The following is a 71,149-nucleotide window of genomic DNA, read 5'->3' as shown; positions in this document are numbered from 1 at the left end:
TTCTTCTACAGGATGGTCCTGTAAATCAATTCTGCTAGAATATACTTCATCAGTTATTTCAGCACAGTCATGTATTGGTGCAGCCAAGTCAGGGTCTGGGAGAAGAAAGGCAGGAATTACTTTACTTAGAGTTTTGAGGGAGACATTGGGATTGTTGAGAAGAAAGGGCTTCGTACCTGCCCATTCTTTCAGCAGTCAGCCACATATTTCCCTTTTGCTCCAGCAGGCTCAACACTTGCTGTGATACATAACTGGCATAGGCTGCCCCAAGGCAAACTTTTTGAGTTTCCTCCAAGAGCTCGCAGGTGGTTGCCACTCTCAAGCGGGCTGGCCACCCCTGGACAGTGTGATTTAATTTCCTTGACAATTATGCGATGGGCTACAAATGTCACTAAGCATTTGGGTGAGGAATTCTAGGGCAACGCCCTGTTTCTCACACACATGTCATTGAAAGTGTCACAGGTGTCTACAGGTGACCAGGTTCTTAGTGATCAAGGACAAAGAATTGAACCGAACACACAAAGTTTTTGCATAAAGAAAGAGGGAAGATTTATTAAGTGATAGTACACTCCACAGGACACGGGAGTGGGCCAACTCTGAGCACAGAAGGGACACGTGGGCTGGGGGATTCTATTCTTATAGGGCAGAAGCACCTTCGCTAGTCTTTGGCGGGCTTTTCCTGCGCAGGTACAAGGAGTTGGATTTCAAAGCTACTGCACATATGTGGTTTCCCATGATTTTCTTGATTGGCTACTGGAGAAGGGAGTCCCACAATGTTATTTCATTATAATGATATTATAATGAATCAGGAGTAGCGGGCAGGTGCATTCCATGATTCAGAGTTATCCCAGAAAACAGGAACAACCCGTCTTAGGGGGTCTTTGTCATGTATAGATGTTTTCTACCTCAGCCCTGCGGGGCCTCTGGAGCTTCCTTCCTGACTATCTCATGCCTCAAAAGGGCTTCAGTAGGTTTGAAAGCCCAAGGCTGGTGCTGAAGCCGGGTGCACTTTCAGGAACTCAAAAGCCTGAGTGCACTCCTTTGTCTACTCTAAAGGGCAATATTCTGGTCCCTTCAGAACCTCACACAGAGGATTAGCAGTGAGCCCAAAGTTTGGAATTCAAACGTAGTCACTTGCCATCCCCAGGAAGCTCCTTAACTGTTTCCTGGTGTTGGGAGGGGTCCTCTGGGGACTTTTGCTGCATGGTTTGCACCATGGTCAGACTTTTCTGGTCAGGGATGCTTTTCCCCATTCCCTCAAGGAGGCATCTCTTATTATGCTCTAAGAGAGTAAGGCCACCCCCATTAGGGTCCCAGTTGGGCTCAGTTACAGGTATTTCCCTAGGAAGGCCCAGAGCCCCATCTGGATTTTCTTGGTGTAACCCCCGAGCCTCTTCATTTGCCTTATCCAACACCAGCCTCTGTTCATCCCCCTTACTGAAGCAAAGAATTCAATGAGCCTCCTATGTGTGCCCAATTGAGATGATAAGTGGCAAAAACTGACGCAACCAAATCAGTCATTTTAGCAGGGTTATGTCCATTAGAAGGGTTTGAGCTTTTCCAGTTTAACAGATCCAATGTACAGAACAGAGTATATACCCAATAACATCTGGCAGGCCTTACTCTGGCCTTACTCCCACTGAAAGTCTCCAAAAAGGATATTGCCCTGCCCTGGTAGGGGTTTTTCCTCCACCAAATCTGGTTCTTTGACTGATTGAAGACAGCGATGCCAGTTTCCCATTTCACTCACAAGAGTAGATTCCCTGGAGCTGCAGGAACTCTGACCAACTTGCAGTGGTCATAATATCTAGATCTTCCTGGCCCTTCTCCTCTGAGCTTCCATCTTTCACATGTAAATTCTCTTTTCTCTGAGCCATTAACTGATTTTCCTCTTTTATTTACTTTTTAACTCTGCATGCATCTTTATCATGTAAACCCAAAAACTTCTAGATAAGGCAATTTGTCCAACTTCCCTGATTTTTGACAAAACAACTCTAGTTACAGTATAATACAGTAATTTAAAGACCCATTCAGCCAGCAGCACTCTCCTGAGTCTAAGTTATACAGAACACAAACAGAACAGTATTACAACAAAACAACATATGTGTTTGATATATGCTCATAAGTTAGCGAATTAGAACTGGCTCAAAGGGCCATTTCATGAAATGGAGGCTTTTCCCTCCATTCTACCAGACAGAACTCCACGGAGCTCCAAACAGAAGGCACCCAAAACAGAACAGGTGTCCTTAGTTGTAACCTGGGATTTCAACCTGAACCAGAAAGCACAATGATTCAATCCAGTGTGATGCACGACGAGAGGTGCTGGGAGCAAGGGGGGAGAATCCCCAAGTGAAATTGCTTGGCAGCTGCTTGGGATTCTCTGACTCCAAACCTCCAGGGCCCCTCAGTCCAGGCAGCCAATGGGACTTCCCACCAAATACCCAGACTTACCGGAGAGTCCCAAAGTCTGTCCCAGCATGGAGTCACCAAAATATGTAACCAGAAAAGACACCAGTGTTTGGGCTGCCTGTCACTACCAAAACTAATAAGCAATGACAGTGATTGAATCTTTTATGGGGGCTGTATTCAGATGGCCAGCGATCTGAGAAGATGGTGGGTTCATAACCTAACAAAGCCATCTTCCCTTCTCTTTCCTGACCAGATCTTTTGTAAGGGAGTGGGAAAGGACAAACAAGATGCGGTGAGGGCTTTGAAATTCAGGGAGGATTAGGAGAGCAAAGCTGCAGTATTCCTGTTCTGAGCAGTTAGCTGTTCCCAAGTTGCAGGTGGGTGGAAGGGGGGTGTCACACAAAAGGCCCAGATGCCTCCAACTTGTCCCCAGGCGATAATCTCTAGCCAGTGCCCCAGGAGGTTGGCTGCTTTTCCCAGGAGCCAGGGTGGGCCTTATCTGTAGTTTCTGAAACAAAAGCTTAACATACACATTACTTGCTAGACTTATATCTTTTTACATTTGAAAGGTTTTCTTAGGCTCCTCTGAGGAATAAATGCTAATTAGCCACAAAATTAGGCAGTATAGAGCTTTATTGGGGTTTGTGCTCCCGGGCGACGTTTCTTCGGTCCCCACGGTGAAGCCAAGAAAAGCTGCACCAAGCAGGGTATATGGCCGGGTTTTGTTCTGGTTGGCTCTCTTCATGGGAGCTGGGGATTGGTCCCCTCTGCACAAAGCGGCAACATATCATTGGTGGTTCTCCTCGTGCCCTGGTTTGATGTCAGCCATCTTTTCCAGGTTCTAGTTCAGCCGCCATGATTGATTGTAGTCCAGCCGCCATTTTGTCCTACCCCACCCATCCTGACAACCTTAAGCTAAAGTTGTCCAGGTCTTGAGTCCCCTATCGGATAGGAGTTTGCAGCTCATTCTAAAGAAATCCTGGAGAGAGGGCCCTCCTTTGAGTCGAGCTTGAGATGCCATCCTGCCTTCTCAGTACTTCTCAACCTTTAGTCAAAATAAACCAAAACATGACTCTCACTAGTATATACCATGAAAATAACTGTTTTGGGTTTTCTTTTCAAATATAAAATTATATTAAATATGCTTTTTTTAAGTGCTTACTCATACCATCCCACACTCCCTCTCCCCAAATATCGCCACTATCCTTGGCTCTTCAGAGATACTAATAGGGGTAGTCAGCCAGGCCTTGGAAACACTGGCCTATAGGAAAGTTTCTTAAGACTCTGCATGGCAGAGTAGAGCCTCTGTCTTCAGTATGACTCCCCAATGGCCCAGGAAAGCGCTGGGCAGGGATGGGGGTGTGTCTTGGAGCTGTGAAGGCTTTCTGTAAAAAGGGGAAGGAGGAGAGGCCAGCTGGAAGAAAGGAGGAAGCACTCAGCTATGCCCCAGTTTGGTCCTCCCAAGCCAGAAACTCCTCCTCCCCTTCTTGTTTATACAGGCTTAACACCTGGGGAGGAGCAAAACAGGGGTGTCCCTTAGGTGACTGAGGCAGAAAGGAGGTAACAATGGGGGTCAAATGTCATGGGAACCAATTGCTACTTGACTCCTCTGGAATCAAGGTTCCTCAGTAATATTCACAGCCTGCAGCCCCTCCCGTGTAGGAAGAGTGGTGAGACAAGACGCAAGGAGGAAAGCAGCACTCTTCTTTCTGACATTTCCTTGCCAGTGAGTGCCATTCACTCAAATCCAGAATGTTATGAACCTCTATAGAAAACAATAAGTAAAATGACACAAATAAGGTTAGTCAAGAGGAAAAGATCAGTCTCTTCCTTTTTGCTCCTCTTCACCTAGAAAGCAGGTGTGAGAAGGAGTGGAGGGGGAGCAGTGAAGCCTGGAGAGAGAATGGAGGGATAAATGACAAGTAGCATGTCCTTCCAAGGGTCAGGCTCCCCTGAGACCCAGGGAAGAATAAGGTTCTGACCGACAATGTAGTGAGATACACTTCCACTCTAACAGGTCACCAGTGGGTCTTCAAAAACTACAAGTCAGATCATTTTGCCTCTGTGCCTAAACTCTTCAACGGTTTCCTATTACTTTGATAATAAAGTCCCACTCCTGGACTTGGACTATAGAGCCACTGTGATGAGCTTCCCTCCTGCAGCCACATTTCTGACCTCCCTTCCCATCACACCCTCTCATGCTCATTTTGCTCAGCCACACCAGCCCCTTTTCAGTTCTTCCATCACTCCATGCTCTGTGTTGTCCCAGGGTCTTGGGACAAAGGGTCTGGTCTATCCAGAGTGCCACCCCTCGCCCCCCACCCTTATGTATGGAGCATGTCTTCAGAGCTCTGCTCAAGTTCCACCCCTCAAGGAGCACTTCCTACCACTCAGCTAAGGCCCCCACCTCCCATCCCAAGCTACTCCATTAGATCCTCCTATTTATTTCTGTCATAGAATGTGCCACAACAATAAATTACTCTCCGTATTCATGTAGATACTATTCTATTCTCCCTCCCCACCGGAATGTAAACTCCATGAAGGTAAAAACCATGGCTCTCTTATCTGGTGCTCTAAACCCATTCATTCATGAAGAGGTGAAGAACACCTCTGGTTGTCACTCTGCCCTCAGCTGCCCAGTCCAAGAGACTGTCTGTTGCACCTGGGGAAAGTAGGGTTCTCCTGGGCCCTCAGAGAGAGGACACTGGGATGGGAGAGGATGTGGCACAGAGACCAGGGCTAGAAGACTGGGACAGACAGGATGTGTGGGAATAAGAGCTGAGCCTGATTCCCTACACAGCGAGGAGCTTTGTGGTGCCAGCTGGACTCAAAACATCTTTCTGGGCTGGCTGGAGCTACTGACCTTGGAAGCCAGTAGCCCAGTTTCTATGAAATGTACTTCACTGGCTGAGGAATACCATGTGATGCAAAACTGGAAAGATTAACCTGCTTTGACTAGTTCATGCTGGGAAGAGAACAGGAACTTGATGAACTTGCCATGAACTTGAAATAGTCCATAGTCCGGGGTGGAGGTGGGGAGGAAGGGAGATGAAGAAAGAACAGAAGGAAGGGGTGAGAAACAGCCAGAGAGCATACAGAAATTACGAGAAAGGATCCTCAGAAATACTGGATTGCACATGTAAAGAGCGGCCTGGGAGAACAGCCAGAACTTGCATGCAGAGAGATTATTAGATTTGCAGGGGCAGAGACTTGGGGAGAAGCAGAGCACCTGGCTGCCTCTGAATGCCCTTCTTTTCTCTGACAAGTGACTCCTGTGGATGAGAGAGTTCTGTGGCTATAGACAGAACAATCATCAAGGTGCTTTCAGGCTTACATGCCCTCCCAGAAGCCTGGAGACTTTCCCTGGGAACACTGTGGGAAGCACCCTGACCACTGTTTGTGTCTGGGAAAGAAGGATGGTGGAGCACACCAGATGGTACTGGGACTTCTAGAGGACTAAGTGGAGGGTGTTGCTCTTGGGAACAATCTGCCGGATGGCAGCAGTGAAGAAAAGCAGATAGGATCCGAATGTGGATACAGGTAGATTTTACACTGGTGCCAGGCCAGACAGGAGCCCCAGGTAGTCGGTCCATCTGTAGCCAGGCCAGGAACACCTCTCCACTCACCTGGTCCTCTAAGTCTGTAGTTCTCGAAAAACGTGTTGAAACACACTGGTATGTGGCAACTAGAGGCAAGAAATAGAAGTCAAAGGTCTCTGGTAATATTGGAAGGACCAGGGTCTGTGAGTTTCAGTAAACAAGGCAATGAGGGAATACAGGGTAAGCTGCTACAATGTCAGTTAGGAGTATTTCATTGCACTTACTAGAGGGAGCAAGAAGGGGAAACATTGCAGACCGAAATTGCACAGGTCATGAGAGAAGCAGGTCCTGACATAGAATCCCTCCTTTGGTGCCAGAAAGTCATCCTCTCCATTTCTCACTGTCTGTGGTTCAACCGGAGCTGACCCTGACCCTCAGGCACATGCCATAGGCATGTGGGTCTGGCCAGACTTCTGTGAGCCAGCAGGGCCAGCGTGGAGATCTTGGCTGGGACCTCAGGACAGGAGACACTCTCTCTGCTCAGGCTGTAATCCTAAATGGCCAAAGGCCACTGCATGGCAGAATCTAACTGAGAAAAGAGCTAAGTTCTTTTTTCCCCTCAAACGAAGTTCACCCTCCTCAGGAGGCCTGAGAAGCCTCTGAGAGGGTATGAATCCGACACCAGTACAACATGCAGATAGAAATGTTTAGCTCCTCATCTTTATGTGGCAGGAGGGTACTTCTGAAACTTCAAAGTCCTTGTAAGAAGACTTCTTGTCCAGGAAGGGTAGAAGTGGAAAGTCTGAAGTGTCTAGAAGGGGGGTCGGGGCAAGTGAGGAGTTAGGAGGTTCAGGATAGGAAATCTAACAAGCAGAATCCTTACCCCATCAAGGAACTTCACTAACGGTTTGATTGGGAAGAGGGGAAGGAGGCACCACCAGATTTTTCAAAGAAGCAAATGGTAGAAGCTCAGTCAGTTAAGCCTGGAGAAAGGCACCCAAAATCAGGGAGATGCTTTGTTCTAATTTTTTCTTAAGCAGAATGTTCTCAGAGAGCTTCACTTGATTCTACAATTCTCTTCAATTATGACAAGCCTAACAGTCTCATCCATGTCATTAGCCCAATGCACCCTGGTAAAAGTCTATTTCCAAGGCTCTTTTCAGCTAGGTGTGGTTATTTGACTAAGTGCTGGCTATTAAGTTATTAGCAGAAGTGTTGTGTGGAACTTCTAAAAAGTGTATTAAATTGAGAAGGGGTGAACACTTCTTCCCTTCCTCTATTCCACTGCCAGGAACACAGATGTAATGGCTGGAGCTTCAGTTTCCATAGTGGGCCATGAAGACAAAGGCTACTCTAGACTTGACAGAGTAGAGAGCTAGTGGGAGACAGGTCTTGAAGTTTTCCTGGGACTGCAAAAGACAGCCCTGGATTACATATCTCCAGGCTGCTTTGATATGACAGAGAAATATAATTCTACCTTATTTCTACCATTGTAACTTGGAGTTGTTCTATTATGTGCAGTGGAATCCAGTTCTAACAGATTGGAGTTTCAGTATATATCACCTTTATAACAAACTAAAATTTCTATCTTCAGTTTTTTATGACACTTTAAATAGAAGTTTTAAAAAACGAAATTAGAATAATTTGAAGCAAAAGAGAGCAAAATATCACCAAAGCAACCATTAATTTGGCCCTCTTCTTCTTCCCTTTTGTTCTTCTCCTGGTATCACTTGTTTTCTTTCCAACATTTGTCATGGTTAGTATCCCTCTCTTAGTGGTAGAGTGGGAATAGTTATCTCGGTCTGGGAGGGTTGCTGACTGAGAGGGGCACAAAGGGGCCTTCTAGGGCACTGAAAATAATTTATATCTTGACCTACTGGTGGTTGCCCAACTGCATACATATGTTAAGTCATCATATGTATGCATATATGTGTATATGTGTACTAAGATCAGAACACTCTATTGTATCTATGTTACACTTTAACTAAAATAATTTATAAAAATTCTAAAATTCCATACCTTTTTATGGCCACCATAGATGTTCAGTCTTAGAAATATTTTTCCCATATTTTCAGCTCAAGAACTATATACGTTTGGTACTCTCCCCTTATTCCTTACCCAATTTTGTCAATTGGGAAAGTGCCCAGGTAATAGTCACATGCCCAAACACACTTGCAGCCAGGAGTTGTCATGAGACATAGTACTAGCCAGTGAGGAGTAAGCAGAAGTCTGCGGGATATGTCTTCTAGAAGAGCTATAGTTTTCTCCATTAAAAGAGGGATAAGTTGGGTGATGATGACGGGTCAGTGTGGATTCATCAAGTGTAACGAATGTGCCACTCTGGTGGGGGTGCTGGCAATGGCAGAGCCTGTGTGTGTGTGGGTTCTATGGGGAATCCCTGTGCCTTCTTCTTAGTATTGCTGCGAACCTAAAACTGCTCTATAAATAAAATATGGTGAAAAATTTTAAAGACAACTTTTCTTAATATCATGAAATGAAAAGCCAAAAGTCGGGAGGCAGAAAAGCTAGAAGGAGCCTGTTGTGTGGAGGACACTCCTGAGCAGCTCTACCAGCCTTGGACACCCTGTTTCCTTCATGTGACGTGAGAAAAAGGATATGTTTCAGCCTCTGTGATTACAGTTTCCTGGCCCATTTGGCAACCCGTAACTGAGATGTAAACCCTTTAGCTTTATACATGACAAAAACCTCCTGGGACACAAGGGGACTCTCAGGTGCTAATTCATTGTGGCTTGGCAAGGGCCCAAGGCAAAAAAAGGGAACCCCAAAGACATCTTCCAAATGCAACCTCCATCTGCATGCTCCTGTGACCCTAACTCTTGATAACAGTCTTCATGCTCTTTCTGGGAACTGAATTCTTCTGGCAGAAGGAGCTGGGGGAGAATGACTCAACATGCAAAGAACCTGGGTTCATAAAACTTTTCTGAGAGCTAGTAGTAGAGCATTACATCACTGCATCACTGTTTCTCAATCTTTTTAACCAATTTCCACTTCTGATAAACACAAACTGTATTTTCTATAGTTTGTATTAAGAAAACCAGGGCTTTACCCTCTCCTGAAAAATTCCCAAACATTTTCAAACCACATGAGCTACCATTCTCCTCACCCAGGAGCTTTTGATGATCTCACCACACCTCTTGAGACTCAATGGTCTAACTTGAGTTTCTTTAGAGTCTGAAAACCTGGCAGAAACCCTGGTAACTCCAGTGATACCACAACTAGTGAGGGAAGTCATGTATGTGACAGAAGCAGGTTAAGGGAGAAAAGCAGAGGGAAGGCTTAGAAAAGGAAGAGAGAGCATTCAGTTTTGCACCAACTTGGCTCACCCTTGGCACCTGACTGCAGGCACATCCAGCTTTACTAAGGGAATCTGTACCACTTCCACTTCCAGAGGCTGTCTTGCCTATCTTCCTTCACTCAAGGTCAACACTGAAAAGCGTCCAAAGGTGGCCTGAGCCCATGAAAGCTACCCAGTGGTCTGGCCTGAAAGCTGTGTGTGTGTGGCCAAGGGGACAAGGGGATGAGGGATGGGATTGGTTTTTCAGGCCAGTTCCTGGTCTGAAGTTCAGCTCTATATAGACAGCAAGTGGAGAAGGGGGTCAGAGAGGAAGGAAAGGTTCAGACAACCTCTTAAAGATTTTAATAATAAAGGAAGAGTCTCCTCCCAAGTTCTTATTTCTGTTTCACAATCTAATCCAGATTCTTATAAACATTCATACTCATAAATGTTAAATGACACTGTGAATCTAGTAGCAAAAAATAAACAGTGAATGGTGTCATCTCTCTATTCTCTGGGTATTCAAACTTTTAGAGACACAGAGGGAGAGATCAATGAAAGATCATATCTGGGATCTGGGGTTAGAGCAGCAACTAGAACATGTGAAGGGCTGGAAGTTTCCAAGAACCTGGGAAACTGGGGTTGAGGGTCATTCTTGCCTTCTTGGTTTCAGGGAAAGAGTGAAGGCTACTGTCAGAAAGCCTGATCATGTTGGAAGTAGATGACATGACACCCTGGCCTGTGCCTTTGTATCCTCCTGTGTGGCATCTACAGGACTTCCAGGGTCTGCTGGGAGGTTGGGTCTAACCTGCACCCTCCCAGTACGGTGGGGAACATAGTGCAGTGGTGAACACCATGACTCCAGAGCCAGACAGCCTGGGCCCTAAGTTCAGAGTTCAGCTCTTCCATTTATCAGCTGTTTGACATCAAGCAAATTACTTAAACCTCTCTACACCTCAGTTTTCTCTTCTGTAAAATGGGGATGTGTGCCAACCTGACAGAATGTTTTAAGGATTAAATGAGTTCACCTTTGTAAAACTCTTTAGCATAGTGCCTCACACATAGTATCATATGAGCAGTAAATGTTGGCTGTTGAACTGATTTCCTATGTCTGCTATAACCAACTGCGACAAACTTGATGGTTTAACACAACACAAATTTATTTTCTCACAGTTCTAGAGCCCAGACATTCAAAACCAGCATCAGTGGGCTAGAGTCAATGTGTAGGCAGGACCATGGTCCTTGCGGAGGCTCTCCAGAGGAAAACCCATTCCTTGCCTCTTCCACCTCCTGGTGGCTGTTGACATCCTTGGCTTGTGGCCACATCACTCCAGTCTCTGCCTCTGTGATTATATTACCTTCTCCTCTTCTGTCTGAAATGTCCCTCTGCCTCCTTCTTATAAAAATACTTGTGATTACATTTAGGGCCCACCTAGATAAACCCGAATAATCTCCCCATCATAAAATTCTTAATCACATCAGCAAAGTCCTTTTCTGCCATGTAGAGAAAGCAATATTCACGGTTTCCAGAGATTAGGACATGGGTCTCTTTGGGAGGAACCATTATCCAGACACTGAAGCTGGTACTATTTGCCAGGAGTGGAGTCTGATGAACAGTGAGCAGGTGGACAGAGGAAGGAAGGAGAGGTCTCTGCACAGCGAGGGTGTGATGTGGTTGCCAGCAGTAGGTGGCGAAAACATGCAATGCCCACAACAGAGGCCAAGAAAGACAGGGTCCAAAGGTGCTAGTGCTTGACTGATCCTTCTTATTTCTCTCCTTTAGTAGCACCAGAACTGGGAATGGATGTGAAAGGCTACAGAGTAGGAGGACACCACTATTGTAATGACAGAGGAAAGGCTGCACATGTGGCAACCAAAAGAGGAGATGCAAGCAGGAAAGAGTATAAACTGTCACCTTACACTTTCATAAAGCCACTGCAAGGACTCCAAAAGGTAATAACACACATGGAAGCAGCGGGAAGCGTACTGGCACAGGACAGCAATGAAATCTCAGTCTATTTGGATGTACTGGTGCAGATCATCTGCCCTCCTACTCCCCAGCAGAGTTCCATTTCTCTCTGGCATCTTGCAGTTCTTCATTCATTTTTATGAAAAGTATGTACCCCAAAGCCCACCTGACTCTCTTTGCCCCCCATTGCCATGCTCTCCTGAATCCACACCACCATCAGTCCTCCCTGAATGAATGTAATCTACATCTACATCTAGTAGATCTCTCAGCTTCCAACTTACTCCCTCTGGAGACCATTCTTCATACAGCAGCCAGCATGATCTTGTCAAATCAAAAATCTCATCATGTCACTCTCCTCTTATGGCCCTTAAGTGACTTCCCACTGCTTACAAGTGGAATTCCGGCTCTTTACCGTAACTGATATAAGGTCCTGCCACAGTCCATCTCCTACTGTAAGTGTCCTGGTTTACCATGCTCTAATCACACTGGCCTTTCTGTCCCCCCAACACAAAGGTGCTTTCTGCCTTACACTTACTTGCCAGTTCCTCTGCCTAGACCATTCATCTGCCAGCACTTTGCACAGCCCCTTCTCACAATTTAGCTCAATCTCTCAAGTGTCAGCTCAGCAGTAACCTCAGAGATGGCTTCCCTGAGCCCTCCAGCTGAAGAAGTCCCTGTCACTCCCTGACTACTCTCCCTCTCATTGCCCTGCTTTATTTTCTCCATAACATCTCTGTAATTACTCCTGTGTTCACATTTACGTGTTACTGTCTATCTCTCTCCATTAGAATTCACCCACCTTCTATGAGTGCAAGACCACAGCTATTTTTTTTACTCTGATATTCCTGGTATTTGATACAAATACCACTCTTCTAAGGAGGAGATACATATTTGTTGAACTAATGAATGAAACAACAGCTTTTTTTAAATTGTTAGTTTGCTACTGTGAAATTCTGCACTCCCCTTCACTTTGAATATTTTATATCTATACCTTCTTCATTTGCTAAGCAGTGTCTACATAATAAAGGTATATTAGCCTGAATTGTCAATACTCATCCTGAGAAAAGGTCCTTGCAGCTTCCAGCAAAAGCACTGGGAGTGCCTTTAAACTACAAGAGAGCTCTCAAGTGATTACTGGCTGTGATTATCATGGTCCCAGTAGAAAATAAAATGGGGCACCTGAGGACAAATATCTCTGAGCTTTTGAAAATTGACTTCTCTCCACTTTAATTCTACCACTTACCATCCACACATCAACCAGGAAATAATTATCAAGTGTATAACATATGCCAGTCTCTCTGTCAGGCACCGAGGACACAATGGTGAGCAAAATAGCCATGTTCCTTGCCCTCATGGATAGTCTTTTAAGGGAGATGGACATTAAGCAAATTCTCACAGAAATAAATGTATTATTATAAACTGAGCTATGTGCTGTGAAGGAATAGTCAAAGATGCTATGAGGGCAACAAAAATTTTAAAAAACAATTAAGTCTGCAATAGCACCAAAAATATTTAGGAATCTATTTAAGAAAAGATGTAAAACCTCTATGCCAAACACTAGGAAGTATGGCTGAGAGAAATTAAACTTCCTAGTAAATAGAGAGCTATATTACATTCATAGATTGGATGGCTCAGTACTGTTCCAATGTTGATGGTCTCAAATTGATCCATAAGAGTCAATAACCCCGATCAAAATTCTAGCAGGCTTTTCTGTACAGAATAATTTATATGAAAATGCAAATGACCTAGAAAAGCTAAAGCAATTTTTTAAAAAGGAGAATGAAGTTGGGGAACTTACACTATCAGATTTCAGGATTTATTCTAAAACTACAGTAACCAAGACTATATAGAAATGGTGAAAAGAAAGACAAAAATCACTAAAGCAGAAGAGACATTTAAGAAACAGATCCAACTAAAATCAGTTCACTTTCAGTAAAGGTGCCGAGGTAATCCAACAGGGACAGTCAAATCTGAAATTGAATAGGTAGGTAAAGATTTCTTAGGACATAAAAGCACAAACCATAAATTAGGTTTTATCAAAATTCAAAATTTTTATCCTTCTAGAGATAGATAAGAAAACTAAAAGGCAGGTCATAGAGCAGGAGAAAATATTTAGAATACATATATTTAAGAGATGACTAGTACCCCAAGTATAATAATGAACTCTCAAAACTCAATAGTATGAAAATAATCCAACTTTTTAAAAATGGGCAAAAGACTTGAATGGACACTTTACAAAAGAAGATACGCAAAAGGGCCAATACTTGAAAAGATGCTCAGTATCAATGTTCATTAGAGAAAGGCAAATTAAAAGCACAATGAGATGCCAATACACACTAATTAGAATGCTTAAAACTTAAGTCTAACAAACAGCAAGTGTTGGTAATGATGTGGAGCAACAGGAATACACTGCTGGTGGGAATAAAAATGATACAGCCTCCTTGAGAAACTGACAGTTTCTTTAAAATTTAAGCAAAGTTTAACATAAAACCTATCCCATAAATAGCTATCCTAGGTATTTGCCCAACAAAACTGAAAACACATATTCACACCTAAACGACAACGTACATAGCATCTTTGTTGACATAAGCTAACAACAGAAGGAAAAAATACTTATTAACAGGTGAATGGATAAATAAAATATAAAATATCCATAAAACAAAATACTCTTCAGCAATAGAAAAGATGCCATGAGAACATATAACAAGGGAATCTAGCTGAATCTTGGTATAAGCCACCATCATTTGTTACCAGGGTTTCAACAGGAGGCATGACCGGCTCCATCACAGGCAGTCACTGCTAGTTTGGTGGAGAAAGTCTAGAGTAAGTTCTGGTCACAGGGGATTTGAGATGCTTGGGAGACATCCAAATGACAGTATCTACTAGGTAGGTGGACATGTGGATGTGAAAGTTCACAGATGCCCAGGATGGAGATTCAAAATCGGGAGTTATGAAGATGGCAATTGATGCTGTAGAAATGGATGCAGTAGAGTAGGGAGAGAGCACAAGATGAGGATAGTAAAGAGGCTAGAACCAAGTCTTAAGGAACTCCAATATTTAGAGGATGTAGAGGCAAAAATGAGCTAGCAAAGGAAATTAAGATGTGACCAAAGAAAAAGCAGGGAAGCCAAAAGAGCAAAACTTCACAGAATTCACGGAAAGAATTCAAGGTGGGTATGGAAACTGTGTTGAATGCTAATAAAATAATAAGAAAATGTCCACTGAATTTAGTAACATAGAGGTCACTGTTAACATGAAGAACAGATCCCATGGAAAAATAGGAACATAACCCAGGTTAGAGTAGTCTGAAGGGTGACTGAGAAATGAGGAAGCAGAGAAAGTGATTATACATTTAAATGATGGGTTCAACTTCCTAGCATAACAAACTGGGTTATAATGATGATGAGAGAAAACTGAACTTGAAGATTGTGAAACTGCTTTTGTGAAAGAAAAAAAAAAACATGTTCTTTTCTTGTGACATAGGCAGGCATTATGAACCATGAGTTCAAAAGTTTCCTTTATGCCCTGGCTGATGTGGCTCAGTGGGTTAAGCACCAGCCTGTGAACCAAAAGATTCTGGGTTTGATTCCCAGTCAGGGTACATGCCTGGATTGCAGGCCAGGTCCCTGGTTGGGGGCTTGCAAGAGGCAGCTGGTTGAATTTATCTCTCACATTGATGTTTTTCTTTCTCTCTTTCTCCCTCCCTTTCCCTCTTCCTAAAAAATAAATAAAATCTTTTTCAAAAGTGTCCTTTATTATATTACCTTCCTAACTACCATGAAAATGGAGAAGCAGATTCAATGGGGGGCCGCCAACACAGCTTATATACAACAGTGATAGGAGAAATGCATGAGGTGGGGGAAGAAAAGGAGGGAATAAAAAAAAGCAGTCCTATTCCTCAACATCTGTTTTCTAGTAAGTTTTTAGTTTGCTATTGAGTCCAGATCCTTGTGAATATTTATAGAAAATCATAAGAGCAAAATGACACAAATAAATTTGGTAGCAATCAACAGAGAATGGTCTCTTCTTTCGTTCCCCTAGCTATCTTGGATGTGCATGTTTGTGCTGAGGGAAGGAAATAAATGAAAAGATAGAACTTGGTTTTAGAGCTGAAGAGAAAGAAAAGCTAAATATTAAAATACCTGGAGAAGATCTAGAGTCAGCTAGACCTGGAGTTCTAGGCAACAAAATGGATAAATGAATGAATGTATGAATGAATGAGTGAGTGAGTGAGTGAATGGGCAAGCAATAGGAAGTAAGCATGTCCTTAAGAAAGAATGGAGATTTTGTGAATAGGGAGCAGGCACAGATGGCAAAAGAGACCCATTCCTTAGGTCGAGAACCAGGACTCTTTGTTTCCTCAGGCATGTGTTTCAACAGGACTTTGAGGAGCTATATAAGAGAAAATAGTGAGAAAAGAACAGAGTGGCTCAGTGGTTGGGCCCAGATCACAGGGAGAGAGAAGCACCATTCTCCTAGAAAGAGCCACGTAGGCACATTAGGCCCACTGAATCTCTGACACTTTCCCAGGTCAGAGAGCATGTCTGTGTCCTCAGCCTCTAGATATTTTACCAAGTGGCTCACTCTCACCAAAGCTGTCCAACAGGCTTGAAAGGTGGAACCACTTCTACTTATGGGCATCCACGAAGAGCTAAGCACTGGCTCACATGCTTTACATATGCTGTCTTACTGACTCCTCACAGCAATTCTGGGATGTCAGTATTCCCATCCTCACTTGACTGAAAAGGAAACTAAAGTTCAGAAAATTCACATGCTCCAAAGTCACAATGAAGGGACTTGAACTGAGCCCACATGTGCATGACTCTGAATCCCATGCTATTTCTTCCAGAGTAAGAGACAGGCTAGGAGAACCAATCTGTTTCAACTGAGAGGGTAAAAGAAATTTATTGGGAGCAGAGGGCAAGAGACCATATAGAAAGGGAAAAAATGAAGAATGAAAGGAAGTAGGAATCCTCTGAGAATGAGTAGAATTACAAAAGAAATTGCCTAGAAGAGAATCTGACTTGGAAAATGGGGAAAATGCCCAAGATTAAAAAGAAATTTAGGAACTTGGTTTGGAAGTCAGAATGAGGATATCTAGGGTTAGGAGAAAGATGCTGACGCCTCTTCCTTCGGGTTGGAGAGGAGACAGCACTCAATTACTGACCTTCCTCTCTATAGTCACGTGACTTGTGTTGGTATAAAAGCTTTCTACCAGCCAGGTTCCTTACAATATTTTCCTGTGCGAAATGAGCGGTAGCAGTGGCTGAAGGTCTGTTCCTCTTTCCCAGAAGCTTTCAGACTTTCCAAGAAGCCATCTATCCGGAAAAGCGAAGACAAGGCAAGGCAGCTAGCTCAGTGCTTGCACTCTGGGAAGGGATGCCAGGATCAGAATTGGAGGGGAAGCTGTTGGGGGGCTGGAGAAAGGCTGTCAGAAATTGAGGGTAAGGATTATACCTGGTAACAGGAGCCAGTGGGGTGGGGACAAGGAAGTGCAGACCGGGACATCAAGCCCCGGAAAAGGATGGAGGGGTCAGACTGTGTGGGTGGTGAGGGTTACAAGTCAAGTGGAAGCTGAGTTACCCATTAAGAAGAGTTCTTGTTTATAGTCAAAACACCAGGCTTGGGAGCCAGTGATTGCCAGTGGGCTTCTCTCAATATTCTGTAATGCCATTTGGGGAACAAGCCCCTCACACAGTGCTGGCTCACCTTCCTCTCCCTACCCCCACATTTCACCAGCTTCCTTTTTAAACAGTCCCCGAGTCTGGTATTGGACAGGGGAGGAAAATCTGTATTCTGCAAAAGGAGAGGAAACGAGGTAGGGAGACGGGTTGGAAACTGGGCACCTTCTTCCTGGGTGTGGGAGGGGTCCTGTGGAGGGCCAGCCTAGGTAGGGGGCCTGATTCTCACAGCAGAGTTCTCCTCTCCATGTGGGAAGGCTTGCTTTTTCTCTCTGAAGATCTCCAGCTGAAGAAGGGGCTTAAGGAAAGTTGGAAACTGGTAACAGTAACTTCCTGTATCTGAGAGGAGAGTAGGAGAAAGGCTGGGGAAACAGGAGGGGGAATTCCCTTGGGCAGCCAAGGGTTGGTCTCCCCCAGGGAATTATGACAGCAAATGTAATAACTCCTAGTTAATATCCCGCCCCAGGCAAAGTCAATAATTGCTCTGGGCAGTTCTGGCAGGTGTGTGAACAAGCAGTGGTGGCAGCAGAAAGCCTGGGCCTGGGAAGGGGAGAGTGCCAGAGAGGATGTCCTTATCCTGAACCAGAGGCAGGTCTGCAGGCTGTGAGTGGGGACTCCTGACCCTGCCCTTTTTCAACCTCTTCCAGATTGGTCATGCTAGACTCGAAGAGCTCCTGGATCCTCGCGGCCTACACCATTATCTTCCTCACTGGTCTCCCTGCCAACCTCCTGGCACTGCGGGCCTTCCTGGGCCGGGTCCGACAGCCCCACCCTGCACCTGTCCACATCCTCCTGCTCAGCCTGACTCTGGCGGATCTCCTCCTGCTGCTGCTGCTGCCCTTCAAGATCACTGAAGCTGCATATGACTTCAGATGGCCTCTGCCTGAGGTAGTCTGTGCCCTCACAGGTTTCGTCTTCTACAGCAGCATCTACTGCAGCACATGGCTGCTGGCAGGCATCAGCATCGAGCGCTACCTGGGGGTGGCTTTCCCCGTGCGGTACAAGCTGTCCCGCCGGCCTCTGTATGGAGTGATTGCTGCTCTGGTTGCCTGGATCATGTCCTTTGGTCATTGTACCATCGTGATCATCACTCAGTACTTGAACTCAACACAGAATGCCACAGAAAACTCAAATTTTACCTGCTATGAGAACTTCAACGACACACAGCGGAAATTTGTGCTTCCTGTGAGACTGGAGCTCTTCCTCGTCCTCTTCTTGATCCCCATGATGGTCACCATCTTCTGCTACTGGCGCTTTGTGTGGATCATGCTCACCCAGCCCCACGTGGCGGCCCAGAGGCGGCGCCGAGCTGTAGGGCTGGCGGTTGTGACACTCCTTAATTTCCTGGTGTGCTTTGGGCCTTATAATGTGTCCCACGTGGTGGGGTATATCAGCAACCAGAGCCCCACATGGCGAGCGGAAGCTGTGGTATTAAGTTCCCTCAACGCCAGCCTGGACCCCCTGCTTTTCTATTTCTCTTCTTCAGATGTGCGCCGAGCCTTTGGTAAAGGGCTTCAGGTCCTGCGGCGTCAGGGCTCCTCTCTGTTGGGACGCAGAGGCAAAGAGATGGCAGAGATGACAAATGGGGACAGGGGTGTGAGTCAAGCAGAAGGAGCACCGAGTTCTGACTTCACCACAGACTAGGGAGATTCCTGGACCTCTGGAGGCACTGGGGGCCACAGCTGGGTTGAGCGGGCTGGGAAAGGGAGAGAGAGCATGAGGGTTCCAGGTTCAGGAATCCTCAGACCCACACCTACTACTGGCACTGTAAAAATCTCTCACCTTCCCAAAAGAACACAGCTCCCCGACAAGAGGAAGAAATAGGCTTAGAAGCACTATCAGGCCAAATTTTAGAAGCAATGTAGCTAATACAACTTTAGTCCTTGTGAGGTGGTCGGCAGCTTTGGGTGATCAGGCTGAAGCAGAGAATCCTGAAGCAATCTCACCATAAGCTTTGTAAAAACACTTGGATGCTGGTATAGCTGTTGATGCTGGAAAGAAGCCAATGGGAAAGAGGAGGAAGAGAAATACTAAATGAGGTCAAAGAGGACTCAGGAAAGTTCTGAGCCGAGGGGACTAGGAGAGGGGCTGAGGGCTTAGGTCTCTGATGCTCTAGATTTGCACCATATTAATCAGGCCTGCTGCTTTGTAAGTGTGCTCCAGCCATCTTCACGTGTGTATCTTCTCTCCTCCATTAAACTGGGAACTTCCTGGGGCCTGGGTCTTGTCTTCTCCCTCCATGGCACCCATCACAGGTCAGGATACAGCTTGGCACCCGTCTGTCAGAGCTCAAAACTGACTAGCACAAGAATGGACAGCTTGGTCTGGCAGACTGAAAATAAAGATTTTAAAACTCTGAAGCGAGTATCCACTTTTTGTAACATTTCTGCAAGCATGGGGAGGGCAAAAATGGAATGAAGAACCAGACTCAGCAACAAAGGGGGAAGGTTGAAGCATCTGAAACACAGAAACATTTTAAGGTAAAAATGTAACGGGAGTGGACTAAGTGAGGGGACCGACATAATCCTGTTTAGATTGATGAGTAGAGACTGGATTTAGAAAGATGTGGACTGAGTCCTGATCCTGACTCAAAGTTATCAGTGGATCACAGGGGCATAAAACATCCTATTCTTCAGCTTAGAAACCTGCAAAGTTTTCTGACCATCAAAACTTTCCCTTCCAGGAACTCATTTCAAATCATTCCATGGCCTGCTTCGTATCCTCTTTCCCTTCCCAGTTCCATCTGCCTGAGTCGTTTTCTACCCACAATAAAGACTCTCTCTCTAGGTAACTCTCTCTAGGTAGACCACTCTCTCTAGGTAACTAACCCTCTAGCCCCTAGCATAGCGGTTTGCAACAGAGGCCATACATCAGAATCACATGTAGAGATATATAAAATAACAAGTGGCCACCCTCAAATCTGCTGACGCAGAATCTCAGGGTGGCTCCCCAGGTGATTATGATAGACTGCTTAGTCAGAATCACTGGCCTAGCTCTGGCACCCAGTAAGTCCAAGAAAGTACTTTTTTGGAGAGGCCATTCCTACTTATAAGTCCCCCTCAACTCCATGGATCCCTATCTTATAACTGCTTGTTTTTTTCCCCTTCTTCTAAAACCTCACTTAGTATTTACTTCTCCAGAAGAACTTTCCTTATGTTTCTACTCAACTGAGAGCTCATTTTCTCTGTTTCCTTCCTCAAAACAGCACTAGATTGGTGTTCTGGCCCTGACTTCAGTATTGGTTCTGCTTACTAGCTGGCTGATCTTGAGCAGGTTCACACCTCCATGCCTCCATTTCCACACCATAATGATGAGGATAATGTATGCCTCCCAGGGACATTCTGAGGTTTAAATGAGACTGCAGGTATAAAATTGCTGAGAAATTATAGAATATTATTTAGTTTCTAAAATAGCAACTGAAGCTCAGCTATACCCCCACTTGAAGAAATATAGTAAGCAGAAATTAAAATGATGAAAATAATATATCAGATAACCAACTATATAGGATAGTTTGATAGTAATGTGGTGAGAGGGGAAAACTGAGATTTTCAAGATGTTATTACACCTTCCAAAACTAATTGATTTTGGATGGTATTAAAAGAAACTGAGTTTGAACAAGTTGATCATCTCACTCCACTGAGGACTATTCAGTGCTGAGCAACACATTTTATAAAGGACATTACTTCAAGAAATCAAAGGATAACAATTTGGTTAATCAGAAAATTAAGCAAAATAATCTTGGAGACTTCAAACCTAATTATAATAAACTACAACAACATATTAAATGCCAGGCTCCATTCTAGAGAAGGAAGCCTAAGGTGATAAAGGGAACTTTCCAAGGTCAATCAGCAAGAGGGAGTTTCATCAGGTCTTCCTGATTCCAGTGTGCCTGCTTTTTTCATTGACACGTGAGAAGCAAGTAAGAGAACACTAGATGTGTGACTGGAACAAGTAAGTTCCATTGTATGGAAGATGCAGTCTATGCAGCCCCACAGTGAAGAAACAAGTGTCATGGGCAAAAGAGGCAGGGAGTTATGTCTTAAGGAATCAGGGCTGTTTAAAATGAAGCTGACTGCCTCCACAAGGTACTCACTCCCTAGTCTCCAGGGACATCAAAGTGGAAGGTAGAAAATACCCATGTTGAGACATTGAGGAAATCCACACATCTGACAAGGGCTGAACCAGAACTCCCAAACTCCTTCCAACTTGAGATTTCACAGGGTTTAACGGACATGGCTGCTTCTGTTAATCAGGAAAGTAACAAGTAAATCTCTGGACTTGTTCTGAGACTTTCAGGGTGAAACTTCAGCTACTCACTAACAAGTATTGAATCTTCATTAAGTAACTTGATATAGGTCCCATTTCTTCACTGGGAATGAGTAAATTCATTTGTTTAACAATTTGTATTGATTACATACTATAAATTGGCATATATACAGACTAGCTAGGAATGCAGAGAGTATGAATCAGGTATCTCTCATTGGTGCTTCATTTTAGTGGAAAAAAATAGTTAATAAACAAGTAAACAAATAAACAACTGAGGTAATTTCAGAATGTGGCAATGATTTTTTATAAACAGATATGAGCTATAGGAGAACGTATAATGAAGAGTTTGAGGGGGTTCAAGACTTTCCTCAGTCAATAATGTTCGTCTAAGACCTGAATGAAGGCAAGGAATTGCCATGCAAAGGCCCACAGGAAGAGCATTTTAGAAATAGGAAATGTTGGTGTAAAGGCCCTAAAGAGGAAAAAATGCTTAGCATCTCAAGGCCAATGTGGAGCTAGAGCAGTGGTTTGCGAACTTAAGCATATATTAGAATCACATGGAGAGTTTGCTGAAGCATTAATTACCATCTTCCCTCCCCTACAGTTTCAGAATCAGGAGGTTTGGGATAGGACCCAAGACTTTGTATTTTTAACAATCCCAGATGGTACCGATGCTGCTGGTGGTTCAAACTTTGAGAACCAATACTCCAGAATATTGTGAACTGGGAAATGAGAGATGGAAGAAGATGTTAAAGCTGTCAGCAGAAACCAGGCCATGCAAAGTATTTTAGGCCCCAGATAGGAGTTTAAATTAATTCTGAGAGTTTTCAAAGTCATTAGATGGTTTTAAGTAAGAGAGTAGAATGGTCTGATTTCCATTTTAAGATCATCATTCTGGCATCTGTGTGTACTGCTGAAGGGAGATGATTGTTAGGTCAAGGAGATAAAGTTCATGACAGACTAAGAAATCATAAAGTATAATACTATAACAAACCTGCAGGGTTTTCATTGGACTGGTAGCTCCCTGAATGTGGAGGCTGTTTCCTATTTCATTAAAATACAAGTTATGCATCTACTTAATACATAGATATCCTTGGTGGTGAGCTAGAAAATGTTTAACAACCAGGTCTTGGAATGGGAGGGGATGGGGAGCAGGGGTGTTGGAGGTTAGCAAAGACCCTGAGTTGTTGAACTTGCCAATTTCTATGGCAGACACTCCAACAGGGCCAATTTCTACCAATATGAAGACACTGAACATGGTTTTGGCAAGAGATGCTAATAATCAGCTCTTGCAAATCAACTCAAGCACATCACTAGGTACCCTCCCAGCACATACACTCAACTGGCAGACAGATAACATCCTTCTTGAGAAAACGTCCTCTCTGCCTGGCTACATTTAGTACAAGGCTCTGGCACAATAAACACTAGCTAAATGTGGCTGGTGGGGCCTGATTCAAGAGAATCCCAGTGGCCAGTTAGATTGCAGGACTCCTCTGAATCCCCTGCAGGATGACAGATGTGTACACAGAAATATTAGCATCTGGTTAATGAATAACACAGACAGCAGTGTAGAGTCACTACCAGGAAATGGGGGGTGGGGGTGGGGGCATTGTGGTGAAGGGATCTGGCTCAGCCTGACCTAGTAAAGGGGAACCTGAATTCACTTCCCCTTTCTAGAAAAGATGCTGTTGCTCCCCTTCTTCAGAAATTCTCATCTGGCCACACAGCCAGAGTTCACATGTAGTGTGGTTTTGTGGTGATCACCTCAGTCAAAGAAGGCTGAAGAGGGTCTGAAGGAAAACACACAGCCAAGACTCCAAATCCTCTCCCTTAAACCTCCCTGTCCCTTAACTCCAGGTTTCTGTTAGTTCTGTCTCTCTCTTTTTCCCCCAGCTTTCTTTACCTCCTGTGGTTAGATACTTTGGCCCCATTTTTTCCTTTCATTATTTTTCTCTAGTCACAGGAAATGAAGACATTTCTCATCTACAAATTGCATATTCACCAGGAAATTGGGCCAAAGATCTCTAAGCCCTCAGAAGCAGTAGTCTAGTAGCCCACTTGGCAAAGTTTCGAATGCCTGGAAAGGTAGGAGATGAAGATTTAGCTTTCTCCATCACATAAACACATGCACCCTCCCACCCTGTATCTTCCTAATATGCTTAAATTGTAAGTGTGTTAGAATAATACTCAATGTTTACATTATTGTGACTCTAACTGAGGGGCTCTGTAGTAAACTATGATTACTTTTTCTGTCCTGCACAACTCCCCCCCCCCCCAGAATTAATAATTGTCTTATTTTTTTATTTGTTTAGTTTTCTACATACATATCACTAATTCCTTCCCAAACTCTTTGCCAATTGGTCTTATTTCCTCTCAAGACCTTCAGAGGCATTAGAAGGATACAGATTTCATCTTCCTAAAGAAATCTCTCCCAGAACTTTCTGACCTGCTAGTGATAGTTATACCGAGGTATATGGCTGGCCCCTGGGAGGCTTGTTACTTTGGTTTATGTCCTCTACCAGCTTTTTTAGAAAGCATTTCAATACTGCATGTCAGATAACATCTTTATTCTGCTTTCATGTTTAATTCATATAGACCCATTGTGGAATTCTAGATTGGAAACTATTTCCTTCATAATTTTTAAGGTTTTGTCATAACTGCCTTCTAGCTTCCAGTCTTGTTGAAGGATTCCAGTATATCTGATTTTTGATTCCTTGTATGTGGGCCTATATTTCCTCACTGAAAGCTTGAAGAGTCCTTATTTTTTCTCACAAGGATTCTAAAATTTCATCCTTTGTGCCAGGCACTTTGATGAATTCTCAGTCTGCAAATAATATACTTCATTTTGGGCAAATTCTCTAAAATATTTTGTAATTACTTTTCTTTCCTTCATTTTCTCCCATCCTCTCTTTCTAGAACTTCTATCATTTGCAGGATATTTGGACATTCTTGACTGGTCCACTAATTTTCCCTTCTTTCCCAATTTCTGTCTCTCAATACTTTTGCTCTACCTTTTGTGGAGATTTCTTCAAGCTTATACTTCAGTCCTTCTATTTATTTTTATTTTTCTTTGCTATAACCTTTCATTTCCAAGCACTTTTTAAAAATGGTTGATCTTGTTTTAATGGTTGTAATATCTATTTGGATCTCTTTGAAGAATGTTCATCTCCCTGCTTGGCATTGCCTTTTTTGATCTCTATTCTTTATGATACAAGTTGTTGCCAGATATCTTTGGTTGCTCATCTTGGAAAGAGGAAGGGGGCTAATCTTTTTTTTAAAGATATATAAAAAAGTATATAAAGGTAAAATGATGTAGTGTCTAGGGTTTGCTTTAAAAGGCAGAAGTGAAAAAGGAAAGGAATGAACATATGGAAAATCTCAATAAATGTTGAACCGGGTAATGGATGAATTTGGTTCAATTGTACTAGTACCGTCTGTTTTTGATATTGTTTGGACAACAATTCACAATAAAAATGTGGTTATTGGCAGGATCAATTCCTTAAGGGTTGTTGAACTGAGGGGCGCTCATTCCTCCCTGGCTGTGGGCTGGTGGGCCTCTCCATAGGGCTGCTGTCTTCCACCAGACCACAAAAGCAAGAGAGGACAAGATGGAAGGCAATCTTTTTATAAGCCTGATGTTCCATTGCTTTTGCGCATCTCATCCTCAAAGGAAGAGTGAATGATATAAGAGTGTCACTGCAAGGGGGTAGCACTGCTGGGGCCATCTTGGGGGCTCCCTCCAGTGGTACTGAATAATGAATGAAGAGCTGTGACACATGTATTAGGCTTCACTGAAGGGTGATTTAGCTGGGGTCGTTTAGTTTGGGGGAAACTCCACTGTCAATACTTTGGTGATTTTCTTCTTGGGCTGATCATATTTCCCAGAAAAATAAATTCTTCTAGTCTTCTGGAGGAAGGGTGAAAGTTGTACTTGCCAGAAATTTAGGAGCCAATGGAAAAGAGAGCTGGGCCCCAGTGTGGATGGGGTCAGGAGAGAATCTCAACGTCTACATTCTTTTAATCTCTTATTTATATATATTGCTCCTTCTTCCAATATGCCTGGTATCCTACATTTCAAAGACCCTTTGTATTATCCTCTCTAAAGAATAAAACTCCAATCTTTTCCTGGGTGAGGTACAGTTGCCTCACACAGAAAACTGGGGAAAAGATCTGAGGATTCTTTTCAAATAAACTTCCAACCATTCTTCCTTATGTTAGCTTGCCCTTCGCCCTCATTTCCAGAGGTAATTGTTGCCTCATGAGCCTTATGTGGACCCTGCAGTAGAAACTTGGTTGAATCTTGGATATTCCCATACTGGGTTTAAGAATCAGACTTTCAGAGGTCTGCCAAGTCAGTTACTAGTTACCACTCTTTCATCTGCTTTCCAACTTTCAAAATTTTGGTGTCATTGAATCCTCTTTGTTCTGCTCTCTGCTCTTATGGGTTTAGTGCCTTTCTAAATGATCTCTTTATTATCATTATGGTGTGATTTCAGGAAGGAGCCAAAGGATGGGTATATTTGATTCCTTAGTCTCAAGTACTTCTTCTTATTATTATTTGTTTGTTGATGTGTTTATTATGTCTTCCTCTCTTAAATGTGGTTCTAGGATAATTTATCTATTTGTTCTCCCCAGCACCCAAAACAATTCAACAAATGACTGAATCAATTTGCTGGCAAGAAAACTTGCTACTCTCTATCAATAGGTTGGTAGAAGACTCAGGTCTCTTGAGTTTCCATCCGGTGGCCCTTCCTTCTACAGCATGGGTGGGATTCGGGTGATTTTGCTAACTAATGATACCTAACAAGTTATAAAGTGCTTTACATGTTACAAAGTGGTTTCAGGATCTTATCTCATGTGATCGTGACAACAGCCAATGGACCATATAGAAAAGTAATTATTATTGGCCCTGTTATAGTTCTGATCCTTGCCTGGCAAGAATTATCCTGTACCAAAGGAATCACCAACCTTGTTCCTGACCTTTAGGCCACTGTCATTTGTCTTGCCCCTCCTATCACATCCTCTGAAAATGGGACTATTCAAGCTTGTCATCTCTCAAAGTAATAGTCTTCAAGAATCCAAGACCAGCTCTCTCATAAGGAGGAAAACAGGTACAGACATGGGATAGTAATACAAGAGCCTTTGATCAAAGAGAATGTCTGAGTTTTACATGTCTGAGGAAGAAAAAAGAGTGGAACTGTCCAAATTAGTAGAAGATAGAGAAGAGGTTGGTACTGGGAGGTAGCTTAGACCCTGGAAGGAGAGGGAGTGAGTCCTGGAACTGAAGAGCAGTCTGTGTGTTGTGGGGAAAGAGATGTGATGAAAATAACCATTTACCATAATCACTAGATTCTCAAAAATGAAAAGAAAAACTATAATATAATCATAAAGCCAGTTACAAATTACTCTAGACAGCAGGTGATGTAAAACATGACATCAAGATTCTGGGCCCTAAGACGAGCTTGGTCTAAATTCTGCCTGAGGCCCCTCAGTGAAAAGTGAAATCAGCGTGCTGGTCCCCTTCAGAGAAACAAGATGTTGCCTTGGAAATCACCCCAAATCACACAGGTCACAGAGGTTAAAGGCTGTAAAGGGCTCCCACATTTTGCTTGAGCTACTTGCTGTCCTCTCTTGGAACCTGCCTGCCACCTTATGGGTAGATTAGGTTATTGCCTTCCTCCAAAGCCTGGGAGGACCAGGCACAACAGAGGTTGTGGCCTCTGTTACTCACCTGCAGCCAGGAATCTCTCAGAAGCAGAAATTTAGGATGAGGTGTTGGCAAGGGGTCCACCTCCTCAACCTTGCATCAGATAAAAATGAGTCTTGGTGTGGAAAGAGGCTAAAGACATCTTATTAAGCTACAAAAACAGTTGCAGAAGGGCATAAAGAAAACAGTATTGTCCATAATGTTAAAATAAGTATGTAGAATAACAATAGCATCTAAGGTCCTGAGGTCTTTGACATGTGGACATGGTGCTAATGCCTCTGCACTCTTTAGCAACTCCCAAAGCACGATGTCAGCACTGCCATGACTTTTCTTTTTACAAAAGGAAAATTGAACTTAGAGTTATTGTTAAATAACTTGCCCAATATCTCATAGCAAAAAAGTGGCAGGGATATGACTCTGTAGTCTGAACTCTCAGACATTATCTTATACTTACTGCTTCCCTAAGAAGAACATAACATGTATGTATGCAGAGTGTCAACAGTGGTTATTTAGGGAGTTAGGAAAAGGGGAGGTAGGTCAACGTTCATCTTCTACTTTACATAATTCTTGTACTGTTTACAGTTTTTCCAATAAGCACATATTATTTAATAATAAAATATAAGATTTATTTTAAGTAATAATTCTGGTCCCCAAACACACACAGAGAAGAAAATTACTCTGGCATTTAGGCCCTGTTTACTGAGCAATTACTATGTACTTTGTTGAGTGCCAGCACTTCACATTCAGACTTCACTAAATCTCCACAACCACGTCTGGAGGCAGGGAAGTCTCACTAACCCTCTTTACAGAAGAGGAACCTGAGGCTCAGAGATGTCAACTGACCTCACCAAGGTCACATAGGCAATACAAGAATTCAACTCAGGCCTGACTGGTTTCAGAGCCCATGATTTTACCTACTTTAGTATACTAGTCATTGCAGGAATGATCCCAATGATAATAATAGAAGTTTAAGTGCTAATCATGCCCCAGACCTATGCTTTTCATACATGATCTCATCAAATCTCCATGGCAATTCCATATTATAGATGAGGAAACTGAGGCTCAGCAGTGAGGAAGCACTTACTTGCCCAGAGTCACCAGCATGACGTGGGACTAGAACTCAATCAATCACCACACTAGCACTGATATCCACCCTGTGGCTCAGAACCAAAAATCTCAGTAGTTATCCTTGACTCCTTCTCTTTCCTTTCCCCTCTCATGTCTATCCATTGGTTCCATTTGGTTTCCAGCCTTCCAAAATACATACTCATTTAGCACTATCCAGCTACTTGCAGCCCAGTGGAAGCTACCACCATCTCTCACCTAGGCCACTGTGAGGGCTCCTCACCAATCTCCATGCTTCCATTCCTGCCTCTTGGCCCCTATCCCATATACACTCTATATTGCAGTCAATTGTGATCTTTTCACATTTGCTAAATGTCCTCTCATTTGGCCTTTATCAGGGTCTTGGGAGTGAATTAAGCTCTGCAAAGAGTGGTATGAGTGGCAGTTTTCTCCCTTTTCCTAAGGATAATGCTAGCTAGTACCATTCTCTCTCTCATACAATAGGAGATTACCCAATTCTTCACATGCAGTGGATGCCTTACAGTGTTAGGGCTTAATTCTCCCCAAGAACTAGGTGGAGATGGTTACAAAAGTGTCCTGCCACACTTCAACTATCAATGACCATAGCCTACTAGGCCCTTGTGACCTGCCAGCCACCGCACCTCCAGCTCTGCAGGCTCATTTTTCTACTAACCTTCTTCAGAACACAAGAGCTCTTTTCTGTTCCTCATTTATAGAAGCCTCATTCCTGCCTCAGGACTTTTGCAAAGGCTGTTTGTTCTGCCTGGAAACGCTGTCCCCAGGGCTTCTAAGGCCAGCTCCCTCTGTTAGTCATTCAGATCTCAGCTCAAATGCTACGAGCTCAGAGAAGCCCTCCCAGATACCTTAATTAAAGGTATACTGCCAACGCCTGCTGCTCCACCTCCTGTTTATTATTTCTTTAAAAGCACTTATTTTTCATGATCTGAAGTGCTTTCTGTGTTCACTTAATGTGTGTCTTCCCACTCACAGCTGAGCACTACAGGGCAGTTCTATTTTATTCATAATTTAATTCTCAGTAACCAGCAGAAAGCTTTTTGCAGGGAAGCAATCTGTAAAAGGGTATGTGGAGAATCTTATCAGATTTTATTTTGCGCTCATCATTGGGCTAAGAGCTTTGCAATGTATCCTTCTATCGCCCCCCAATACTGCCCAATAAAAATGTAATGTAAGCCATTTAAAATTTTCTAATAGCCACATTAAAAGAAGTAAAGAGAAACATTAAATCCACATTAGTAATATGTTTTATTTAATACCGACATATTCCAAGTATTAACTTCTCATCAATTGACTGCAAAAGAACATTTTTACTTTGGTTTTTTTTTCCCTCCTCCTCAATCCCCATCCCCCACCCATCTTCCTTCTGGGTCCGGGAGAGCTCTGTGGTGCCTCAAAGTCTGGGACTCATAGGCTTTGAGTCCCAGGCTTTGAGGACTCAATGTCCTCAAATTGCAGACTCAACCTTACTACTGCCTTTCCTTTGTGTTTCTCAGTGTGCATGCACCTGCCTGTCAGCGACTGCATCTAGAGAAAGCAGGAGGTGCTCCTCTGGTGAGGCCTTAAAATGCCTTCCTGTGTAGGTGTCCACTTAAGCAGATGTGACAAGGGGCAAGTCGGCAGGGGTCTTAACTGGAAGTGGGTAGGAAACAGCCAAGAAGGGACTCCAGAACCAGGGAGCATGAGCAGGTGCTGTGACCAGAAGTGAATGAGTAAAGATGGGAAGTGACATGCACAACCTTCAGAGGCAGAGGTGGCCCTCCCAAGAAGAAGCCAAGGGACCCAGATCACAGAGCTCGAAGCTCAATGTCCTGCCCAGGCCATCCAACTGAGGGAGCCAGAAGAGAAGTTAGTGCTGGTGTTTGAAGCCAAACGAACTGGAAATTGACTTCTCCACTAAGGATGTAAGAACTGTAAGCTTGGGAGGGAGGATTTATTCCTGGGCAGGGTCTTTGTGGAGAGGGAGCTGGGTAGAGCTTCCTCAAGGTCAAGAAAGACCTTGGGAGGTTTCTTTGAGTTTTATTGAGAATGGTCAATGCCAAAGTAAAATGTGTTACCAAAAAAAGTGCCATAGTTTAAAGGTTTACATTGAATGAATTATACAAAAACATACCCAGGGGCAATATGATTTTGTAGACAATTCGATTTACAAGAAATAACAAGGTGATGTAGTAATAGGGCACAACTTCTAAATTTATTCTAAATGAATGAGACCTCCATCTCTCAATCCAGTCATCCTGTCTCTGTAGCTCTCTGGAAAAAAAAATTCCAATTGAAAGTGATTTAAGGAGTTAAAGGTTAGTTTTCCTGGCTCCTGAGAATAAGCTATAAAGGGGATTGTGATAAATGGATGTCTCGAGAGATCTTCATCAGGTCACCATGGTGGAGGCACATTGATCCCTGATGCTACCTTGGAAGGAGTAAAGAGGATTGCTGTCTGTAGAGAGTGAGGTTTGTCATGGTGGGGGAAGTTGTCATTCTGGCTGAGACTGTCACAGTGACTCTGTGACCACACATCATATCAGGAATGCAGAGCATCAGGTGAAAGGTGCTGGGAGATTATAAGGTAGAGTTCTGTGCCTATTGGAGAATAATACGAAAGGAGGTTCATGCTATAGGAGATGTTTGAACCCGTTATTGCAGGGCCAAGGTCGTGTGATATGTTGGAGAGGGGGCTCTCTGAAAGGAAGTTGCTGTTTAGTAGTCTCTGATGGAGGTTTGATTGTGCATTGCCCAGATGTAGACTTAGGTCTTTCGTTCAATTCACAATGCCTATTGAGTGCCCGCTCTGTGTCAGGCACTATGTACTAGGAGTACAGTGGGGGAATAAAAGAGTCCCTTTCTTCATAGGACTGACCTCTGGACCATTTGTATCTAATAGAATAGATTGGGAGTCACATATATAATTTAAAAATTTCTAATAGCCAAATTTTGAAAAATTAATTTAAAAATTTTTAATATATTTTATTGATTATGCTATTACAGTTGTCCTATTTCCCCCCTTCTCTCTCCTCTACCCTGTACCCCCCTCCCACCCACATTCCCCCCTTTAGTTCATGTCCATGTGTCATACTTATGAGTTCTTTAGCTTCTACATTTCCCGTACTATTCTTGCCCTCCCCCTATCTATTTTCAACCTACTTTCTATGCTACTTATTCTCTATACCTTTCCCCCTCTCTCCTCCTCCCACCCCCCCTGCTGCTAACCCTCCACGTGCCCTCCATTTCTGTGGTTCTGTTCCTGTTCTAATTGTTTACTTAGTTTCTTTTGGTTTTGCTTTAGGTGTGGTTGTTAATATTTGTGAGTTTGCTGTCCTTTTACTATACATGTCTTTTCTTTATCTTCTTTTCTTAGATAAGTCCCTTTAGCATTTCATAAAATAAGGACTTGGTGATGATGAACTCCTTTAACTTGACCTTATCTGAAAAGCACTTTATCTGCCCTTCCATTCTAAATGATAGCTTTGCTGGATAGAGCAATCTGGGATGTAGGCCCTTGTCTTTCATGACTTGGAATATTTCTTTCCAGCCCCTTCTTGCCTGTAAGGTCTCTTTGGAGAAATCAGCTGACAGTCTGATGGGAACTCCTTTGTAGGTGACTGTCCCCTTATCTCTTGCTGCTTCTAGGATTCTCTCCTTCATTTTTACCTTGGCTAATGTAATTATGATGTGCCTTGGTGTGTTTCTTCTTGGGTCCAACTTCTTTGGGGCTCTCTGAGCTTCTTGGATTTCTTGGAAGACTGTTCCCTTTGCCAGATTGGGGAAGTTCTCCTTTATGATTTGTTCAAATAACTTTTCCACTTGTTGCTCCTCCCCTTCTGGTACCCCTATAATTCGGATGTTGGAACGTTTAAAGGTGTCCTGGATGCTCTTAAGCTTTTCCTCGATTTTTTGAATTCTTATTTCATCATGCTTTCCTGCTTGGTTGATTCTATCTTCCTTCTGGTCCACAGTATTGTTTTGAGATTCAGATTCCTTCCTTTCACTATTGGCTCTCCTCCATATATCTCCCTGCATCTCTTTTATAGTAACCTGCATCCCTTCATCTAAATTGCACCCAAAGTCAACCAATTCCGTGAGCTTTCTGATCACCAGTGTTTTGAACTGCGCATCTGATAGATTGACTATTTCTTGGTCGCTCAAAAGGATGAGTCCTGGGGGACTGATCTGCTCTGTTGAAAACATATTTTTCCCTGTCTCTCCTTTTTTTTTTTCCCGGTCTGGTCACTCTTGTTACGGTGCGGGGCGGAGCCTTAGGTGTTCACCAGGGCTGGGCACCCCAGTCGCTAGATTGTGACGTTATGTGTGGGGGCGGGGGCAGGAGCGGGGACAGGAGGGAACAATGGTGGTAGTTCTGTTCTCCTGGGTTCAGAGCCTTCTCTGGGCTCCCGGGCTGCGAGTTCTGCCCTGGTCCACAATCGCTGCCCCTCTGGGTCTGCCGGCCGCAGCTTGCGTACTCAGGGATCACCGCTGTGTCTTGCACCCTGGATGGCTGTGTGCCGATTTCGCGCCAAACTTTCCCCGACCTCTGCACGCCACCGACCCGCACCAGCACCGCGCTTGCCCCGCGCCCGCCTGGCTCGTCTTCTCCTACCAGTCTGGATGAATGCGTCTACTTCAACTTCTTGGCTGTCCGACTTCCATTCAAATAAATCCTCTGTTGGTTCTGGGCATTATTCTATCTGTAAATTATTGTTGTAAATTATTGTTGTTCTAATCTTGGTTGTGCGAGGAGGTACAGTGCGTCCACGTATTCCTCCATCTTGCCGGAAATCCTAATTTAAATTTTTAATGTATTTTATTTAACTCAATACGTCCAAAATATTATTTCAACATGTAATGTAAAGATATTAGTGAGATGCATTTTTTCCTTTTTTTTGCAATGTCTTTAAAATGTGGTGTATGTGTTTTATAGTTGCTCCATATCTCAGTTATGATTAAACATATTTCAGGTGTTCTATAGCCACATGTGGCTCATACCTACTATATTGGACACTGCAGCTAGTGCTATAAAGAAAACAAATTAACAGAGATGTTTCTGGTAGTGATAAATGCTATAACAAAAAATAAAGCAGGGTTAGAAGATCAAAAATGGAGGTGACACTTTAGGTAGAGTGGTCAGACTGGGAAGGCCTCACTGAGGAGGCGTCATCTCAGGAGACCTGAAGGAAGTCAGGGAGCAAGGGAAGGAGGGGATAAATCATGCAGGGCAGAGAGCAAGCTTGGACTGTTTGAGGAGCTCCAAGGAGGCTGTATGGCTGAACCAAAGTGGGCAAGGTAATTGAGAGAGGTAGGAGATGAGACCTATGGTAAAGTCTATAAGGTTTTATTCTGGAAGTAATTGGAAATCTCTGAAGGTTTGAGAGTGGAAAGTTTCTATGATCTGGTTTAACATAAAAAGAGGGGGCTTTCAGGGCTCCTGGGAAATAACTAGGTATCCATGGGTGATGGAGGGTCTGATAGGAGGGTAGAAGTAAAGGAGGTCAATTACAGTAGGGAGCATTGAGGAACATGATCTCAAGTCACCAGATGGTGGGGAGACAGACTCAGGTTTCCATGAGGAAGGAGAAATGTGAGGGCTCTGTTAGTGGAAGAGGACTGAGGACTTTTCATTTGTTTGGGTTGTCACTGGCTTGGGGAGGAGCAGCAAGGAATGTTATCATAGGTTCATCTGTTGGGTGTCAGGAAATGCAGGGGGAGGTTTTAATAGGAGGATAGTCATCAAGGGCAGTGTGTGTTCACAGGAGCAACTGAGGATATTTCATCTGTTGAAGTGCTTGGGCTGCCTCCACAGTGCCCTTGTTTGTAATGAAGTGAACCAGGCTCTCAGGAAGGACTGTGTTTAGGGGGTAGCATGAGGAGTTCTGTGTCTGCCACAGAATTCCCTCATGGCTGAATGGTTTGGGGCAAGTTAAAATTAAGGTGTCTTTATTATTGTTACTTTAAAATATTTTATTATGAAATATTTCAAACATACATAAAAATATGAGAAGCAATACTAACAAAGCCTAGGGTACACATCCTCCATTTTTATTCATCATAACATTTTGACCTATTTGTTTCAGATTTGTTTTAGGAACTAAAAACGTTACAGATGGAGCTGAAGCCTTAGTCATTCCTTTCTTGATCCTATTTTCTTCCCTCTCCAGGGGTAACATAATCCTCAAGTTGGTGAAGGATTTTTTCATCCATGTTTTTACACTTTTACTGCAAATGGATGTACCTACAAACATATAGTGTGGCTTTGCATGTCTTCAAGCTTTACATCAATGGTTTCACACTATAGGAATCATCTTGTGACAGTTTTTTTCACTTAACATGTTTTGCTAGACTCAGTCTGGTTGATACATGTAACTCTATCTCATTTTCACTGCTGGATGCCTACCATCCCACTAAATGAATATACCATATTTTATTTTTCCATTCCCTGATTGATGGACATTTAGGAGGCTTCCATCTTTGAGCCATTGCAAGCACTGCTGTTGTGAAAATCATTACATCTCCCTCTTTGTATACAAATGCAAGAGTTTCTAGTGTATTCCTAGGACAATAGTTGTAGGGGTGCACATATCCACAACTTTGTACTTTAGTCCTGGCTTTATCATTCAGGAATCTGATGAAAAACTTAAGTGACAAAAAGTTAAACCCAGCCGTGCTTTGTCCCTTTGAGTTTTATTTTCCATCCTGTAAAATGAACATGATAATACTAGCTACTTCATAAAGTTGTAAGAATTAAATAAGAACATGAATGTAAAGTACTTAATACAGTATCTTACACAATGTAGGCGCTCAATACCTGGAAGATTTGGTCTTGGGGAGACAGGAAAGTAAAATGGTTAAAAGCTCACTCAGGCTTTGGAGTACTCTCATATAACAGAGCCTGGGTATAAAGGATGGCTCTGCCCCTTCCCCTCTGGATGCTCTTGGGAAATCACTTCACTTTTCTGAGCTTCAGTTTCCTCATCCATTATAAGAGAGCAAATGAGTGCAATTGTGAATATCTGTTCTCTAAGTAAGAATCTGTGTGGGTCATGATCTGACTGGAGTTATATAGCAAAATCATAACAGCTACCATTTGTGAATATGAATAAAATTCATATTCGTTCATATTCATATTCAAATTCATATTCAATTCATATTCAAAACTCATTTATCGTTTTCTAACTCCTATGAACTATTGGTGTTATTCTCACTTTACAAATGATGAAACTGAGGCCCTGACAGAATGGCTATTCAGTGTCACGTTGTTAATAAAGTGGTAGGGACAGAATTTGAAACCAAGTCAGACTGATTTAAAAATTGTGTTCTAGACACTAGACAATATTGCCTTAAGTGACTTCAGCAGCTGCCCATCATTCTCAGCAATTGTTTCCAAACCTTTTTTTTAAGGAGTGGAAGCACTTTGTCCAGCAAAATCGTATATGGAACCCCAGTTTATAAAGTAAATGAAGTTAGAATTACTCCAATTAAAGCAGGGGTAGTGGCTCTCTAAACAAATTGCTTCATCTCTCTGATATTCAGTTTCTTCATTTGTAAGATAGGGATAATGATGCCAACCTAATAGCATTGCTATGTGGATCAACTGAGATAATATATGCAAAACACTTGGCATAAAGCCTGGTTTATGATTTAGAACCAAATAAGAGTGGCTGTAGTTGCAATTATGGCTGTGGTTGTTATCACCATCAGGACTCTTCACTGACCACAGGATGGAGTGAAAATTTCTCAGCCTTGTGCTCATGGCCTTGTGTTCCATCATCTAACCAAACCTGCATTTCTAGCCTTCAACACCTACACTATAACAAGCTGAATTAGGTCCCCAATCCAGTATCCTGCACTACCAGTTCTATGTTTATGTGTGCCCACTGGGGCACCCCCCTTGTCCCCTTTCTTGATCCAAAAGTATGAAAGTGTGCTTTTAAAAATAGTATTTAAAACTTCCATTACGGAAATTTTCAAAATATGCAAAAGTAAAAAGCTAGTATAAGGAACTCTCATGTATCTATTACCTGTCTTTAGTACTTACTGACCTTATTTCCTATGTATACTCCAATATACTCACCTCACTAGATTATTTTCAAGCAAATCCTAATTTGTCATTTACCTGTAAATCCATCATTTGTATCTCTTTTGTAAACATATAACTACAGTACCATTTTTACATCTTAAAAAATAAATAATTTTTTAATGTCAACTTATCAGTGTTCAAGTTTTTTTCATCACCTCAGAAATCCTTTTTTAGTTGACTTGTTAAAATCAGGATACAGACAAGGTCTATATGGTGCATTTAAGTGATATGATCCTGTTCTGGCCAAGATGGAGGTGTAGTTAGATATGCTTCACTTCCTTGCATGACCAAAAAAAAGGATAACAACCAATTTAAAAATGAAAAACAACTAGAACTGCCAGAAAATTGAACTGTATGGAAGCCTGACAATCAAGGAGTTAAAGAAGAAAAATTCACCTAGACGGGCTGGAGGGGTGGAGATGGGAAGCTGGGGTGGGGAGGATGTGCGACAAGGTGGCAGCTGGTGGACGGGGGAGGCCTAGGTGGCAGCTGGCAGACCAGGATATACCACATTCATGTGCAGATAAGCTCAGAGGGGCAACTGGGGAGCAAGACAGACCATGCAACCCAGAGTTCCAGCACAGGAACTAAAGTCTCAAAACCTCTGGCAGTAAAAACCTGTGGGAGTTGCAGTAGTGGGAGAAACTCCCAGTCTCACAGGAGAGGCCACAGGAGGGGCCCACAGGATCCTACACCATACATAAGTCCACCCACCTGGGAATCAGCACCTAAAAGGGTGCAATCCACTTGTGGGAAGTGAAGGAAGTGATTGAAACTGGGGCAAGAGCCAAGCAAGTGGCACTGTTCCTTCTCTGATCCCTCCCCTGTATATAGCACCACAACTCAGTGAAGTGCATTGCCCCACCCTGGTGAATACTTAAGGTTTCACCCCTTACAATGTAACAAGTGTGCCAAGACAAAGAAATATGGCCCAAATGAAAGAACAGATCAAAACTCCAGAAAAAGAATCAAGCAACAAGGAGAGAGCCAACCTATTAGATGCAGAGTTCAAAACACTGGTAATCAGGATGATCACAGAAATGACTGAGTATGGATGCAAAATAAAGGAAGAAGTGAAGGCTATACAAAGTGAAATAAAAAAATATATACAGGGAACCAACAGTGAAGGGAAGGAAACTGGGACTCAAATCAATGATTTGGACCAGAAGGAAGACATTAACATTTGACCAGAACAGAATGAAGAAGCAGTAATTCAAAAAAAAGAAAATGAGGAGAGGCTTAGGAACCTCCAGGACAACTTTAAATGTTCCAAAATTGGAATCATAGGAGTGCCAGAAGAAGAAGAGGAACAGCAAGAAATTGAAAACATATTTGAAAAAAATAATGAAGGAAAACTTCCCCAGTCTGGTGAAGGACCTAGACATGTGAGTCCAGGAAGCTCAGAGAGTCCCAAAGAAGTTGGATTCAAGAAGAAATACCCCAAGACACATGACAATTAAATCACCCAAGATTAAAGATAAGGAGAGAATCTTAAAAGCAGCAAGAGAAAAGGAGACAGTTACTTTACAAAGGAGTTCTCATAAGACTAGCAGCCAATTTCTTAAAAGAAATCTTGCAGTCAAGAAGGGGCTGGAAAGAAGTATTCCAAGTCATGAAAAAGGCAAGGACCTATATCCAAGATTACTCTATCCACCAAAACTATCATTTAGAATGGAAGAGCAGAGAAAGTGTTTCCCAAATAAGGTCAAATTAAAGGAGTTCATCACCAAGCCCTTATAATATGAAATGTTAAAGGGACTTATCTAAGAAAAAGAAGATGATCAAAACTATGAGGAAATAAAATGACAACAAACCCACATCTATTAACAACTGAACCTAAAAAAAAAAAAAACAACAACAATAACTAATGAAGCAAACAACTAGAACAGGAACAGAATCACAGAAATGGGGATTACATGGAGGGTCATCAGCAGGAGGTGGGAGCAGGGAGAATGGGAGAAAAAGGTACAGGGAATAAGAAGCATAATTGGTAGGCACAAAATAGACAGGGAGAGGTTAAAAATAGTATAGGAAATGGAGAAACAAAAAAACATGTATGACTAATGAGTGAACTAAGGGAAGGGGAGTGCTGGAGGGAGGGGTGGTACAGGGCGGAGGGTGATAAAGGGGAGAAAAAATGGGGCAACTGTAATAGCATAATCAATAAAATATACCTTAAAAATGTGATATGATCTTTAAATTTGTTCTTATCTTAAGTTTCTACCCCCTTCTTTTTTTCTCCTACAATTTTTTTTGTTGAAGGTATTGGACCATTAGGCCTCTAAAATTTCCCATGGAAAATATCAAGGAGGTTTGGCTAATTTCTTCTCCCTGGACCCTTTACCAGGTTTCTCTCTACCTTTTTTTCCCCTGACAAACTAATAGTTAGATCTAGATTCTAGAGGTTTAATCAGAGGTTAGATCTAGGTTTTAGAGGTTTGAAACAGACTTGGGGTTAACTTTTGGCAAGAACACTTCATGGGTGGTGCTCTCTGCCTTGTCTTGTCTCTTTCAGTGTTGGGTGGATCCGTGGGTTCACCAACTGTCAATCTGACCCACCATTCTAAGGTTCCTTGTCAGCGTTTTACCTGACAGTCTTAGTACTCATTGATGTTAGCCTAGATTCATTATTTTATTAGTTGTGCAAAATGGTAATATTATAATTCTATCATTCCATCTGCATTTATTAGCTGCAAATCCTCATATAAAGAAAAACCTTTTGGTTTGCCCTAAGATACAATTAATACAGGAAAAAGAATGAATACTTGATCCCTTCTTTTTATTTATCAATTTTCAAAATAATGAATTGGCTGGTTCCTTGCACCCTCTAAAGGTAACCAATGAATTTGTTGTTTTTTTAGTACCATTATGAATTATTCAGTACCCAGCTCAAAAACTACTTCCCCAAGTTTTCTTACCCTGAATCTAAAGGCATTTCTCCTTTCTGCTGAATTTAATTTAAGCACATCTTTTCTAGTGGTATCCAGCACTTTCTACCTGTGCACTTCCTCTTTATTCAGCTGGGTCATAAGCTCCTTGAAGGCAGTCTGTATAGCATTTAACATGGCGGGGAAGGGGAAGATGTCTAATTAAAATGCATATTCTAATTCATTTTCTCTGGAGTGGGCTGAGATTCTCATTTCTCACAAGCCCGGATGATGCTGATGCTGCTGGTTCAAGGACCACACTTAAGATGTGAGAAATCTATTCATTTGTTCAGTAAGAAGTGCCAATTCTGGGCCAATTCATGGGTTAGGCACTGCTACCTTAAAATGCAAAGGTTGTGTGTGTGTGTGTGTGTGTGTGTGCATGTTATTAGAGAGTTTTATGTTTATTTTTATTTTTAAGTATAACTGGTATATAATACATATTATACTACTTTCAGGTATATAGTTTTAGTTTTTCAATTTATTCTTTCAAATAGGTAATAGTACACACTGTAAAAAAATAAATATTTTTTCATAAATTCCAAAAAGCGCCCAGTGAAAATACGTCAGTCCCCAGAGAGATGATCACTGTTAATTCTTTCCTTAAAACAAGATTTTATTTATTTATTTTTAGAGAGAGAGGAAGGGAAGGAAAAAGAAAGGGAGAGAAACATCAATGTGTGAGACAAACATCAATAAATCAGTTGCCTCTTGCATGACCCCAACTAGGGACCAGGACAGCAATTCAGTCATGTGCCCTGACTAGGAATCCAACCGGCATCCTTTAGGTTTATGGGACTATGACCAACCCACTAAGCCACACCAGTCAGGGCTACTGTTACCTTTTGAATTTTATACCAGAGACATGTTATACATATAAGAGCATATATTTGTTCCATTTTTCTTCTTTAACATATTATTCACACTGCTCTGCCAGTTTTTTTTTCATTTTGCTATATCTTAGATATTGTTCTATATCTCAATATATATCTCTACATCTTTCTTAATGGGTGGTGTAGTGTCCACACAAGATGCATTGGCTCTTTTTATGAAGTATACAGTGAAGTGTGACTATTTCTTGGCTCCTTTCTCATACTACACATTCCCTAGAAAGAGCATGTGTCTTATCTTCCATTCTTTCAATTCTCTGTAGTTTTGTCAGTTTCATTTGATCCAGAATACATCCATCACTCATTTACACAAGCATGTCTACACTTTTTTCTAGTCTAGGGACTAGACTAGAGATTCCAGTCTCCCTAGACTCAAATTGTGTCTTTACTCTCTATTTCCTTTGCACTCACAAGTTACTCAAAGACATTCTCTTGTTTTAATAATATATCATTGAGAATACACATATGAGGTCTGTTCAGAAAAAGTCCAGCCATTGCTAATATAATGAGAACAGTTCTCACAACATCTATGTAACCTGGCAGCCAAGGAGAGTGGACTGGAATGCACATGTATGAACAATGATGACTTCATTGTATTAGTCAGTGGGGGCAGTAGATGCCATTAAATGATCATGTGTACTGTGTGGTCATGGCATTAAAATAACTGAGTGAGTAGAGTAAGGAATCTACATCAAATTTTGCACTAAACTTGAACATTCCTCTGCAGAAACTATTCAGATGATTGAGAAGGCGTTTGGGAATGATGCAGTGTGTGCAGCGCAAATAAAAATGTGGCATAAATGCTTCACAGATGGTCAAGAATCTGTTGAAAATGATCCATGTTCTGGAAGGTGTGCAATAAGCAGAACACTTGAGAATGTTGAATGTGTATGGGCTGCAATCAACAAAGATGGGTGATGGACAGTGTGAGAACTAGAAGCTGATCTGGGGATTCCAAAAACTACTGTGTCCTAGATTTTGATGCAGAATCTTGGCATGAAACATGTCATGGCAAAATTCATTCCACAGCTTCTGCTACCAGAGCAGAAGGAACTTCTGTAGTTGTTAATGATTTGATTCAACCAGCTACCAATGAGCCAGATTTCCTCAAGAAGGTCATAACCAGAGATGAATCATGTATCTATGGCTGTGATTCAGAAACAAAGTCCCAGGTATTCCAATGGAAGTCACCTGGTTTTCCATGTCTGAAGAAGGCATGGCAAAGTCACAGCAAGATCAAGAGCATGTCAACTGTGTTTTTTGATTGGGAAGATGTTGTCCTTCATGGGTATGCCCATCCAGGCCAAGCAATTAATACTACCTCAATGTTCTTTGTTGTTTGAGAGATGCAGTACTATGAAAACACCTGCAGTTATGGGCTACTGGTAATTGCCAGCTTTATCATGACAATGCACCCGCTCATGCATCATGTCTCCTGAAGAGTGTTTTGGTGAAGCATCATATCACCCAGGTGACTCATCACCTCTACAGCCCAAATTTGATGCCCTGAAACTTCTGGCTTTTCCCAAAATTAAAGTCACCTTTGAAAGGGAAGAGATTTCAGACCATCGATGAGATTTAGAAAAATATAACATTAGCTGATGGTAATTCTAACAAAAGATTTTTCAGGGTTTTGAACAGTGGAAGAGATGCTGAGAGAACTGTGTGAGAGTCCAATGTGTCTACACTGAAGGGGACTGAGGCATCATTGCCTCATGTACAATGTTTCTTGTATCTTATATCTTCAATAAATGCCTCTACTTTTCATACTTGGTGGCTGGATACTTTCTGGACAGGTCTCATACATCTGTATAAAATATGTATTGACAGGGTACAGGACACACCACCCCAAAATATAATGCCTTGGCATCTTGAATATTTCAAGTTGAAGGAGTCTGAGAAAATAGATGCAGGAATGACTCTCTGACCTTCCCCTAAAGCAGGTCATAACACCCTCAGGTGAGAAGTGCCCTCTCTTCACCCTGATGAAAAGAACATCTTTGTGTCCAAGACTCCTGAGAGGAATCTGAAAGAAGGCCTTGTTAAATTTCCCAAAGTTTACTACACTGAGCTCATATTTCTTTGGCCCAACACATTCTTCCATGACTTTCCAGTCTTCATCAAACATAGCATAAAACCATACAGGTTTAACCTCTTTTTTAGGTCTTCAGTTCCCTATGAAGGTGCCTGTGTCCCATAAAACTTATATTAAATAAATTTATGTGCTTTTCTCTTGTTAATCTATCTTCTGTTACAGAGAATCAGCTGAGAACCTAGAAGCATAGAAGGAAAATATACTTTTTCCTTTCCTACAATATACTTAAGGAAAAAATAAAAACACTAATAGTAGAAGCCTTCTGTCACCCGCCTCCTCCATTTTCCCCAACAGGGTAATTACTACCCTGGATTTCTCATTAGTCATTCTCTGGCTTTCCTTTTCTCAGTGGTTCTTGGGCTCTAGTGCATCAGAATCACCTAGAGGGTTTGTTAAAACATAGATTGTTGGGTGCTTAGTAGGTCTTCTAAGTTTCCACGTGATGTTACTGCTAATCCTAGGACAACAGTTTGAGAACTACTGCTTTACCTCAAAGGTAGTCTTGATTTCTGTATGATGACGCTGGTACTTCCCCAAAACCTAGCCACTTCATAAATGTGTCTTAAGAACCTCCCCTCATTTTTCCTCTACTCCATTTTCTTTTTTTAAATTGTTGTTCAACTATAGTTGTCTCCACCATTTTCTAGCACCCAATTTATGAGCATTCAATCTTTGTTATATATTTTGATTGATTGTGATGTTTGACCAGTCTCAATTTTTTCCTTTTTCTATTCATGATCCCATTTATAACTTGCTTCTCATTTGTGTGTGTGTGTGTGTATGTGTGTCTATCTATTATTGTTAGTTAACCAGTAGGAAGAGTATGAGCAACATTTACATGTCTTAGTCATCTAGTCTGTAAACTCTTTGAAAGCAGGAATGAAGTGAAGAGGTTCAGAATATGCCACCCCAAAATATGCCACTTTGGCACATTGATGATTTTGAGCTAAAGGCACTTGAGACACAGAAGATGCAGGAAGGTCTCTGTCCTCCCCCTTTCTACCTAAAGGCAGGTCATAACATCATCCTTGAGATAAGTGCCTTCCCTATACCAAGAAGAGAAGAACAATCTAATCACCAGAGTCTTGGAGTCATCTCAGCTCTATACAAACAAACCTACTAAAATAACCCTGATCTGCCATTTGTTTCCCTCATATCTTTCCTAGTCAACGTTCTGCAGTTTATTGTCCCTAGTACAAGCCCCTTTGTGTTGTTACATCTCCACAATTTGTTGCTCTTTGTATTAAAAGGTATGTAAGCTTTTAGGAATCACAGCTTCTTTGAGTCTTTATTTGCCTTTTGAAGACTCCAATGTACATGTAAAAATGTTAAACGAATTTTTACGTTTTTCTCCTGTTAATGTCTTATGTCAGTTCATTTCCTAAGCCAGCCACAGAACTTGAGAGTAAAAGAAAGTTTTTCCTGCCTCTTCACAATTTAATTTCCCTTTGTAGTCCACTTTCTCAAGTTAGTTACACACCACAGTCTGCAAACTTAGCTGCTTATAGGGCCAAAGGATATGTAAATGAGTGAAACTGGCCAGGTGGAACTTCACTGATCTAGAGACCATGTCTTACGCAAGGAGGGCAGCTGTTACTCAGGCTTAAGCCGATCACAGGCCTATTATTCTCTGATTTTCCCATATTTCAGGAGAACCCAAAAATAATCCCAACTAATTCAGCATTTTAAGACACAGAGCAGGCACAGAGGACACAGAGATTCCATTCAGAAAAAGACTGCAGGAACTGAAACTGAAACCCTTTCATGTTTGAAGACATTTCCCATGGATGGATGGACAGACAGTTGAGTGAGGAACTGAGTAAATAATGAATCTGGTCGTTGTGGCAGCTCTTTGGGAGAACGAAGGGAACAAGTTATTGTTGAGTACCTACTACATACCTGGCCTTGTGCAAGGGACGTCACATACCTTAGCTCATTTGACCTTCATAACCACACTACAAGGTCATTGTTATCATTCTTATTTATTTGCACAGATGAAGAAGTGGTTGCTTAGAAAGGCCCAGGGTCATACTACTAGCTTTCTTTATTCATAACCTAACTAATTTAGAAAAAAACAAAAGGATTTCAAATGACTCATATGATTTAAGATGGGCCCTCAGCCTTGGATTCCAGATAAGTGTTGTACCAAATTGCCACCACCAAGGGAATCAGGTTCTGAAAAAGCAGGAGGGAGAGGGTGCCAGTAGTTCTGAAGCAGATTTGATTCCTTGGGCATCTTACCATGCAATTCACAGCTCCATGCTCCTCAAGGATGTCAGCTAGAACTAAGGAGCTAAGACACAAGGGGTCTCTTGACATCTTGATGTGCCCTTCCCAATTCTTTCTATCTTATTACCCAGTCAGAATTCAAGATTTTTGCCTACCAGCCTTGGAGCCCACTCCCTCTTAGGTCCTTTCTAGAGGCCATTAGGATAAGAGACGCAGATACAGGAGCTATTTGGTTGGAGAATATTTTATTGGAATTATCAAGCCAGGAAAGAGTGATTGTAGGATTCCACATTAGCCCCCTCTTCCAGTGGGTATCAGCAGCGCTGGGTCTTGAAGGGAACGGTCACTGGGTATCAGGAGTTGCACTCCTCAATCCTTTTAGCTAGTGGGAGAGAGGGAAGTCAGAAGGGGACCCTTGGGTGCAGGGAGCTGGAGTCCTCCATAAGGAAGCCCAAGATGGGGTGGGGCACTGATGGAAAGGAATTTCTGTGCCAGTCTAAGTCCCATTCTCTAACTATTAATAGTTGAATTTCCCTTAACTTTGGGGAGAAGGTTTATCCTTCTTTCACTATCCCCATTCTCCCTCCCAGATGCTCTGCTTCTCCCCCACTCCTAACCTTCTTATCTTCCTAATGCTTACTACCTCTTACCTTAGGAAAGGCATCCCAGTTGAGGAAAGGAAGCTTTTTTTTGATAGTCTAAAATAGAAAAAGAGAATGAGAGCTGTGTTACAGGTCAGGTGAGCATGGATCAGTAAGCACTCACTAAGTAAGCTCTCTGCAGTGGTGCTATTGTTTTATAATTTGTAAGAACTAATATTTTCTGTGCCCTTGTTCTGTATCTACCTTGTACTAACTGCTTTACAGTCATGATTTTGTTTGGTCTTCATAGAAACCTTTTGAGGCAGGTACTGTGATCATCCCCACATCACAAATGAGGAAACTGAGGTTCAGAGCACTGAAGATATTTGCATGTGGGCACATAGCAAGTGTGTGCAGAATCATGTGATGCAAGCTCTAGTTCCAGCATTGTCACTGATTTAGCCTTCTAAGTTTGGTTAAGCCACCCAACTTAGGATATCAGTTTCTTTGTAGAGGATGAGGGATTCAAACAAACTCTTGACTGATTAAGGTCTTCCTTTTTTTCTGAATTGTCTTTATGGCTTTGCTTCCCCACCACCATGTTAGGAAAATAAGATATAGCCATGACAGCCTCCTGGGGAAACCTTGTACACTGGACAGCATCCAAGCATGGCAGTTATTCTCTCCTAGAGTGCAGGAAAGAATCCAGAGAGCTAGAACTGGTATGTGTTGCCACTACCCTGGATAGACTGCAAACAATCAAGGAGAATAAGGAGTACTCAGGCAGTTACCTCGAAGAGGGCATGCCAGTTCAGGAATTCCTCATTCTTAAAAGCCTGTGGGGAGAGGGAGACCAGAAGAGAGTCAGTTCCAGGGTAGTACAGAGCTTAGCCTCTAGCCTTCTGGTAAAGGTGAAAGGACCATGGCAGCTTTGCAAGCTCTCTACTAAGGCATTGATCTCTCTGATGTGGATACTTGTGGGGGAAGCCCTACAGAATTGTACTTACAGATCGTAACTTGTCAATGTTCAGGAATGGAGTGTTAAAGGCCTAGGCAAAGAAGCAGTGTATTAGAAAAACTTCTAAGGAGCATGAAGATGAAGAGATGGGAACAAACTCATGTCTGGAGTGTCAGAAAATAGCTATTTACCTCAGGTCCTTTCGCATAATTACCAATAGTGGTTTCTTCCTGGAAAAGGGAGAAAGGAGGCAAATGATCACATGGCAGCAAATCCCCCTTCCCAAACCCTCTCAATCAGCTCTGCCTTCCTCCACAGGCCAGTCCCCAAGCATATAGCCCATTCTCCACATGGGGCCTCAGTTAACCCAATCTGCTTCAGCAAGGCAGATGGCTTACAGATATACAAGGTGAAGGGAAGGGTATTTGTAAGATAGAGAAATAAAACACCTAGACATGCATCAGATGGAAAGGGTGGAGAAAGAGGACTCCTCCCAAGAAAAATGAGCTAGTGTTGTTTAGTTGACTTGGGGTGTTCTTGAGACACCTGTGCTTCACCCAGAGAGCTGGGTGCGGGAGATTAACATGCTAATTGAAGCCAAGTTGCTGAAGTGCCCTGCCTGCCTTGAATTGATTGACATTGGTTTGCTTTGTGACTTTATTGCCACCAAAGTCCTAGCCTCTGTTCCTCTCCCCCATTTGGCAGCTCCCCAGGCCTCAGTGCAGCCCATCTCATTACTCTCCTAATTTGCCCAGCTTCATTGTTTTTTATTTCTTATTCCTTTCTTCCCACACCAGAGGTCACAAACAGGTAGCCTACTGGTTAGACCAAAGTGTTTAGACCTCATAAGGGTTTTTATTTTAAATTAAACATTTTTAATTAGTAAGAATTCATAAATCAGATCTCCAGTTATGCCTAAAAATTTCAAAACTCCAGCCACACTGGGTACATTTTTCCCACTTTGCAGCAGTCAGATGGAACACAGACTTCTCCCTTTTAAATCAGGCAAGTTTGCTCCATCTCCCCTGAGGCCCCACCAGCCCTCTTGCTCACTGACATCATTTGCTTGGATCCTAAGCAATTGAGTTTGTGACCCCTGCCACAGACTTTTAAATCCAGCATGCACATTCTCCCTCCACCTTGTAATTAGATGGGGATAGAGAGGCCTCAGGATTCCTCCTGGCCAGAGACTGGTTCATAAGGATTTTTGCTATGGCCTAGGTTCCAGAGATAGTAGAGAGCTTCCAGTCACCTGGAAGCCACTCTCAGGGATACAAGTGAAACAATAGTGAAGCTGAACCCAGACAAACAGCCTTAGCCCCTGTCTCCTCCCAGGATTCAGTTGTCCAGCCTGTGTAGTTGAGATTTCCTTTAACTTTGGTGGGAAGAGCGAAGAAGGTTTATCCTCCTTTCACTGTCCTCACTCTCCCTCCCAGATCCTTTGCTTCTTCCCCCAACCTCCTTATCCTTATCCACCCCATACTTCATCACCCCTTCCAGAAATATAAGCATCTCCCTCCTTACAGGTCTTCCCAGGAATGTTTTGTTTCCTTCCTCCTTTCTTTCCTTCCTTAAAGCCCCACCTTCTCATTCAACCCCTGATAATATTAAAAAGTAATAACCACTTATCCAGTAATGGATAGAAGGTAAAGAAACTGAAGAATAAGTGAGGTAATAGGTGTAAGAAAAAGAGAATCCAGATGATGTGCTCACCTTAGAACTACCCAGGGCAGCCCCCTGAGCAGAGTGAAGTGCCAGAAGAGAGAGAAGAACCACAGCAGAAAGAACTGGGATCTTCATGGTGTCAAGGTTGGGGTGCTCTGAGGCGGGGCCTCACTGCTTCCCTTTATATTCCCAGGGAGGCAGATGTGAGCAGAAATGGTGTCCCCACCCCACTGACTCACCCCCAGATCCTGCCACCCACCCCTGGGGCTCTGGGAGGGGAGGTGTGGACTGTTCCCCATTTACCTTGGATTTCTCAATTCACATTCTGCCCTAGGCAATAGGAAGGTGAGATGGCAATGGGATTCTTCATGCAAATGGATCTGGGATGGAGACAGGTTGGACCTGTCTCTCCAAGGGATTGGCAGTGGCACCCAAGCACCTCTCCTTTTGTCTGTCTCTTTTCCTTATATCCTTCATTCCTCTCTTATAATTCAGGCTTTTTTCCCACCCTACCCAGTTCTGTGTAAACTCCTTAGGCTGGCATTGAAGACATTTCACACTCTAGTCTCAATCTGCCTTTCTAACTTTTTCTTCTTATACTGCCTTTGCACATTCCTCACATTCTGGCCAAACTGGACTCCATACTAAATATACTCTTCTTTTTCTTCCTGTAAGCACTTGCACATGCTGTACCTTATTCTTAAAATGCTCCTCTCTCATCTCCAATTCTCAGAACCCAACAGCCATCCTGGATGAAGGTTCCCTGATTTCTTCCAGTGTCTCTCATCCCCTTGCCCCCACACATTTTGCCCTTCTCAGAATTGCTGTATCGATTCATTTGTATCTCTCTGGCATTGTGTCTAGGGTAACTTATGTCTTTCTCTTATCTTCCTCTTAGGATATTAAGTTCCTTCAGGTCAGAAACTATGGTATATTTTAATCACTTTTATATGCCCCAAGCACTGCACCTTGCACAGAGTACAGGTGAAATGAACATTTTAGAGACTGGATATGTTAGAATTCAAGCATCCTTCCACCAAGTTGTACACTTTCTTCCTTTGGGATGGTCTCCTCCCATTATCCAACTTCTCATCTTTTACTCTTGGATCTTCAGAGAGATGACTGTTTCAAGCTAAGACAAGGAATAAAAGAAAAAAATGCAAACCAGGTCTTAAACCTAACCAACTGGAGATGGGATCTACGTCCTGAAATTCGAGTGCCTATTTCATCTCATTGACTAATCCCACCCACTCCTTCACACTCCCCCAGCTTGGAAGTTGTATCACCTCAAAGTGACAAAACATCCTAATCAAGTAACCTTCCCCACAATGAGGTTCAGGTGGCCTAACTGGTTCCTGGTGTAACAGGGAGGTGCTGGAACATGGAGTAGTGCTACCAGGACAAAACAAGCCCTTATTTAAGAGTGGGCTGCTTTACCCAACCTAATGCAATGCACACTAGATGGCAGGCCTAGAGTGGGAGGGCTACAGTCATTCATGAACAATCCTTATGAACTCCAGAAGCACTTAAGTTCAATTCTAATGATGCACCCACACCCCAGTACCTGACACCCTGTATCTCTTTAGACTTAGGAAGCCTTCTCTGTTTTTGTAATGACATCTCCCCCTTTTCAGAGCTACCTGAGGAGACAATGCTTGAGGGACACTCACTAAGCACAGATGACCTGTGACAATGGGTGCCACATACAGTTGGTGCTACTGGAGGGGATAAGTGAAAAAAATGACTGCAGTGGGTGGAGTGCCTCCCAAAACATTTTCTGGAGGACACAAGTTTTTATGTGTAATGAATTCTTACTAATTGGTTAACAGTGACTGAAAGAGCTTATTAACCGCCATTCTATCAGCATAGAGTCAACTCCAGGAGCAAAAGGAATGAAGAGTCGACAAAAAGAGAACTGCTGTTGTAAAATCAACTGTAATTAGACATGGTAATGCAGGAACACTTTGGCATCTAAAGCAACAGATGATCCCAACACCGCCCAACCAAATAGAACCATCTATTTGGCTCTAGAGTTCTTTAGCAATAAACTGACTTTCCTGTTTTCCTCTCCACCTAATACTAATGCTGCTAATAATAATGTTAGCCAATTTATTGGTGTTCTACTATGTGGAAGCCTTGTGCTTAGTGCTCTAAATGTACGATCCCACTGAAATACCAGTGATTCTGTGATGTGGGTACTGTAATTATTCACATTCTTTAGATAGGGAGACCACAGCACATAGAGGTGAAGTAATTTACCCAAGTTCACACAGACAGTGTGTGGCAAGGTCACTGTTCAAACCCCAGGATTCCAGAGCTTGCATTCATATTGCCTCTTTGCTATCCTGTGGAGTAGTATCCTACAAAGGGCTTCAGCCAGCCCATATACACCTTGTGTGAATTAGACGCATGCCTTGAGAGATACGAGACGAAAGCTGCATTTAGTCCCCATTAGCTTCCTTACTCAGGTGTCCTTTGTGATATGCAGCCTGCACAGCCATAGGTGTCAGCTCTGAGCATATGTATATCAGTGCCAGTGAATTAAACTGTACACCCCTGGCAAAATGAAAAGAGAGAGCTAAGAGATTAGTGACACTCAATGAGCATATGCCCCAGAATGAACCTGCAATTGCCTTAGTTTCCAGGTGCTTCATATAGTATGAGCATCTTGTTACACCAAGTATGTACCTCAAGATATTCCTAGTTCTAGTTCTAATGTTTAAAGATAGGTACTTTTTTATAATGCCTCTATACACAAGCCAGCTACTTCATGTGTGCAAATGAAGAAATTCTGTTCTTGTGCTGGAGAAAAAACTGGCTGGAGAAAAAACTAGACTTATAACTTGTTTTAATTTGGTATGTTCCTGATGGAATTTCAAGGACAATTTTGGTTTTGCATGACATGCTGTAAGTGCTAATTAATGTGTCTCTCCAAACTCTTCACCCTTCCCCCATCTATACTGTCTCAGTGAATTTGTGTTTCCTGAATGTCCAGTGTCCAGTGGGAAGGCAGGTAGGAGGATTCTCACTGGGAGAGAGTCCCAGCAGTTTGAGTAATGGCTAGCAGGAGAATCAACCTGGGATTTAGCATTTCTTTGGGTACATCACATTGGGCTAATGGTCAGGTAGAGCCACAGAGCTGGCTCTGCATCCACCCATTTCCAAGTCTCGTTGATTTCTTAGTTCCCTTTCTGACCATACCAATAAACCCATGTTTTTCCACAGGCCTGCCCCTACCCCACCACAGGTCTGTCAGAACTTGAGTGTGGGTAGAAGGTAAGGCCCAGCCCTGATTGCTACATTACAGGCAAACCTAGGAGTTGGGAGCTGGCCTGCTGGGTTCAGGGAAGGAATGGGGGATTTGAAGTGATGCACACTGGGGTATCAGGGCCTTGGTGAACACCCAGGTGACAAGCCTTGGAGAGAAAGGGGGCCAGGATGTGGAGTATGGAGTTATGTGGGATATTGAGAGGTATAGCTCAGAGTATCCTGTCCCATCCTCTCCACCCCCTGTCAACGTTATTATCACACCCAAGGAAGCAGTCGCATTGCCCAGCCGGTCTGGTTTATTCCTTTGCTGTCCACCCTCTGTCTCTGTGTACCCTTTACTTAAACTTCTCTCAGAAAGACTTCCTGTACTGATTCAACTTAATTCTGTTCTCTCCTTTCATTCTCTAATTCATGAATAGAACAGCCACTTGGCTCTTGGGAATTGAAGATGGACACAGTACTTGTTCTGTGGAGCTTATGTTCTAGTAGAAGAAACAGATCAGAATTTAACAAAAAATTAGGAAACAAGATAATTTCAGAGAATGAAAAAATCTGTGAAGCAGCTAAAATAGGGTGATGTGATTGTGATTATGTATGTATCCTCAAGTAAGCTGGATTGGTGAAGGACATTTGAATTTAGACCTAAAGCTCCAGACTGCTGAAGATTTTGGGTTCCAGGAGCAGATAATAGCAGTGATCACCAAGGGTCTCTCTCAGCAGGTCCAGGATGACATTGGAGAGGGAGGTCAGAGCCAGATCACCCTGAGCCATAGTGAGGAGTTGGAATTTCATTCTAGGGCTAATGAAAACCTCGCAGAGGATTCTGAGCATGGGATCCTCCTTGGCTGTCATGGGAGAATGGATTTGAGGGGGGGAAATGAAAGGACATTGGGAAGTTGCTTCAGAGGTCCAAACAGGAAGAAGTCTTTTACACGAGAGGGCCTTACCCTGCTTCCGGTGGTACTTTAAAGGGCTGCTTTCAGCCCCAAGAGTCCAGAGCCGTGTTGAGCATGCCAGCTTCTTCCTCAATCCCTCAGGGACTGGCTCCAGGAGATCTGAGTTCCAGCCAGTTCTGAAATCTCACCCACACTCCAGGAAGCTAGCTGTCAGTCACCCTGAAGGATTGACCGGTGGCCCTGGGACAGCTGTGTTCTCCCCTCTGTGGCCACAAGGGGGTGCTGCAAGGCTGTCCCTATACAGTTGAAACCCAAGACTGTACAAAGCAATAGCCACAATTTCAGGGAGGTAAGTGAAAATAAGATGTAGAGCGAAGGAGTCGTTCTCTCCTTTTTCCCAGCCAGAAGGATTTGATCGAGCTGCTTTCCCAAAGTCCATTTTTGGCATTTTTCTTTCATTTATTTATCAATATTTGAGGCCTGCCCTACCCTGTGAATAGTAACCAAGGCAAACAGGTCATATCCTCAGAAACCTTGTAGTCTCAGAGAGTCGCTCGTGTTAGCAGGGTTGTCGTATATCCTCCTTTTACTTCCTGTGTCCCTGCACGGATGTCAGGGATGAGGGATGAGGGCTCCTTAATATGGACACACAGTATGATCTTAAATGGGATTTTGGCTCAGAGACTAACTGGAGACTCTCCAGTCCTCTCCTCGGGGTTCCTGGGCTTATAATAAGCCTGGGCTCAGCCTGTGCCCAGAACCTCTGCCTGTCTCATTGGTACATTGGTGGAGTACAAATGTTCTGCTGCCCCTCTGCATGCTGGAGACACCGGGCTGCTGCATGTGAGAAGAAGCTGGATAGGAGCCACTGCCCCATCTTTCTAAACATGTCAACCCAACTGTCCCCTCATCCACCCTTCAGTGCATTTATGAGGCCAAGGCATACTCTGTACCCACCCCTTGCTCTTGTTCCTGCCCCCTCCCTGGCCCTCTGGGACAGGTGTCTTCCCTTTGAACAGGCTCTTTACTCCCACTTTCCTATATGAATAGCCCCCTCATTGCTTTTTAGGCTAGCAAAACACCTGTGGCTGCTTCAAGGGCAGTATGCACAGTATGCAGATATAGGTTGGGCAAAGATCATTTTTTACAGATGGGGAAACTGAAGCCTAGTAAGATCCACTAGCTACTTCTTGTCAGGACTACTCAGGTCTTATCTCTCTCAGCCTACCATTTTGTACATAAATCTCAGGAGGAAGGCAGATTATCGGTCCCTAAACCACTCTTCCAACCTCCTTGATCCAGGCCATCAGTATAGTAGTAAAGAAATCTTAGAGCAACGAGATCCATGTTTTATTTCCACAGAGAAATTCAAGAGTGGGAAGCTTCTCCTGAAGGACTGTCAGTGACTTCAGGTTACAAATGGAGTAGGTAGAGAAAGCGGCTGGTTTATTCGAAGAGGCTGGTGGTCAAGGAGACACCACACAGAGTGGGAAGAAACAAGGGACAGAGAGACCAGGTCCCCAACCTAAAAAGAGCAGATGTCAACACCCAGACCAAGCCTGGCACAGAGGGAGGGCTGGGGGAGGGGCGCAGTCAGGCTCCTTGAAGACTGAAGTTTTTCAGGGCCTCAGGCGTGTTTGGGGGTAATTTTCTGGAAGAAAAGCAAAGAGCAAATGGTAGAATGTGACTTGAAAACAGGTAGCTTCCCATCTAGTTTCTGCATCCCCACAGTTCCGTTGTGTCTCCTCACCTGTCTCACCTGCCATCCCTCACTGTGCTATCCCCTAAAACAGGCTGTGTCCTTCTACCAAGTTAATTTATTACCTCTCTAACCCCTTCCCCCCCCGACTCACTTCTTTTTTGCGGGGGGGACTCACTTCTTCTTCCTGCCTCTGACACTTTACACCTGAAAGGCTCACCTCTCTGCAGTTTCCCTGCACAGTTCCCATCCAGTCCCTCTCCTTAACCTAGCATGCCATTCTTCTCCTTCTCCTGTCCCTGCATGGTCCCACTCTATCAGGCCTTCACTCAGCACGCAGGTGCTTTCTGAGTAGGTCATATCTTATGATTTTTCTCCACACTGGGCTCCCCTCCTCAGTACCTTTAGAGCATCCACCCAGAGCAAAGGAAATACCATGACCCCAGCCCTGCCCCTCGGTGACCATGCCTCAACTCCTGGATGCAACTGAGCAGGGCTTACTCTAACACTCACCTACCAAAACTTCACCCACTGCAGCAGGCCAGGTTGCACCCGGGAAGCCTGCAGGACAGGGAGAATGTCTGAGTAGACATCACACTGTCCCCTGCACAACCTTTGGCCTCAGGCCCCTTTTCTCACAAGCTGGATTTTCTTTGCCCCAGTACTTACCGAGGAAGAAACCATGACTCCCCCCTGTAAAGAGAAGATTGGAGTAGGTGATGTGGAGACTACAGTGATCTCTCTGAATTCTGCCATGTCTGTAGAGCTCAGGAAGGGCCCAGTAGAAGGGGCAGACTCAGACCAGGTTACCTCAATGACCACGGACATTCAGCCCATGGAATTTTTTTCACAGCAGAACTTATCATCCTAAATAATTTTACCCAAGATGATATGAATGTGGTCCCTTAGCACACACTGCCCACGGGGAGTGAACAAAAATAGGTAGGTCCCCCTCTGCCTACAAGGTGGATGGAAATTGGCCACCAATAATTGGCAAAGTGGATAGCCACAGGTAGTATGACTGCCTCTTCATCACCTGTCAGTAAAGAGTTTCTGATCTTCAGTGGAAGGCCTCTCTGTGAGGTCAGGGCTTTATTGTTCTGAGAGGTGGAGGGAAATACCACCTGTTTGCTTCACCAGCCCAATTAGTGTTTGGCACATTTATTATAAATTAAGATTGCTTTCTTTGCAACTGAATGCAACAAAATTCTCAAATGTCTTTCCTTTTATTTCCTTAGGGGAATGAGGCATTTATTTCTCACCAACCAAGAGTTCCTAGGCTAGCCTCACCTACCCTCCTCCCCTTCTACCCCCAGCAACCCTAGAAGGACAGCAGATAAAGAAGAAGAGAGCCGATACTACAAAGGTAGTATCGCAAAGCTATTTGTTTTGCCATGTTTCATGTGATTTTTCTGAGGAGCATATTTCTCTTTCAGAGAATAGTAGTTCCCAGTTTTCTCCATAATGTAGCCACTGCTTTCTTGTAACCTTTTCTGAGTGTGGGTGTGAAGAGCCTTCAACCTTCTAGCTAACACACATAGAGGACCTTGGTAGCAAAAGCTTCCCCCCTCCCCTCCATGCAGAGACCCCAGTGGGAAAACAAGACAGTTGCAAGTCTTACCTTAGCAGGGATCTTGGCTGAGTATTGCCCACTAGAGGGAGTAGGATATGCCTGCTGGTTATAATTGTAGTTCTGCAGGAGAAAGTAGAGGACAGTGGGTGGTGGGTGGGGGCAGGACAGCACAGAAGGAATGAAGGCATTTTGCTCTGGAATAAACACCCCACTTCCCTGCCCTGGCTAGAGATTTCTCAAAGCCCTTGCCCCTGCCCCCCACACCCCATGTCATATGTTTTCTAGAGTCTTCTTCAGCCACCCATAGCCCACACCCTCACTTCTTTATGGTCCTAGCCCACATGGCTCTGCCTCCTTTCCTCTCCCAACTCAAGCGTTACATGGGAGGTAAGGGAAGGAGATCAGGGAAAGAAGTGAGGTCTAAATCAGGTGGTCGCATGGCAGATAGCTTACCTTAGAAGTTACAGCTGGTACTTCTGGCCATCCTGCACCAGGCTGAGAAAATTACAGAGCAGAGGAGTGAAGGAAGAGAATTTCAGATTGGCCAGACCCAGGAACAAGATTGAGAGGGACCAAGGGCCTCCGAGGTCAGTCTGAGGACAGAGGCTTACCTGACCAGCACTGCCTGCCCTCTTCTGGAGTGATGATGATGGATTGACACCCTGTAAGGAAGAGGGAGCCACAGTTAGGGTGTCTCCGCGGTCCTTCAGGCCTTGTTAGACTTTTGGGACTCCAACATCCTGCTGCCTACGCTCTGCCCTCCATTCGGAGCAGCAGCATCCCACCCACCCCATCCCACCCATCTCTGGGGTCCATGATAAGTGCTGCCTGCAAAGAAGACAGTGAGCCTAGAGGAAACTGATGGCCCAGATAGATACAGGCAGATTTCCACACTCAGTGCTGGGAAGTGAGGGTCGAGATCTGGGTTTAGCAACACCATCCCCATCCAGACATCTGGACACTGGCAGCCTGGCCTGAGACCAAGCTAGAATGACAAATGTGGGGTGTCCACACAGGCCCCTGGGCCCCAGTCCACCTTTTGCTAACACCAAACCCCACTTCTGTCACAAGCTTTGTTATCCTTGTTCACAAATGCTGTTCCCACAGAGGCAAAGTGAAGTGTATAACATTACCTCAGGGTCAAAGAGAAAGAAAAGGAAGAACTACAAGGAAGCAGATGAAGGTACTTAAGACACACCATAGATGCACTTGCCACCTCCCCTCCCTGAGTTGAGGCAAGGGGAAATTTCTAAGCAGTGGGAGAGAAGTTAAGTTTCCTCCATCATCACTTCTCTACTAGGAACACCATCACCACCATCTCTCATATACTCACGGTTAGGATGTTCTTCTTAACTCTGACAACTCTCTACTTTTTCCTCACCTGACACCGAGTGTTAACCCCACTATTAGCCCTAACACTGAGGTCACAAACTGGTTGACCACATGCCTCTGGACATTTTTTACTAGGTTTGCATTTTTTACATTAATTTAGTTGTGAGCAATTAAAAATCAGATTTCTAACTTTTCTTGAAGAATCAGGTGATGTAGCCACACTGGTGCATGACAACACTCACCTGGAAGGCCTTGACTTCCTTCTTTGCATGGCCCCACCTGTCCAGTCTCAGATGCCTGGCCCATGTGGATGAGTGAGTGGGTAACCCTTGCCTCAGTGCTAAGGGATCTGATTCCCAAAGGCCACTGATCATGAAGAATTGAGGCATGGCTTTCTGGAAAACCCAGAGATCCTGCCCATCCTTCCCGGAACCCAGATATTCAGACCCTATGCATCTGCCTACACTTGACAATGACCTGACCCCCTACCCCTATACCTGCTACTTCTCTTCAGCTTTCCTTCCTAGTGCCCCCCTTTCCAGCTCTGAGGTCCTTCCTCACCTCATGATCCCCACTACCTGCTCACCCTGCAGTACCCAGTCAGCTGTGGCTCCCCCCAAGCCAAGCAAAGCCTAGCAGGAGCAGCAGCAAAGTAGAGACAGTAGCCAGTTTCATGTTCCTGTGCTTGTCAGGGCCCCAACCCTCAGCCTGGGCTTTTATTCCAGGGAGGATCTGCCGCCCTGCTCCTTCTTTGGTGACTCACAGCTTCTCTCTCCCACTCCACTCCCACTTAGCATTGCATAAAGGAAAGTGGGAAGGAGGGAGGCACCCTTCCTCGGCTGAGAGGATATGGAACTGGTACAGAATGTGCAAGCCATTGCCAAGAACCAGAGCCCCACCTCCCCAGGGATGAGCTTCCTGACACTGAAACAAGAGGTCTGCCACCCTTACCTCAATAATTGCTTTCCAGTTCAAGAAAGGAGTGTTGTGTTTGAAATCCTGGAGGAAGAAGGAGAGATGAGTGGGCCACATGGAGACAGAATTCAGAGGGTGCATGCAGCAGCTCACTGGGAAAGTTTCAAGACCACATACAGGAATGGGTTTAGGAGCCCAGGTTTGGTTGAAGGTAGATGAAGATAAGCTTATTAAGGGTATTAGAATTCCTGGTGGTATTAGTGATAAGATTTGGGTGATATTACCTATCTCAAAAATAAAAAGAGGGAGAATTTTGTGAAAGGTAGGCTCAAGCTGGGGGTTGGCTGCCTTGAGGAAGGTGGAGAGAGAAACAGGATGACCAGGATCCCAGTTTTTTAAAAAAAATGATAATTGTCCTACCTCCCAAAGTCGGCTGAAGTAGAGGAGGGCTCGAGTGCTGGGAGATGGGAGTTGGCCCTGTGGATGAAAAGTGGGGAGCAGGTTAGCAGGGAGTCTGACCCCCTGATTGCCTAAGCCCCTACTCCCATTCCCAGCATTTTTCATTCTTCAGAATTGCACTCTGGCAAAGATTTGGAGGGGGTGTGGGGAGGGGGGGAAGCTGGGTATCTTTAAGGACTAGAAAACTATTTTTGCAAGCGGAAGAAGAGAGAAACTAGATCTGTTGTGTCATTAACCACTTTCCCACCCATAGTACATACACAGTGTTCTTCTCTATCCCATTTCTCCCTCCTGTGGCTGAACGTAACTGCAGCAAAACCTCAGGATGAAGACCTGCACTCAGAGCTTCCTGCCTTTTCACCTGCCATGCCACCTCCAGCCCATTTCCCAAAGATGTGGGGCTGAAGTCACCCCTTTCCAAGCCCCCCTGGGATAACAGTGAAGATGTAAGAAAACAGCAGAGACAAGGAGTGTGGGGCAGCTAAGATTTATTGCAAGGGCAAAGATTGAGATTAATGGAGAGATAGTGTTGTTTTTATAAGAGGTGGGAAACTCCCAACCATCTGGCAGCTCTTTGTCTGGAGGTCAAGGGATGGGAAAGCTCCTCTGGTCCTAGGCAAAAAAAAAATAGGCTCTAAGAGGGAGCTTGAGGAATAGGACTTCAGGGAGTAATGGGCCAAATCAAGGTTAGATTAGACCCCTGCTTCAGAAATCTGCAGGGACCTTTCTGCCCACTGTTATCATCCAGTAAAATCCATTCCAGCTTGGGCTTGAAAACCCCCATGCCTTGCCAGGAATGTTATGTATAGCCCCCCTGTCTTCACTCCTCCCTCCAGAGGAAGTCTTTAGGCCCTCATCCCTGACTATGAAGGAGATGGAGCTCACCATTCTCTTCCCTGCCCAACTCTGTCCTGCCTTTCTTCTGAGATCTACTCCTCCAGAAAGCCACCCCAAATGAATCCTGCCTATTTGTAAGCATGCACTTTACTTCACCCTCTGCCCCCGCCAGATCCAGATGTGCAAAAACACTGCTGTCTGTCCTGGTCCCCCTGGGAAGTGTCTGTTTGTGCCCTGGTTCTCCCATTAGACCACAAGTCCCCCATGCTCAGGGGCCTGGCCTCCCCATGATTCATAGTAAAGAGTCTTGCTGCTCCAGAGACTGGTCTCTCTAAAACAGAAACAGTCTGTCTTGTTCACTTAGTTTGTGCAAACAAGAACTGTGCTGCATCTGGAAACATCTTTATCTCCTATTTTCCACTCTCTCTGAAGTTTGGGCTACCCCTTTGGCCCCTCCTACCACTACCTCCTTTTCCCCACAAGTTTTGGGAAGCAGGATCCTAGCCTCCAATCTTTTAAGTTAAGAGTTAGAAACTCAGCCACACACAGAGGTCGGTCAGGTGCTGGGCAGGGGGAGTTTGGCTGCTGGAGAGCAAGCCCCATTGCAAGAAGCAGCTGCTACTCATTTCAGTTTATGTAGCCCATGGAAAGGGGCTCTGTGTTGCCAATATTTTCAAGAGCAGTCAGAAATCCAAGTCAGTTTGTGAGGTCTATCAATTTTTAAACTTTGGCAACTAATTCAGATATTTTTTTAATGGATCAAACAAAACATTTCATTGGCCTGCCAATCACAGCTTCCACCTTTGGTATTTGCTTGGATTGTCTGTCCTCATCCTCTCTCTCCTTTTAGTCCACTCCCTCTACTATTCTGGTGTTACGTCACCCTGGCCACAGGCTCCCCTACAAGAGAAAGGGGTGGGCAGGGAGGAAGAAGAAAGGGATCCTAGCCTCCAAGTGTCCCCTAAGATTATGTATGTACAGGGCACCCATCAGGCACTCAGCAGATACTCGCTTCTTCTTTCTTCCTCTCTGTGTCAGTCCTCATGTGGCCTTTTAGCTCCACCTGACTATTCAGTCTACCCCTGACTCTGGCCTCTGCTGCTTCTCTGGTTTCTTGAGGATTACACCTACTTGTTCTCCCATTAACCTTCAGGTCTCAAAGGAGAAACCATGGTTCAGACCTGTTTGGGTCTGCACATTAAGATGTGAAAGAGGCTCATTCATTTCTCATCCCCACACTCACAACTGTTTGCAAACTCTCCCTTTCTTTTAGATCTCTGTTTTACTTCCTCGTGTTTGTATTTTTTAAAGCACTTGTCAAAATGCTCTTCATTGCCATCATCATTATTTCCTTAGTTCACCAAGCAGAGGTTTAGCTTTCTTCTCTATATTCTCCCACAAAGATCGAATGGCATGGCCTTCCAGCCCTTACCTGGTTTATTGCATCCCAGTTAATGAAACCCAGCTTGGATTTAAAGTTCTGCAGGAAAAAAAAAATGAGACTGGCTAAATTGGCTAATAATGTAATTGGCACAGAGCCTCAAGATGAGAGAGGTCAAGAGTCACCCCTGAAAGTTATAGAAAGAGGACTTCATCCTGTAGGAACAGGGACAGGGTTTCTGGTTTTCCAAGAAAGAATAAGCAGAGCAGTGTTGCTGAACTCACCTTCCAGAAAGTGTCGAAGTCAAAGAGCCCAGGAGATGTCTGAGAGTTCTAAGGAACCAACAATAAACAGAAATGAGAGCAAGAACCCATTCTGTGAGCATGAAGCAGGGGTAGGAGCTATGGGTGTCTTGAGAGTCCCAGTCCCAGGTGGGGTGATGCACCACTCACCAAGTTATTGATTCCACTGACAGCTTCACCTCCCCCACTGGACCCTTGTCCCTGGATGGGGAAAAAGGACACTTATATTCAAGGCTTATACACTTTGTCATGCATACCATCCATCAGCTTACTCCTGGCTCACTCATCTTTGCCTTTGCTCCAGCGCCATGTACCCTCTGTAAAGCCACCTCTCTTCTTTACCAAGCACCTAAGAATCGTACCTCCAAAAAGTCTTCCTGGAATGACTCATCACTTGCTTCCTAGAATAAGTCTACCTACTCCCCAGTGTATAGTCCCACTACTGGCCAAGCCCTGTGCCTTAGCTTGCTATGATCTTTTGTGGAATATGTCTATTTTTCAAATGAGGAAACTGAAACTAAGAGCTGTCCAGCAGCTTGCCTCAGGATCTCTCTCTATGTCGGACTTCAGTGTCTGGACTCTGAGCCCCCTTGGTGGGATTATGATGTAGAAAACTCTGCAGTAACTGGTGGGGCAGGGGGGGGGGGGAGTCAGTGAGGAAGTTAGGCTTCACTGGCCCTATTTTACCCAAGAGGAAGGCCAGGCTCACAGAGGTCCACTGACATGCCTAAGATGCACAGATGGCAAGGGACCCAGCTGGCGTTTGAACTCCCATTTTTAACTCAAAGTTCATTTCCTTTCTACTTATCAACACTGCCTTCTTAAGTATGTTTTTTGAAAATATCCCCTTGGCCATTCTTCTGCTATTTTTGTCAGCTTTTTCCCTCATAGAGGTAATACAACTGTGACTGCAATTGGAAGGAGGGAGAGAATGGATGAGTCAAGGAGGATCATGGGGCTCCCAGGCCCCTGTGTGGTCTCCTGGTAATCAACCAAGACAGATTCAGAGCAGCTGGCAAGAAGAAACTGGTATTTCTATTTCTTTTTCTAGGCCCTTTGCATTCTGACCCCATAGTCCTACCATTCCTTCCCTAAAGGCCATTCCTACTCACCTGATAATTGCCTTGGAAGCCCCAAGGAGGCGACTACCCTCCTTGCTTGTCTCCTGAGGAGAGAGAAAATGAAGAAGAGTTGGTGGGAAGCTGGCAGGATGTGGGGTGAGACGTAGGTGAAGGATTCCTGTATCCTTCACCTATGTCTGAAGAGGGAACATGACTAGGGGACTGAAGTAGGAACATGACTAGGGACTTCCCAAGACCCTGAGAGAGGCCCTTCTCTCTGGATAGCTCTGTTTTCCCTGGCAAATTTTGTTCCATCCCCTTGTGTATCAGGTTATTGCTCACTTATAATGCTGATTAGTACCACAACCACCTCTGTTTCTATTCATGTCTACAAGCTGCCCAAAATTCAATAGGAAAGGCCTTTGCCACCAAGAATTTCCCCTGGTATTGAAGCAGGAACCAGCCAGGCTGTTGTACTGAACTGATTCAAGCTGCAGGACCAGTCTGGGCTGATGTTTTGCATTGGTCAGAAAGGTGATGCTAGCTGGAGAGTCAGGGGCAGCAGAGGTAGTACAGAAGTAGATTGCCTAGTCTCCTTCTACATAGAGGTCAGCTCCTCTAGAGTCCCACCTTCACTGTTTGGGGTGGATCCCAGCCTGTCATCACCTCTTTGTTCCCAGAGCTAAAATCTGGACCAGGCCAGGATGTGGGACTATCTGCTTTGTTAGTGTTTCTGCTGGAGAGTTGACCTCCACCCCCACTTACTGCTGCCATAGTCCCTACTCAAGACATGTTGTCCCTTACCCTGATGTTGCCAGATCCTCTGGAACCTCCTGTCCTCTGAAACCCTGAGGACAAGACAGTGAAACACAGATCATTGTTTTAGATCCTTGGTCCATCCCTGCAAATTTATGTATAATTTAATACAATTCCTCTTAAAGTCCTAATAGAATTTTTCTTTTGTAACTTGTCAAAATCATCTTGAAATTTATTTGGAAGAATAAATGACTAAGAATAAGTAAGAGAAGACTGGAAAAGATAAGCAGCAAGGGAGGACTTCTACTGGCAGATATGAGACACTGCAGAGTACCATAAGTGAAGCAGTGTGGTTCCTGTCCCAGAGCAGATGAATCGATTTAACAAAATAGAACTCCCAGATGCTCTGAGCTCCCAGAAGCTCTCCTTGAATATTAAGGCATTTACAAGTGATATTTTAAATCAGTAGTAGAAATGATTCAATACACGGGGCTGCAATACCAGTTAAGTTATTTGGGGCAAAACTTATTTATAACTTACCAGTTTCCTCCCTTCTGTTTTTATCTGTTTTCCCCTCATGAGGGAGCATACAGATCTGATCTGAAGTGTAGGGTCTGCCTAGTTGGATTGAGGAGTGGGACTAGATAGTACGCAGCAAAGTAAAGCCCAGATGGATTAAAGAGTTAAATTTAACAATGAAATTACAGAAGTATTGGTAGTGCTAGAAGAAAACAAAGACTTTTATTATCAAGAGTAGAAACCATAGAAAAAGAGATTTTGGTATGAAAAAAAAACTAAAAATAGAGTTACAAACTGGGAGGTTTCTTAAAACCTATCTACCCATAAAAGGTGAGTATCCACAATATTTTAGGAGCTCTTCAGAGAGCCTCGTGGACATAGCAGCATAGGGTCGTGGTCCTCTCCCTGCAGGTGACTCTCACACCAAGGCACAGAGCAGCAGCAGCAGCAGCCTCACCCACACCTTGTTAGAAACCAGAATCTCAGCCCCACCCCAGAGCTGCTGAACCAGAAGCCCCATTTGCGTAAGACCTCTAGGTGATTCGTGTGGACATTACTGTAACATTTCCTCTGTCAGTGTTACAGGTACTGACAGAAAGGCCAAATTTCCAGCATAACCAGGAGAGGAATGTGTGAATTCAAAATTATGTCAAAGGGGTCACTAAGTTCTGTTTACAGGCCAGGTATAGGTCATTTGAAACGATTGTGTTTCTGAAAGGACTGGTTTTTATACAATGTTTTCACAGCCCCATCTGTGTTATAAAGTGGGATGTTCCCATAGAATTTGCAATTAATTATTACGTTGGAGATTGTTAGTAATTTTATGAGCTTGATTTCTCCCCCTAAATTGTAAATTGGGGCTGGGATGGAGGTTAGTGTTAGGAGTGGGGCTGAGCAGAGTTGAGTTAGGAGGAGTGGGAAGCTGCCGTGATGAACTATTATAGCAGGGGTGTCAAACTCATTTTCACCGGGGGCCACATCATCCTTGCGGTTGCCTTCAAAGGGCCAAATGTAATTTTAGGACTGTATAATGTGACTGCTCCTTAACTAGGGCAAGGAGCTTGGTGCTGCCTTGGGGTAGAAACTAGGTGCTGGGCCGGATAAAACAAGGTAGAGGGCCGGATTCAACCTGAGGGCCTTGCGTTTGCCACCTGTGAACTATAGTAACCACAAGTTTGACTCTCACCTGACCCCCAGATCCTCCAGATACTCGGACTTCATTCCCTGGGTTGTCACACTGTGGGAGGGAGAAGGAGAAGACTTACTCTCAGTCCCTACCCAGACACCAATTCTGGCCTTCAAACTGCAGCTGTTTAACCCCAAGGCTAACCCACATCAGCCCTGCCTCAGCAGCAGTCCACCCCCCATTCTCAGTCCCAGCTGTCACTGTCCCATCATTTGAGGGGCCCCTTATTTTCCTTCCCACGGTCTGAGGAGGATCTGTGCAGGTGTGAACACTAGACACTCACGCCAGGTTTATTTCCACTTCCTCCGCTGCTACCTGAGGAAGAGCTCGTATCGTGTTCCTATAAGAGAAAACAAGAGCCCAGCTTGTGTCTTAGAACCACTTGAAAGGAACCGAAGAGATCCAGCCACTTTGTGTGTGCTTGCGTGTGTGTGTGTGTTTAACCCCCCTCTTCCCAACCTCCATTCCTTCCCATCTTCAGCCAGTTGTTCACTGAGGGAAGTTTTTGGGAGCACAGAGAAGGCCAGGTGTGGCCAAGTATACATGGAAATGGGGAATAATTTGCCAACTCTGAGCTCCCCACTTCTCACCACATGCCAAGGGTGAAAAGGTCCCTGGAGCCTAACTGCACAGAAGCCGTGACACTGAGACCAGAGGGCAGGCTGGGGCCTATTCTGCCTTGCCCCTGTCTTTCCTCTCTTCTCACCCTCTCCTGGACCTAGGAAGGGGGAGGGCCACTAGAAGAGAGCCTCATCTAACTTCCTAGAATTTTCGAAGGGTGACCCTGAAAAGGGTCACTCTTAGATGGAGTAAAAGCAGGTAGCACAAGGAGCAGTATATTAAAGCAGCTTATGTTACCTGGCTTGTTCTAGTAGTTTCCCTCCTCTTGCATGACACCCTTCTCAGACCCCTAAGAAAGCCAGCAATGCTCTCTCTGCAGGGCCCCTCTTGGACCTGCCGCCTAATTTGGCTGCCAGGTTGTGGCCCCCTCCTGGCCCTTTTGTCTGTGGTGGCAAGGCTTCATGTGTGCATTCTGTATTTATTAGTTCATCTACACCATAGCTCTGTAAATGTCCTTAAGTTTCCACCAGTGTGGGCCTGTCCCCGTTCTTCGGGGAACTTCCCTAACAAGTATCATATGTTTCTGTGCCCACTTCTGTTCTTCCATTTGTCACCCCCAGCTGTAGTCAGAGTTGCCAAGGTGCCCCGACTTCAGGAATACGGTGCAGGAAATAGTCTCCACCATGATGGAGCAGAGATAAGGGACAGAGTGAGGGAAAGGAGGGAAGATACCTCTTCTGGAAAGAGTAGAGTGCATATCTAAGGAACCCTGCTTGGTGGGGCTGGGTAGGTGGGGAATAGAAGCTGAAGGAGCCACAGGATGACAACTGCCAGTGATGTTACCCGCGCCACCCACGCCCAGGTTGGCAGCTTTCAGGAAGACCTTGGAGTGCATCTTCTCAGCAGGGACCACCAGGAGCCTCAGCCCCATCTATGCCTTCAAAAAAGGAGCAGAACTCACCCAGTTGCCCCCAGAACTGCTGCTGCCGCCGCGGCCACCGCCGCCGCCGTTGTCACCACCGTTGCTATTACCACTGCCGCCGCTGCTGCCGCCGCCGCTGCCGCTGTTGCCACCACCGCTGCTATTACCACGGCCGCCGCCGCTGCCGCCGTTGCCACCACCGCTGCCTCCACCGCTGCCGCCGCTGCTGCCGCCGCCGCTGCCACTACCGCTGCCCCCACCGCTGCTGCTACCACTGCCGCCACCGCTGCCACCGCCGCCGCCGCTGCTGCCGCTGCTGCTACCACTGCTGCTACCACTGCTGCTGCTCCCCTGAGGGGCAGAAACAGACCAGAGCGAGGACTAAGAATGAGAACGCCAGCACCGCTTTCCTCCCTCCCCTTGCGCTCCTGCTCGGCATAATCCCCGCCCAGTCTGAGGGGCGCAGAGTTTCTGTTTTCTCCCTGTGCCAAATGCCTCGGGTTGCCCATCCTCTTACCCAAGAGTTGCTAGAGCTTGCATCTGAACCAGAGGGCGGGGCGTTGGTGCACTGCAGAGGAAATGGGGCAGGTGAGTTTTAAGATTTCAGTTAGAGCTGTTGCCACAGGCCAGGCTCTCCTTCTTACAGCTTTACTTTCTTTCCTCACGCGTATCTCCCCCATCCCCGTCTGATTTATATTCCTCTCTGCCTTGTCTCTTGCTCACGTCCATCTCTTCCCTGGCCAGTCTTGCCTCTTACCTCAAGCTCTGCCTTCCCCATCTTTCTTTCCTCTTTGTCTCTCCCACTTTCTGTCACACACACCCAGACACCCTCTTCTTCCCCAGACTCTTCTTCTTACCTCCGTATTTGGGTTGCTGTTTCCCCTCACTGAATCATAACCGGGTTGAGCCACAGCTCCCTGCAGGGAGGGTGAGACTGAGTGTGGGGTCCAAAGATTGAGGGAGGGGTGGAGAGTGTGGGCTTGAGGGAGGAAGGCTGCAGGATCGGGGCTGGGGTGCTTACTTTACCTGAGCATTGGTCCCCAAGTCGTATGGCCCTCCGTTGCCTCCCTGGCCCCAGGAGCTTCCCTGAGAGTTGGTTCCAAAGTTGCCATCTGAGCTTCCAGAGTGTCCATGGCCCCAGGGAGTCCCTGGACCTTCAGGATTGCCCTGGCTGTGGGATCCCAGGCCACCCTGAGAACCAAAGATGCCATGGCCTCTGGATGGAGGCTGGCCATTGGTTCCCTGCAAGGACAACATGCGTGCGCTTAGTGTATGTGACTTTCTCACTCTGTGATGGGAGTGGGGTGAGAGCCAGGCAGAGAAACTAAGAGAGGAGCCAGAGAAGGGTACAGGGAGAGGCAGGTAGAGACCCCAAAGTGGTAGAGGAAGCATGCATAATATGGAAGAAAACTGCCCCAGACAGCCACAAATAAGAGACTCCTTCCTCCTTTCAACTGATCCCCAAGATTCTCAGCCTAGGTGCACATAGCCTCCCATTTCCACACCCAGCTTCCTTTCAGCCACTCACCCAAGCACCATTGTTGCTGGGCATCCCTTGCCAGGAGCTGTGGGCAGCATCTATTCCATGTCGAATAATATTCTCAGTCTGTCTGCCAGCCTCACTCCCAGTGTCTCCAAAAGCATGGGCTGCTGCTTCAACACCCTGGCGGATGGCCTCACCGACCCTGTGGCCGAAGGCATCGCCCATCCCTGGGCCCATGGCCTCCCTAATTCCAGAGCTGGCTGCCTCTCCAACCCCTTGGCCAATGGCCTCCCCAATACCTGTTTCAGCACTTGCCCCTCCACTTAGCAGTGGGCCAGCCTCCCCACTGCCCAGATACAAGGCCAGCAGGAGGCAAGCCAGGGACCCCTGTAACTTCATCTCTGCCTCACTTCCCACCCAAGTTTCTTTCTGTTGGCCCTTTTTCTTCCTCTGAGTATGTGTGCCCTCCTCCGTTTTCTTCTTCCTTTTGACTTCTTGTTTTCCCTCCCTCTAGGTCTGCAGCCTTCTCTCACCGTTCCCCAACTCCCCTGCCTTCCCAGAGTCCTCCACCCTGCCACTACTCCTTATAACATAGCTTGGGAGAAGGTGACAGGGCTGGGCAGCCCAGAGTCCCTCCCCGCACTGACTCAGGGCCAGCCACCGATAAGGTAATGAGCTGTAATTGTGAGTCTCAAGAGTCTGTGTTGAAACAGAGAGGGAGCTTGTGCATCAGGGAGGGAGGGAGAAATGGAATGAGATGGGTGCAAAAGTGTTCCAATTTCCCAATCCCAGGAATTTGGGGCACAGGGTGGGGATGGGGGCATCTGAAGAGATAGGCTGTTGGTGTCTCCTACAGGCAGCAGGTGGAGGGGAGTCACAGGCTGGGCCCTGCCATGGGGCAAGGATAAGGAACCAAGTAGAACAGGGCCCACCCTAGGTGTAAGCCAGCCTAGGTCAGGGGCCCTTTCTTGGCCTTTCTCTCAGTTTCAGTTGGCCTTTGCCTCTCCCATTTCTCTCCTCTCCCATGCTCTCTCCTAAAGGTGTGGAAGAGGCCCTCACCCTCTTCCATACCTTCTAGTCCACAGAGAGCCTGGGAGCTGTGAGATTGGTCTCAGTTCTCAGTAGGGACCCCAAGCATCTGGGAAGGAAGTAGTCACGCCTCTGAGAGTGGTCATCAGGGTGTCTTAGTTAGCATCCTGGTGGCTCTTAGCTGAGAAAGCTGGGTGTGGAGCAGTGGAGCTGGGCGGGCCAGCCACCCCCAGGGAATGAGTAGGAGGGAAAGACCTAGGGAGGGAGTGGCTGACCCAGGCAGCCATCCTGTTTATCCATAATGGAGGGGACATGTTTGTGAGTTCATGGCCTTCTGGGAGGGTTGGGATGGTACCAGCTCACCCCACCCAACCCCCAGCCTCCCCCAGGGGCCAGGAGGGCACTGGCAAGGGAAGAGGAGTTAGCTCAAGGGCAGGAGCCCTAGGTCAGCAGCATAATACTCTCCTGGGTCTCAGCTCAGGATGTAGAACTCAGGCATCCTCCCCAGGTCTCATCCCTGCTTAGCAAGCATGGCTGTCTCTATACTCCCAGGAGTCCCAGGCCCTCCCACTTGCCACTGTTTTGTATCACTGTGATACATCACTCAGTTAGGAGGGGCCAGTTTCCATCTGCCTTTCTCAATGTGTCCCAGTCAGTCTCTCTCCCCGCCCCAACACCCACACCCCAACTTGTAACATTCAATACCTCTTACCATGTAAACACAATCCCTGTCTGTCCTCAGCTGCTCCTACCTCCCTGTTATTCCATTTCTGACTCTAATGATGATAATAAATGGTGATGGTGGTGGTAATAATAATAATAATAATAATAATAATAATAAATTGCAGCTCCAGTCTGTAAAAGGCTTTCTATGTGTCCAGCACAGGAGTTTAAGCACTTTAAAGCTCTCTCAGCCCTGGAGATCAGTCTTATTATTACCCTGTTTAGAGACAGAGAACTTGAGGTTCAGAGAGCACATGTGAATGTGCGGTGGGGCCAAAGCCCAAGCCCAGCCTGCCTTCATGTCTAACCCCTGATCTCCAGTATTTTCTGTCACCTCCATGTCTTAGACCTCCCCCTGCTTTTCAAAGTTCTCATTCTTCCTTGGATAGAATCAGTTTTAGTTTTGCCCCGCACCTTGTTGCAGGGAGGGAAGAGGAGGGAAAAGTATATCTGGGGCCTCTAGAATTGGTGATGGAGACCCTAGACCTACTCCCATTTCCCCAGGACAGGACTGTAGGCAGCAGGCAGAGCGCCTGCTAAGACTCCTTCCCACACTTCCCTCACAAGACACCTCCACAATGGCATGTAGCTGCCCTCTCCTTCCTCTATTACTAATATTTTTCTTTAAGCTAGCCTACTTTCTTAATATATTTTAAGAATATTTTATATTGCTGCTGAAAGTGGAAAGCCAGAATCACTTGCCCATAAATAGAAAATACCCCGAAAACATAGTGAGAAACAAATGGTATTACAATGGTAATACAATGGTATTACATTATACATGGCTGCAGTTCCTGCATCCTCTTTGTTAAAAAAGGGAAATTAGCAAGTATGAGAGAGATATTCAAGGCACGCTAGCATGGAAATTGAGTCTCCTTTTTTAACATAGTCAGAAAGATTTAAAAAAATGGAGAAAAGAGTTTCTAACTGCATGGTTCAGACTACATTTACAGACCACCTAAATTCTCCTTTGCCACCAGCAGTCCCATGTTCTACCTTCGGAGAAAAACTGCCCTCAGACATCTCTGGACCTGAGGAGTCACCTGAAATCAGTCTTAAGGCGCAGTTATTAAGTACCCATCATGAACCCCATAAAAGATGGGGTGCTTTCACATTCATGATCTCATTTAATCCTCACTATAACCTGAGGTGGATATTATTTCCATTTTACAGATGAGGTAACTGAGGCCTAGAGTGTTAAGTGCATACACAAAATCATATGTAAAAAAGATTATGGTAAAATGGAGTTGTCAGAATTCGACCCAAGTCTGTCTGACTCCAAAGAGCTTTTTTCCTACATCACCAAGCCTCCCTTGTTTTAGCATCCACAAATCTGACATGCCTACATCATGTCCAAGACCCTCTGGTTTTAGCTTATCTCTCTAATTTACTCCTTTATTTATTCAACAAATATTTACTGAATATCTACCCTGTGTCATGCCTGTTCGAGGCACAGGGGATACCACATGGAACAAGTTCATCAAAATCTTTTTCCTTAGGGAACTCACATTCATTGTGGGTTTAGTTGGACAGTAAACATATCAGGTGGTGATTAGCACTGTGAAGAAAAACACAGTGGAGTGAAGGAATAGAGAAGAGAGGAGCCAGAGAAGGGTATAGGAAGAGTCAGGTAGAGACCCCAAAGTGATAGGGGAAGCATGCATAATATGGAAGAAATTTTAAACCGGGTGGTCAGGAAGGGCTCTTTAAGATGTGATTTATGAGCTGAGACCCCCAAAAAGTGAGAGCCTGAGCCATGAGGATATCTAGGGATAGAGTATCCCAACAGAGGGAACAGTAGTGCAAAGGCTCTGAGGCTGGAGCACGGAGAAAGTGGCAGTTGAAATTGAAGAGGTAATCACTTTTTAATCAAATTTATTGGGGTGACATTGGTTAACAAGATCATATAGATTTCAAGTGTGCATTTACATGATACTAGATCTATATATTACAGTGTGTGCTCACCACCCAAAGTCAAATCACCTTTTGTCACCATGTATTTGGCCCCCTTTACCTTTCACTATTCTCCCACCCCCTTCCTTCTGGTAACCACCATGCTGTTGTCTGTGTCTATGAGTTTCAGTTTACATCCCACATATGAATGAAATCATATGATTCTTAGCTTGTTCTAATTTATTTTGCTTGGAATAATATTCTCAAGGTCCATCCATCCTATCACAAATGGCAGTGTTTCATCTTTTCTTATGGCTGAGTAGTATTGCATGTATATATACGTATCACACCCTCTTTATCCAGCCCTCTATTGAAAGACACTTTGGCTGTTTCTATGTCTTAGCCACCATGAATAATGCTGCAATGAATATAGTAGTGTACATATCCTTGCAAGTGAACTCATGTTTTTGAGTTTGGGGGGTAGATATCCAGAAAAGGGATTGCTGGGTCATATGATAACTCTATTCTTAATTTTTTGAGGAATCGCCAGACTGTTTTTTCATAGTGGCTATACCAGTTTACTTTCCCACCAGCAGTTAAGGAGGAATCCTTTTTTCTCTGCAACCTCTCCAACACGTATTATTTACCTGTCTTGTTGATAATTACCATCCTAACAGGTGTGAGGGTTGTAGTTTTGATTTGCATTTCCCTAATAGCTAGTGAAATTGAACATCTTTTCATATATCTGTTCACCATTTGTATGTCCTCTTGTGAGAGGTGTCTGTTCAGATCCTCTGCCCATTTTTTAATTGGATTTTTTGTCTGGTGTTGAGTTGTATCGGTTCTTGATATATTTCAGAAAGAGGTAGCCATTGTGAAGACTGACTTTTACTCTGAATGAGGTGGAACCAGCCAAGGGCTTGGAACTGAGGGAAGCTGTGATCTGACTGGGGTGTTAACAGGATTCCTGTA

The 71,149-nt window shown here is 44.3% G+C and overlaps 3 protein-coding genes across 4 annotated transcripts; 1 reads left to right on the top strand and 2 right to left on the bottom strand.

Moving 5' to 3' along the window:
- Positions 1–16,443: 16,443 nt before the first annotated feature.
- FFAR2 (free fatty acid receptor 2) lies at positions 16,444–19,253 on the top strand. Of its 2 annotated transcripts, none has more exons than XM_028530072.2 (2): positions 16,444–16,553; positions 17,541–19,253. In XM_028530072.2, the coding sequence occupies exon 2, from the start codon at positions 17,548–17,550 to the stop codon at positions 18,535–18,537; it is 990 nt and encodes a 329-aa protein (XP_028385873.1). In that variant the 5' UTR covers positions 16,444–16,553; positions 17,541–17,547; the 3' UTR covers positions 18,538–19,253. The 2 variants fall into 2 exon arrangements, with proteins under 2 accessions (XP_028385873.1, XP_035868183.1); XM_036012290.1 differs by lacking the exon at positions 16,444–16,553 and adding an exon at positions 16,624–17,030.
- A 25,149-nt stretch (positions 19,254–44,402) lies between these two features.
- On the bottom strand, positions 44,403–47,525 carry LOC114510899 (keratinocyte differentiation associated protein). Its single transcript, XM_028529410.2, has 6 exons — positions 47,429–47,525; positions 45,907–45,945; positions 45,765–45,806; positions 45,549–45,593; positions 44,827–44,874; positions 44,403–44,558 (listed from the first exon to the last, which is right to left on the bottom strand). Exons 1-6 carry the CDS (start codon positions 47,513–47,515, stop codon positions 44,520–44,522), a joined length of 300 nt encoding a protein of 99 aa, XP_028385211.1. The 5' UTR covers positions 47,516–47,525; the 3' UTR covers positions 44,403–44,519.
- A 5,349-nt stretch (positions 47,526–52,874) lies between these two features.
- Positions 52,875–67,160, bottom strand: DMKN (dermokine). The gene is given in 20 exon segments (XM_036012373.1): positions 52,875–53,197; positions 53,759–53,806; positions 53,915–53,938; positions 54,867–54,938; positions 55,272–55,313; positions 55,430–55,480; positions 57,102–57,149; positions 57,486–57,542; positions 59,794–59,841; positions 60,027–60,074; positions 60,195–60,245; positions 61,157–61,176; positions 61,179–61,209; positions 63,567–63,617; positions 63,850–63,906; positions 65,089–65,400; positions 65,567–65,617; positions 65,907–65,966; positions 66,076–66,291; positions 66,578–67,160. Coding segments are annotated over 19 exon segments (1,641 nt in total). The 5' UTR covers positions 66,932–67,160; the 3' UTR covers positions 52,875–53,197.
- Between the last annotated feature and the right edge of the window lie 3,989 nt (positions 67,161–71,149).

This window comes from Phyllostomus discolor, chromosome 12 (assembly GCF_004126475.2).
Source record: "Phyllostomus discolor isolate MPI-MPIP mPhyDis1 chromosome 12, mPhyDis1.pri.v3, whole genome shotgun sequence".
In the NCBI taxonomy this organism is placed as follows: Eukaryota; Metazoa; Chordata; class Mammalia; order Chiroptera; family Phyllostomidae; genus Phyllostomus; species Phyllostomus discolor.
This window is presented reverse-complemented; position numbering and strand designations above follow the sequence as displayed.

What these genes read in the sequence shown, in the direction of transcription:
- LOC114510899 (XM_028529410.2), bottom strand. Translation starts at nt 47,515, where the DNA reads ATGAAGATCCCAGTTCTTTCTGCTGTGGTTCTTCTCTCTCTTCTGGCA. An exon ending in CTGCCCTGGGTAGTTCTAAG is followed by an intron (nt 45,946 to 47,428) that starts GTGAGCACATCA and finishes TCCCTTTTCCAG; the next exon opens with GAAGAAACCACTATTGGTAA. An exon ending in ACATTGACAAGTTACGATCT is followed by an intron (nt 45,594 to 45,764) that starts GTAAGTACAATT and finishes CTCTCCCCACAG; the next exon opens with GCTTTTAAGAATGAGGAATT.
- FFAR2 (XM_028530072.2), top strand. Translation starts at nt 17,548, where the DNA reads ATGCTAGACTCGAAGAGCTCCTGGATCCTCGCGGCCTACACCATTATC.